Below are 72,089 nucleotides of genomic sequence, written 5' to 3' on the forward strand. Positions count from 1 at the left end.
AGAGTGGCATTCTTAGAAACATAAAGACTGGTATATAGGCTCAAAGAATGTCTGAGGTTGGAAAGGAAGTCAGATTTCACTACAGGCTAAAGTAAAGAGACCCTGCAATGCTGCTACAGGGTCCTCACCTCATTTAGTCAGGGTCCTACAGATGCAGATAAAAGCTTGTAAAGCTGCATGTCAGATAGACAACACTCCCTTATTTAATGCCCTCCAAACTTCTCACTGGACTGAGAATGAAATTCACCTTGCTTACCATATTCTATAGTGGTCCCTACCTCTATCAGACCGGGAGATTCCATTTTATAAACAAGTGTTTTTAAGCACTCCCTAACCCTAACCCTAACCCTAACCCCTAACCCTAACCCTAACCCTAACCCTAACCCTAACCCTCTCTTACAATGAAGTTTATGGATAATGTAACCTCTCTGACCACTAAAGAAAATAGAAATAATGTCCCAATTTTATGTTGTAACAAAAGAAAAGTGATTTTTAAAAAATTCACTATGCATTTTAATATGTGCATGTGTAGGTGTAATTACACTAGATGACCTAGGAAAATAAGTGTGTGCATCTACAGGTGACGTCACTAGGAATATGTGAGTGACACATGCAGATTGATACATGTTTTGTTTTGACTAGTGACTCAAATACCTCAAAGGCAGCATTGCTGTTGGTGACATGATAGCCTGAAATGTTCTTGGTAATGTTCAGAACAAAAAACTACAATCTTTCCTTAGTTCGTAAGGTATTTGTGTTTCTGGAAAATTTAGGGGTTATTCAATCTTTATTGAAAAAATATATGTTGCCAGGCGAAATGGATTTAGGTTCTAGGCTGAGATAATTATACGCAATGTTTTATCTAAAAATGAATGTCCAGTGGGACATCCAAACGTCACGTAGGTTGAATGACAACTCTTTGATGTGTGGACTGTTCTGTGTGCTACAGAAAACCCAGCAGTCCTGGCCTGTGACCTCCCAATGCCAGGAGGGAGGTTCTGTCATTGCTGCTAAAAAAAGAACACTCCCGCAGTGTTTCAGAAATGCCCACAGGACTGGCTTACCCCATAATTCACACGAACTCCTGCTCAGTGATATCTGACTCCTGCCTTCTTCTCTGCTTTTTTCTCCTACCAGTCCTCTCTCCCTCCCATGCTTCAAACTCCCTCCCCTTTTTTTACTCAAAACAGTGAGGAGTTGAATTTGCCTTTTCTATACTTTGGGTGGCTGTGCCACCAAATTGTTGGCTGGCTTGGTTCTTCTTGTTACTCAGGGCTCAGCTTGAATGTGACCTCTAGGAAAGCACTCCTAGACCACCGTGGCCCCAGTAGTAACTTCTGCTATTCTCTTACCCTATTATATCTTCTGCATAGTGTTGTTGTATCTTTGTGGTGCTTACTGCCTGAAAAGAGAAGTGTTTTATTTATTTACCTCTTCCTTGTCTAGTCCCTTTTCCCATTAAAATAAAAGCCCTGGTGTGTATGTGGCGGGTGGGCAGGTACTCTTCTCTGCTCCCAGCTATATTCTCAGTGCCTAGAAAAACGTCTGGCATGTAATAAGTGTCTAATACATATATTTATTGAATAAGCTAGCAACTCCTCCTGTGCTCCCTTCAGGACAAACTCCAAGCTAACATGGCACTTGAGGTCTCTGAACATCCTCTCCAGTTTATTACTCCATCTTTCCCCCTCTTCCACTCACCAGATAAAAGCTTGTAAAACTGCACGTCCGATAGACAACGCTCCCTTATTTAATACCCTCCAAATGGGCCATGCCATTTAATATGTTATTCCTTTGTGCATTGTGTTTCCTCTGTCATGGACCCCCCCAGTCCTCCCTGCTCCCTCCTTTCCCTTGGGGGATTCCACACCCTTCCTCTAGACATGGTCCCTGCTTCTTTCTCTCTAACGACCACTTTTTAATCATTTTTATGAGCCCAGTGGTCAGCATGATGGCCGAGTTAGAATAAGTTACCGAGATCAATTTTATTCTTTCTGAGTTGGAGTGCTGTTTCAGCGAGTGGAGAACATTTGGAATCTCGATTCTGTCATCTATTTCATTGAATATTTTCCCCGGTGTCATATCAACTCTAAATTTGATAAGTCCGCCCACGTGGTAGGGACTTCACTGGGGCACATCAAAGTAGGCGAAACCCTTGGAACGGAAATGAAAAAATGATTTTAAGTTTGAGTTGTTGTTATTATTAATGCCATTTCTTGAGTGTGGTGTGCTAGGTGCATTTTTAAGGACTTTCTAAGCGTTTTCTCATTGAAGACTTCAGCAACTCGGTGGCGAAAGTTACTGGTTCTAACCCCATTTTTTAGACTTATGGTGAACTTCATGAGACCCAGCTGGAGAGTAAGGAATATGATTAACCTTGATGTATCTGGCCCAAGCCCACACTTTTAGCCACATGGCTAGGCCTTTTCTATGCCATTTCTATGCATCTATCTTTCTTAGACTCAACTATCTCTGAATCTAGCCAAAATGGAGTCAATGGAGTTGTTTGAAAGTTAATCTTATTTTCTTAGGATAAAAAAGGTTTCAGTCCTTCTTTTCCCCCAAAACAAGATTTTGTTGTTGTTGTTGTTGTTGTTGTAAATCATTGCCTTTTTCTCCTCCTTTCTCTGTCAGGGAGGCTCAATCTATTATGGGTCATTGTGGATGTAACCAAAGTAGTGACGATGGATGTCTGTCCCTGCTGCTCCTCCTATCTGGGGCCCCTATTAGCAGCCGCTCCCTTTACAGTGGGCCCTCCCCTTTCCACCGGGCCCTCCCCTTTCCACCACTCCCCGCCCCCGACTTATTCACTGAGGTTTTGCCTTACCCAGTGAACTTTTAATCACCAGGAATAGCTAATCGCCATAATTCCTCACTGTCCAAAGCTGCAAGTTCATCATGCAAATGGACCCAGTGTCCTTGTTAATCACGGTAATCGCTCAGCACTGCTGGCTGGGGAAAGTGGTGACTGCTCTCCCCATCACTCAGGTTGCTCCCCGTGCGAGGCAGGCTGGGAAGAGGTCGTGAATCACCCCACACGCGGTGGGGCTGACAAGGGGATGTCTACCGGACCTGCGAGTTTCCGGTCTCTGCTTGTCCTGCTTATTTTCCTGAAGTTGGCCGGTCCGTTGGAACTGGCATGTCGCCTGCACTCACGTCTTCACCCCCGCAGTGTCGGATGCTCAGGCTTCCATAGCGGGGCTCCTTCACGGGCTTCTCTTCCTTGTGTCAAATGTCCCATCTGGACACACAGCTTCCACTCTGTTGGCATTCTCCCCCGGACTTACTTCCATCCCGAAGTTAACTGAAGGTATTTGTCTTACACTGGGTTTGCTCTGATAGCAGTAAGCCAAAAACCAGCCCATGGGCTCAGTCTGATAGGAATCTGTGTTAAGGAACGGGGAGTATATAGACGCTGAACTCAATGTCTACAGATCCGACCATTCTTCAGGAGGGACATCAGCTAGACTTGGAAGGATATTGAGTGCCTAGGCAGTTACTCTATTAATCTCACTTCCTCTCTAATGCCTCATAGACTGCTCCCTATGTGTGTACTCCACTGTTTCGTTCATCTGATGACCGCTTTCAGCTTGATTGGAGCCCATAGACCCTAAATGGCTTTTCCCCCAAAGTGGCAGCCTCGGTGCACATGTCCTGAATGAGCTAGGGTTCGCAGGGTCTGAATGTCCACACTGTCATCTCACTGCACCCCCGATTCTCTTCTGTTAAACACTCACCCTCTCCTGTCCCCTTGTCCGTATTTGCATGTCAAGGTGGCAGCCAAAGAGCCCACACTCAGCAGAATCTATCCTCTTAGAAGACGGCTGTTTTAAGTTGCCAACACAAACGTTTCTGTTACGAGTATAACATTTTAAGTCTTAAAAAATTGCCTGTGTCACAGGCTCATTCTTTCCTTCTCCCTCCCTCCCAGTTGAGAGAGAGAGAGAGAGAGAGAGAAAGAGAGAGAGAGAGAGAGAGAAGATATGAATGAACAATTGAGAGAATCCAGCTCAAACCAAAAAACAATGGCAGTAGCCCGAGGTCCCTCAAAGCCCTGGGACGCTACCATGCATCTCTGCTTAGTACTCATTCCTCATCCACACTCTACTTTCGGGGAACTCTCTCCCCAGCTTTCTTTTGGATAATTGTCTCTTCCCCCATTTATATATTCTTTGTGGGCTGTCCATCAAGTTGCCCTGCTTTTCCCTAGCCAGAGGGACTGCAGGTAACCAAATAAGGCCAATTTCATTCTCATTTTGGGAATTTAAACTACGGAGTTCAGTGATACCAGCAGGCAAAGGTACCTGAAGCTGGTTCATTATAGTCTGGTCAGCCTGGCTCCCCCTTCCTCCCCCTTCCTCCCCTCCCCCTCCTCCTTTTTCTCTCCCCTCCCCTCTGTCCACCCTTCCCCTCTCCTCTCCTCCCCTCTCCCCTGCCCTCTCTCCTCTTACTCAGGCACACACCTTATACAACTGTTTTTCTGTCCTGTCTGTCTCTGTCTCTACTATTAAGGAGCATCTCTTTCTCACATGTGATTAAAAGTAAGGAGTTCAAAACCAAACAGGGAAGAGATTTCGTTTGGCCTCTGCCACATCTCTAGCTGTGCAGCAAGGACACACTCCTGTATGAGTCCCAGCCGTCTCATCTTCAGAATGGAAGGAATGAAGGTATTCATTACGTGTGCCTTACAAAGAAAGCACCCGCCATAGTGACTGGCCCATGGTGGGTGTCCAAGGACAGTAGCTATGTCTACTGTTATTATTATTTCCTTCCAGAAGAGAAGGAAATTCCCTGGGACTCATTCTCAGCACTAGTTTGTTACACTTCCCTTTGCTTTACTCCATCCCTGTGTCCAGCCCTTGCCCTTCTCTTGCCCACTGCAATGCCCTTCAGAGGGGACTCACCATGGAAACTCATTTCTAGGACTGCTCTGGTAACAAGGGAGAAATGATGACCTTTCAGAGAATCCTGCCAGATTTCCCTTAATACTAGTAAAGCATTATTTGATTATTTTAGTAATTCTTTCTTGGAGTGTTATCCCTTTTCTTTGTGTCACTTCCGGTAGCCTTTAGAGAATTAAGGTAAATTTCGAGATAAAAGCTATTAAAGCAAATATAGACCTTGCCACCTAGGGTTAAACTTCATTTCAGCATCTTGGAGTAAGTTGTGTAACAAGAAGACTCTTGTGGATTAGACTATCTCTGTGTCTTTATACAATAAAAATGATAATGAGTTCGAGTTCAATAATCAGGTTTTTGAAAATGCTGCATACAAATTATTTTTCTCCTACAAAAGAAGATATTAGCAATATTTTTGGAGTCCTTTTTTTAAAAAAAAACAAACCGGATGCATTTAAAGGATATCACTTTCTTCTCTTAAATGTCTCATTGTTACTATAGTTGATAAGTTGGTGTTGAGAAAACTTTTATTCTTTTAAGCCCAGCAATATATGAGAAATGCTATTTGTCTAGCCCAGGCAGTCTCAACTTGGCTCTTTTCCTAGACGCCCTGATTCTACTCTAAGATGTGTGCTTTAGTTTATGGCCAACACGCATGCATATTTCTTACAGATGCGTTAAACTTGGGAGCTTATCGATAGTTGGATGGGGAAGTGCGGTAGCTCTAATGGGAAAACCTTGCTTGGCTGAACCGTTAATGCTCTAGGTTTAAGTGTAAAAGCCCAACTGTGCTTAATCCACTCCCTATCACCCTCTCCATCTGGAGCTTGGAACATGCTCAAAGTCAGGAGCTAAGCGAAGGCAGGGATATAGTGACTTAAGAGGCTGGAGAGATTTTCTCTCTCACAATTCTCTCCTCCTGCTGTGGGATTTGACACTGGGACGCGGCGTTGCCATCCTTGTTTAATACAGGCACTTCATAGGAACACACATCCTCTGTCTTAGCTCCGTTTCCTTCTTACCATGGGTGCCAATGAATTCCATCTGTGGTACCTCAGGCATTTTGCCTGATTGCCTTCCTCAACTATCAACTAATGCCCAGTGGTCCAGTTCTCTACAAGGTTTGTGTTCAGATCCGTTTCACAAACAAGTGCATTTCTCTGACATGTGTAATCCTCCGTAAGCTTGATTAGAGAGCCTGGTCTCTGTCCTCTCTAGGATTTGTGGGTGCGGGACACGGGTTTGGGGGCCTAACTTAACTTTGAAGATGAGAGTTAGAGAAAAATCGAGGGGACTGAGCACTGTAGTTGGGAGGCAGAAATTACACGCAAGGAAAATGATATTGAGAAATAAGTGGGGAAAATAAATACAGGAAGAAAACAGAAGGGAAAGCAAAATTTGTTTCACTTCTGGGCTGAACTGTAGGTCAAATTAAAAAGAAAAGGAACAAACCTTTTTTAAAACACCATCCTAAAAATAGTCAGAATGTTCTGAGATAAATACAGGGAACTGTGGAAGGCTCTGTTCTTCTTTCTGTCCACCTGTCCCTGAGGTAAGCCCATCTGTTGGGTGATCTTGGGAATGTCACCAGTCTCCTCCAAGCCTCAGTCCCCACATTTGTAAAGTGGGGGTAACACTAGCTACTCGGCTCATAACACTGTTGAGAGGATTTAAAGGTGTATGTTAGGCCTTGGACAGTTGGCTCAGTAGTAGAGTGTCAGCCCGGTGTGTGGAAGTCCTGGGTTCAATTCCTGGCCAGGGCACACAGGAGAAGCACCCATCTGCTTCTCCACCCCTCCCCCTCTCCTTCTTCTCTGTCTCTTTCTTCTCCTCCTGCAGCCAAGGCTCCATTGGAACAAAGATGGCTAGGGCACTGAGGACAGCTCCATGGCCTCAGCCTCAGGTGCTAGAATGGCTCCAGCTGCAATGGAGCAATGCCCCAAATGGACATAGCATTGCCCCCTAGTGGGGCATGCCAGGTGGATCCCAGTCAGGCACATGTGGGAGTCTGTCTGATTGCCTCCCTGCTTCTAACTTCAGAAAAATACAAAAAAAAAAAAAGAAAAAAAAAGAAAAGAAAAGTATATATCAAGTATGTCACATGGAAAACACAAAATAAGACCTCAGTGAATATTGGGTATTTTCCTAGGCACATGCCAACATCTGTATCTTTTGATAAATAAAAATGGTGTCATGTTACTCATTCTGTGACAGAAAATACTATTTTTAACCTAATGATATACTAGACGCATTTAAGAATTATTGATATATTACATAAATGCATACCTGCAACCGCATGTATCAATAGTTAATGATGTTTTTTAGGCTCTCTTCTCGGTCATTGTGCTTTCTTCATTCATGTAACCTGCCTTGAGGAAATTGACATAAAAACTTAGTAAGTATATATATATATATACTTCCCCTCATGCTCATGTTAATCATAGACAAAATCATATATGCCTACTCATATACAGTTTTTGTCATTGATCTACAAAAATCAGATTCTATTATACAAATATATATATTTTTTAATAAGATTTACAGATTATAAAACACCTTTTCCTGAGCCTTTCTCTACTAATGGGGGGGGGGAGGAGTAAAAGATTTGAATGTGCAGCAGACATCCTGGCTGCTGGAACTGGGTAGGCAGGAGCCCCAGCGCTAACAGGCTCCACACTCCACAAGAGGGAGGACTATCTTTGGGAAGAAGTTTTAGGAGAGTTCCTAGTTCCCGAGAAATAGGATTTTGGTTTCACTAGTTTTATTTTTCTCCTTTCATTCTTCTTGAGAATGGAAATGGTACCTGCAATGACAATGCCATCTTTGGATTGTGATGGGATGACTGTGAGGACAAAACCCAGAATATTGGTGCTGGCATGTTAGAAAGATAAGACCCTGGGTGCCGATAGTATTTTTTTAAATCTTATTTTTATTAATTTTAATGCAGTGACATTGATAAATAAGGGTAGATATGTTCTGAGAAAACATCTCCAGATTATTTTGACATTTGATTATGCTGCATACCCCTCACCCAAAGTCAAATTGTCTTCTGTCATAAAAATGAGACTCCGATAGTATTTTGAGTGGCTGAATTCATCAGTGCCAGTGACTGCTGACCTCGGGGATTTCTGAAACCAACCACTGTTTGTTTCTGCCATGATCCTCAGGTTTCCTCTTCTTTACAGTCAAACATGCTCTTAACTGATATGCATCCTTTTCTGCATTTTGTTTTTGTTACTCAAATCTTGTTGACATTCTAATTGATCATCATGGCAGGACGCTGTTTCATAGTGTGAATTATTATAACTCACTCAGGCTTTCTTCAATGGGTGGATATTAAATTTATATCCATTGGTTTGGGTTTTCTTTTTTTTTTGTCTTGTTTTATTTTTTATTTTTTATTTTTTTATAATTTTATTTTTTTAATGGGCTGACATCAATAAATCAGGATACATATATTCAAAGATAACAAGTCCAGGTTATCTTGTCGTTCAATTATGTTGCATACCCACCACCCAAAGTCAGATTGTCCTCTGTCACCTTCTATCTTGTTTTCTTTGTGCCCCTCCCCACCCCCTATCCCTCTCCCATTCCCCCCTCCCCCCCGTAACCACCACACTCTTATCAATGTCTCTTAGTTTCACTATTATGTCCCACCTACGTATGGAATAATACAGTTCCTGTTTTTTTCTGATTTACTTATTTCGCTTCATATCATGTTATCAAGATCCCACCATTTTGCTGTAAATGTTCCGATGTCATCATTTCTTATGGCTGAGTAGTATTCCATAGTGTATATGTGCCACATCTTCTTTATCCAGTCATCTATTGACGGCCTTTTTGGTTGTTTCCATGTCCTGGCCACTGTGAACAATGCTGCAATAAACATGGGGCTGCATGTGTCTTTACGTATCAATGTTTATGAGTTTTGGGGCTATATACCCAGTAGAGGGATTGCTGGGTCACAAGGTAGTTCTATTTTCAGTTTTTTGAGGAACCACCATACTTTCTTCCATAATGGTTGTACTACTTTACATTCCCACCAACAGTGTATGAGGGTTCCTTTTTCTCCACAGCCTCTCCAACATTTGCTATTACCTGACTTGCTAATAACAGCTAATCGAACAGGTGTGAGGTGGTATCTCATTGCCGTTTTGATTTGCATTTCTCTAATAGCTAAAGAAGATGAGCATCTTTTCATATATCTGTTGGCCATTTGTATTTCTTCCTGGGAGAAGTGTCTGTTCATATCCTCTTCCCATTTTTTTATGGGATTGTTTGTTTGTTTGTTGTTGAGTTTTATAAGTTCTTTGTATATTTTGGATATTAGGCCCTTATCTGAGCTGTTGTTTGAAAATATCATTTCCCATTTAGTTGGCTATCTGTTTATTTTGTTATCAGTTTCTCTTGCTGAGCAAAAACTTCTTAGTCTGATGTAGTCCCATTCATTAATTTTTGCCTTCACTTCTCTTGCCTGTGGAGTCAAATTCATAAAATGCTCTTTAAAACCCAGGTCCATGAGTTGAGTACCTATGTCTTCTTCTATGTACTTAATTGTTTCAGGTCTTATGTTTAGATCTTTGATCCATTTTGAGTTAATTTTTGTACAGGAGGAGAGACTGTAGTCCAGTTTCATTCTTTTGCATGTGGCTTTCCAGTTTTCCCAGCACCATTTATTGAAGAGGCTTTCTTTTCTCCATTGTGTGTTGTTGGCCCCTTTATCAAAAATTATTTGACTATATATATGTGGTTTTATTTCTGGACTTTCTATTCTGTTCCATTGGTCTGAGTGTCTATTTTTCTGCCAATACCATGCTATTTTGATTGTCATGGCCCTATAATAGAGTTCGAAGTCAGGTATTGTTATGCCCCCAGCTTCATTCTTTTTCTTTAGGATTGCTTTGGCTATTCGGGGTTTTTTATAGTTCCATATAAATCTGATGATTTTTTGCTCTATTTCTTTAAAAAATGTCATTGGAATTTTGATGGGAATTGCATTAAATTTGTATATTGCTTTGGGTAATATAGCCATCTTGATTATATTTATTCTTCCTAGCCAAGAACAAGGTATATTCTTCCATCTCATTATATCTTTTTCGATTTCCCTTAACAATGGTTTATAGTTTTCATTATATAAGTCCTTTACATTCTTTGTTATGTTTATTCCTAAGTATTTTATTTTTTTTGTTGCAATCATGAAGGGGATTATTCTTTTGAGTTCCTTCTCAGTTGTTTCATTGTTGGCATATAGAAAGGCTATTGACTTCTGTATGTTAATTTTGTATCCTGCGATCTTACTGTATTGGCTTATTGTTTCTAGTAGTCTTTTTGTGGATTCTTTGGGGGTTTTCAATGTATAGGATCATATCATCTGCAAAAAGTGATACCTTTACTTCTTCTTTTCCGATATGGATGCCTTTTATTTCTTTGTCTTGTCTGATTGCTCTGGCTAGAACCTCTAGTACCACATTAAATAGGAGTGGAAAGAGTGGACAACCCTGTCTTGTTCCTGATTTAAGGGGGAAAGCCTTCAGTTTAGTGCCATTTAATATGATGTTAGCTGATGGTTTATCATATATGGCCTTTTTCATGTTGAGATATTTTCCTTTTATACCCATTTTGTTGAGAGTCTTAAACATAAAATTGTGTTGTATTTTATCGAAAGCCTTTTCTGCGTCTATTGATAAGATCATGTGGTTTTTGTTCTTTGTTTTGTTGATATGGTGTATTACGTTAACCGTTTTACGTATGATGAACCATCCTTGAGATTCTGGGATGAATCCCACTTGATCATGACGTATTATTTTTTTAATATGTTGTTGTATTTGATTTGCTAGTATTTTGTTTAGTATTTTAGCATCTGTATTCATTAGAGATATTGGTCTGTAGTTTTCTTTTTTTGTGCCATCCTTGCCTGGTTTTGGTATGAGGGTTATGTTGGCCTCATAAAATGTGTTTGGAAGTATTGCTTCTTCTTCAATTTTTTGGAAGACTTTGAGTAGAATAGGAACCAAGTCTTCTTTGAATGTTTGATAAAATTCGCTGGTATAGCCGTCTGGGCCTGGACTTTTATTTTTGGGGAGGTTTTTAATGGTTTTTTCTATTTCTTCTCTACTGATAGGTCTGTTTAGGCTTTCTGCTTCTTCTTGACTCAGTCTAGGAAGGTTGTATTTTTCTAGGAATTTATCCATTTCTTCTAGGTTGTTGAATTTAGTGGCATAAAGTTTTTCATAGTATTCTATAATAATTCTTTGTATATCTACGGTGTCTGTGGTGATTTCTCCTCTTTCATTTTGGATTTTGTTTATATGAATTCTTTCTCTTTTTTCCTTGGTAAGTCTTGCCAAGGGTTTGTCAATTTTGTTGATCTTTTCAAAGAACCAGCTCCTTGTTCTATTAATTTTTTCTATAGTTTTTCTTTTCTCTAATTCATTTATTTCTGCTCTAATTTTTATTATCTCCTTTCTTCGGCTGGTTTTGGGTTGTCTTTGTTCTTCTTTTTCTAGTTCCTTAAGGTGTGAAGTTAAGTGGTTCACTTGGGCTCTCTCTTGTTTGTTCATATATGCCTGAAGTGATATGAACTTCCCTCTTATCACTGCTTTTGCTGCATCCTATAGATTCTGATATGTCGTATTTTCATTTTCATTAGTCTGTATATATCTTTTGATCTCTGCACTTATTTCTTCTTTGACCCATTCATTTTTTAAAAGTATGTTGTTTAGTTTCCACATTTTTGTGGGATTTTTTTCCTTTTTTTTGCAGTTGAATTCTAGTTTCAAGGCTTTATGATCAGAAAATATGCTTGGTACAACTTCAATTTTTCTGAATTTGCTGATGTTGTTTTTGTGGCCCAACATATGGTCAATTCTTGAGAATGATCCATGTACACTGGAGAAAAATGTATACTCAGTCACTTTGGGATGAAATGTCCTGTAGATGTCTATCATATCCAGGTGCTCTAGTGTTTTGTTTAAGGCCACTATGTCTTTGTTGATTCTCTGTTTGGATGACCGATCTAGAGCCATCAGCGGTGTATTGAGGTCTCCAAGTATGATTGTATTTTTGTCAGTTTTTGTTTTAAGATCGATAAGTAGCTGTCTTATATATTTTGGTGCTCCTTGGTTTGGTGCATATATATTAAGAATTGTTATGTCTTCTTGATTCAGTGTCCCCTTAGCCATTATGAAATGGCCATTTTTGTCTCTGAGTACTTTTCCTGTCTTGTAGTCAGCATTATCCGATATGAGTATTGCTACACCTGCTTTTTTTTGGATGTTATTTGCTTGGAGTATTGTTTTCCAGCCTTTCACTTTGAATTTGTTTTTATCCTTGTTACTTAGATGAGTTTCCTGTAGGCAGCATACAGTTGGATTTTCTTTTTTAATCCATTCTGCTACTCTGTGCCTTTTTATTGGTGAGTTTAATCCGTTTACATTTAGTGTAATTATTGATACTTGTGAGTTCCCTATTGACATTTTATATCTTGCTTTCTGTTAGTTTTGTGTCTTGTTTGATCCTTCTCTTTCGTTTTTCTATCTTTTGTTTTTATTTGGTTGTATTCCATACATCTTTCCTCTGTTGCTATTTTTTTTATCTCATGTGCTTCTGTGGTGGTTTTTTCAATGGTGGTTACCTTTGAGTAATGAAAAGGGTCCCTACCCTGTTCATTGTAGCAAACTATTTTGTGAGTACTTTTGCACTCCATCGTCCTTTGCTACTGTTAATCTCCATCTTCTACCCCTCTTTCTTTTTGTTGTTGTCACAGTTTAAATTTGGTTTTATTGTGTTCTTCTTGGAGCTTTTACTTGTGGCTCTGTTTTTTTTTTGTTCTTTGTATCTTATTGGAGAACCCCCTTTAGTAATTCCTGGAGTGGGGGTTTTCTGATGATAAATTCCCTCATCTTTTCTGTATCTGTGAATGTTTTTATTTCTCCTTCGTATTTGAAGGATAGCTTTGATGGGTATAGTATTCGTGGCTGAAAGTTCCTCTCTTTCAGGACTTTAAATATTGGGGTCCACTCTCTTCTAGCTTGTAGAGTTTCTGCTGAGAAATCTGATGATAATCTAATGGGCCTTCCTTTATATGTTGCATTATTCTTTTCCCTGGCTGCCTTGAGAATTTTTTCTTTGCTGTTGGTTTGTGTCAATTTCATTATGATATGCCTTGGAGTAGGTTTGTTGGGGTTAAGAAAACTTGGAGTTCTGTTTGCTTCTTGAACTTGAGGCTTTAGTTCTTTCCACAGGCTTGGGAAGTTCTCATCTATTATTTGTTTGAGTATGTTCTCCATTCCATTTTCTCTCTCTTCTCCCTCTGATGTACCTATTATTCTTATGTTATTCTTTTTGATGGAGTCAGATAATTCTTGTAGGGCTATCTTATTTTTTTAAATTTTTGAGTCTCTTTCTTCTTCTCTCTGTTGTGCCTCAAGTTGCTTGTCTTCTATTTCACTAATCCTCTCTTCTATCTGACCTGTTCTATTAGCTAAGCTGTTACTTCGTTTTTCAGCTCGTGAATTGAGTTTTTCATCTCTGTTTGATTTGTTTTTATAGTTTCAATTTCCTTGGACATATATTCTTTGTGTTCATTGAGTTGTTTTATGAGCTCCCTAAATTGCCTTTCTGTGTTTTCTTGTATATCTTGGAGGATTTTTAGGATTTCTATCTTGAATTCTCTGTCATTTAGCTCCAAGGTTTCCAATATATTAAATTTTTTCTCCATAGATTTTTCCTCATCTATCTGTGTTACCTCTCTTTCTTTTGTATCCATGATATTCGATTTTCTCTTCCTTAATGGCATCTGAGGGTGGTTTTGTTGATAGTATTAATGAGATTTAATAAAGAATAAAAAGTTAAAAAAATAATAAAAAAATAAAAAATTGAAAAGAGTTGTTTTTTTTAAAAAAAATTAATAATGAAATAAAGAAAAATAAAATAAAATAAAAATTTTTAAAAAAAGGAAATTATTCCCCCCCTCCTTTTTTCCTCTCCTCTCCTCTCCCCTCTTTCTTGAGAAAATCTTGTGGTGGACTGTGAATTATAACAAACAATGCCTGTGATGGAGGGCCTGAATTGGGGAAAAGTAATAAAGGGGCAAAAAAAAAAAAAAAAAAGAAAAAAAAAAAGGAAAAAAAATAGAGCATATGGACCCACAAAAAGCAAATAAGGAAAAAATTTGGGTCAAGAATAAAATGATTTGCTTTTAGGTGTTGGTTGTCTAAGAGTTATGATGAGAGGAATAAGAGGAAAATGGAAAAATGGGGGGACAAATTAAAAAATTACTATTGTATTTAGTGGAACAAGAACTAGATAATATGGAGAGCCAGGGATGGGAGCACTGCTAGTGAGTTAAAAAGATGAAGTAAAAACCCCCCAAATGCCACAAACATAGGTTTGAGTCCCAGATAAGATAATTTGTTTGTTATTGAGGTTTGAATGAGAGGAGATGTAAAGGAGAAAGGAAGAAACTAATATAGAGGGAGAAAAGAAAGAGAGAGAAAGAAAAAAAAGAGGGAACCACTAAAACAAGAAAAAAGAAAGGAGAGAGAGAGAGAGAGAGAGTTAAGGGTTTTGGAGTGCAACCCTCATAGAGAGAAAGGAAGAGAAGAGAAAAGATAATGGGAGATGTAACACTTATGGGTAGTGTAGTTCAAGGAGAGGAGAGAGTACGACCGGTAAAGAGTTAATCGGCCAAATTGGAGGAGGAAAAAAAAGTATCAAGAATGAAGATAAGAGAAACAAACGAACAAATATAATAAAATGGGATAGGTTATAAAGTCTGCAGATTATTCTTGATTTTGAGAGGTTATCTTCTTGCTTTTTCTTTTCTCTCCCTCTTCCTGGTCGGTGACTCTGTACCCCGGGTTCTGCCCCTGTGGCATGCTCAGGTAGAGGTTTGCAGTTGATAAGTCTCTATGGTAATGTCATGTATTGTGCTTTAGTCTCGTTGGCAGTCGAAGCTCATTAGCATTTATAGGCTCCGACAGTGAGAGAGTCTGTGTTCCTGGAGCCTTTCTCCTAGTCTTTCCTTCCTCAATTAGTAGCCTGATAGTCCAGCTATGGGGTTGCTGCTGCCTCTGCCTGGATAGTAAGAGGCTCAAAGAGCTGGCAACTCCCCACTCTATTTCCACTCAACACAGGGCTCTGGGTAAGGTTCAGTCAGTCAGAGCTGCTAGCATAATCAGGCGGGCTTTCCACCCACTCAAAGACCTCTGGGTCTGCCACTCTGTCTGGTAACACAAGCGGGCGCCCACTTCCGGGGCGCTTGGAGGAAACTCTCACTCACTGTCTGCGACCAGGATATCCGGTCTCACGCTCTGAGTGAAACCCCCAACCGCAGGGAAAAGTTGCAGCGTTGGAATTGAGTCTCGCTTCGTCCCCGTGCGCGGCTTTTGCAAGGCGCTGGGGCGGCTCGAGATTCCGCTTTGGCCCACACAAAGGCCCCTGACTCTGCCCCTCTGTGTGATAACACGGGCGCGCACTGCCGAGGCACTCGGAGGAATTGCTCACTCCTTATCAGCGTGCGCAAACCAGGATATGAGGCCGGCCGCGGTTCCCTCTGAGTGAAACACCCTCCAGCACGGAAAATCTCCACCGTTGGAATTAGTTCTCACTCCCTCCCGTGCATGGCTTTCCCAGGGCGCTGGGGCTGCCCAGAGACTCTGCCCTCGGCCCACAGAAAGGCCTCTGACCCTGCCTCTCCGTGGGGCAACACGGGCACCCACTCTCGGGGCCTAGGAAGAAATTCTCGCCCACTAACTGCGCACCGACCAGGAGACCCGGTAAAATGGCCGCTCCGCTTGTCTTTCTTTGTTTGGGTTTGGCGCGAGTGTTAGCTTGTATTGCCCGGGTTGCCACAGGATCAGATTTTCCTCGGCTTGGATCTGCGTGCCACAGCCTGGTTCAGCCGTTTGTGCCGTGGCGGCCTGGATCTATTCACCCCCTTTGCCCGCCTCAGTTTCTATATTCACAGTTACCAGAGAAAGCCGCCCTGTTTAGGTTAGTGAGGAAGGCGGAGCATTTCTTACTCCCTATTTCCTTCGGGGTTTGGTTATATATTTAGCCAATTTTTCACTCAATCATACCTTTGGGTGTATTGCGAAGCATCTGGAAGCTCCAAGTATAGGTTTTTCTGTTTCTGGTTGAAGATCTTGTTGAGTTTTGGGGGAGATTTATCGGTATCGCTTCCTACCCCGCCATTACTCTGACGTCATCTTGAATTATCGTCTTGTTTTATTTTTGACCATTTCAAATAATGTTGTCTCAGACAGCCTTGGTGTGTGTGTGTGTGTGTGTGTGTGTGTGTGTGTTTACACTGAGATTCTTATTTTTATGGAATGAATTCCCAGGAGTGGAATTGCTGGGTGTATGTATTTTTAATCGTAATAATTATTGCTAGAGTGTATTCATTGCAACAACACCCGTAACCATTTCCTTTTTACCAGTGATGTATCGGTATCAGCCAGTCCTTCCCATACCCCTGCTGGCCTGGTTGTTACTGGTCTCTTGCCAGTCTGATGTGTACACAGTCATCACTTATTGTTGGATTAGTTCACATCTTTCTGACAACTAGTGGTTTTGAGTGCTTTTTCCCCCCCATATTCTTTTGGCTATTCAGATTTGTCCTTCTGTGAATTACTATTTAGAACTGCCTTTATTTTTCTCCGAGGAGTTTTCATCTTGTCAATTTAAAAGATCTATATATATATTTAATATGATAGGTACAACCCGTCCATCCTCAGCGTTGGAACGTGTTATATTTTGCTATAAACATTTGAACTTTTATATGGCTACATGTGGTTTATAAAACACCTTATTCTCCAGTCTTGGATAGCACGTCTGCTTTTACCATGAAATGATACATAAAGTCACCTCATTTTTCTTGCAGCCTTTCTGTTTTCCTTTCTTCTGGCCCCCTCTGTTCTATCTTTACTTTCCCTTTGTATTATGTACGTTAGGAGTTCAATTTTGCTTTCATCCCAAAGGATGGCCGGCTTTGCCAGCCACATTAAAAACAAATCTATCCTTCTTACTCTGAAATGAAATGTCAATTTGTCATAGATTACGTTCCACTATATATTATTTCTTGAGTCAGCTGAGGTAATTTATATTGGCTAGGAAATTATCCATTTCCTCTAGGTTTCCAAATGTAGTGCCATATGTTTGCCTGTAATACGTTTTCTATTGTAATTTTAAAATTCTCTCCTGTGCCTCTGGTTGTGTTTCCTTTTAATTGCTAATCATTTATGTATTTGTGCGTGTGTTGTTTATTCGTTTCCTAAGATTACCTTTTTAAATTTTTCTACAAATTTTTTGTTTTCATATTCATCAAGTCCTTTCAGCCATATAAATTTCAGCTTCCTAGTTTATTTTACTGTTATTTTTCTATTTTTTCCCCACAATGAATTCTAAGTGCCTTTATTTTCACCTTTTTTTTAATGATGAAGGTATTAAAGATATATATTTTCTTCTCAGTAGAGTTTTTAATTTGCACTCTAGATTTTAATGTAAAGTTTATGTTTTAGTTTACAATTTCCTTTTTGTCTAAGAGGTAACCAGAACATTTTCATAATATTATTTATCAAAGTATATAGCCTATGAAATTTATGGGTTTTTATTTAATTACATAGTTATTCTAGAATTAAATTTTTTTTGTTTGTTTACAGAAAACACAAATTTGGTTTTTGAAAATGTTATACAGCATGTAAAAGTGTATACTATTTACCATTCAAAGGTTGTAAGATTCTGCATACCTCTTAAACCATGTTTTTAAACTTTATTTAGGAGCTGGTTGGCTCAGCGGTACAGCATCAGCCTGGCGTGTGGAAGTACCGGGTTCAATTCCCAGCCAGGGCACACAGAAGAAGCAACCATCTGCTTTTTCACCCTTCCCCCTTTCCTTTCTATCTGTCTCTCTTCCCCTCCTGCAGCCAAAGCTCCACTGGAGCAAAGTTTGCTCGGGCACTGAGAATGGCTCCATGGCCTCTGCCTCAGGCACTAGAATGGCTTTGATTGCAGCAGAGCAATATCCCAGATGGGCCAAGCATCGCCCCCTGGTGGGCGTGCCAGGTGGATCCTGGTTGGGCGCATGTGGGAGTCTGTCTGTCTGCCTCCCCTCCCATTCTCACTTTGAAAAATTACAACCCCCCCAAGCCCTCCAAAATCTTTTATTTAGGCAAAAGTTATATACAGTAAACTGACCATAGTTAAAATATACAATTTGGTGAGTTTTGATAGATATATACACCACATTACCCCCACAGTCAAGATACTGACAATTTCCATCATGCCCCAAAGTTTTTTCTTTATAATCTACTGTTTCTTCCACTCACATTGACAGACAACCTCTGATATGCTTTCTGTCACTAGAATCGTATATAAACAAAATTTTATATGAATGAAATAATAGAGTCTGAACTTATTAAAAAAACATCTAGAGTTTTTCGTGCAGAATAATAAGCTAGAGTCTGTTTCCCTGCCTCCCCGCTTCTCACTTCAGAAAAATACAAAAAAAAAATACTACATTTTGCCCTTGTTGGTTAGTTTAATCAGTTAGAGCATACTCCAGAAACACCAAGAATGTGGGTTTCATCTCTTATCAGGGAACTTACAGTAAGTAACCAATGAATGCACAACTAAGTGGAACAATAAATGAATGCTTTTCTCTCTCTCTCCCTTCCTCTTTCTGTTCTGTAAAATCAATCAATAAATAATAAAAATTTAAAAATACATCATTAATTATTGTTTTCTTAATTCAGCAGACATTTACAAATTATTACAATTTGTAAATAATTACCAAATATTAAAATTGAATAAGATATTTTCTTTATCAACCCTTCCCAAATCTTCATTCATTTACTCATTCATCTATTCATTAAACAGATACTCATATCATTACTTATGCCCATTGTTTGTTACTGTTTATTTTTGAAGAGAATGTTCCATTGTATGGAAATACCACATTTTATTTGTCTTCTCATCTGTTGAAAGACATTTTTGTTGTCTCCAGTTGCTAGCAATTACATGTAAACTGACTATGAACATTTCTGTAAAATGTTTTCTGTGAATACACTTTTGCTTCTCTTAGGTAAGTATCTAGAAATAGAATGGCTGGCTTGTATAGTAGATTTATATTTCATTTTTTAAGAGACTTCCAAACCGACACCCAAAGTGGTTATACCACTTCACATTCTTACCATCTGTGTTATAAGAGCTCCATTTGTTCAACATCCTCACCAACACTTGTTATTGTCAGGCTTTTTAATCTTAGCTATTATTATGGTTATAAAATACTATCTCATAATTTTTTTGTGTGTGTGTGTGACAGAGACAGAGAGAGACAGAGAGAGGGACAGACAGGGACAACAGACAGGAAGGGAGAGAGATGAGAATCATCAATTCTTCATTGAGGCACCTTAGTTATTTGTTGATTGCTTTCTCATATGTGCTTTGACAAGGAGGCCACAGCAGACCAAGTGACCCCTTACTCAAGCCAGTGACCTTGGGTTCAAGCTGGTGAGCCTTGTTTAAACCAGATGAGCCCGCATTCAAGCTGGTGACCTAGGAGTTTCTAACCTGGGTCCTCCGCGTCCCAGTCCAATGCTCTATCCACTGCGCCACAGCCTGGTCAGGCTACTATCTCGTAACTTTAATTTGTATTTCCTCCAAATCAGTGATGTTAAGCTTGTTGTCATGTCTTTTTGGCCACTAATAGATAATTCTTTTGGAAGTTTTCGTTCAGATCTTTTGCTCACCCATTATTGTGTTGTCATCATATTATAAGAGTTCTTTCTATATTCTTCTTATATGTCCTTTGCCTGGTATATGTGTTGAAAATATATTCTTTTACTCTGTCAACTTTTTGTTTTCTTTATGATGGATTTCAAAGAAAAAGTTGCTAATTTTAATAAAGCTTGATATATCAATTTTCTTTTTATGGTCTGTGCATTTTATGTAGGAAAGCTTAACCTAACTAGAAGGAACAGGTATTCTTCACTGCTTATTTTTAGAAGTCTTATATTATAGTTTTAGTTTTTAACTATAGTTCTACAAGGTAATTTCAAGTTAATTATTTTTTATAATGGCATATCCTGGTTGATTTTTTTTTTCCTATATGAATAGAGAGTTGTTCCAGTATCAATTATTGAAGTGCATCATTTCCTCCATTTAATTATCTTGGAGACTTTTACAAAATAGTGCCCACTTCCAGATTCCCTGTGCCACCATTATCCAATCAGAGCATACCTAAAGGCTTCCCCCCATTAAGCTTGCCTGCTTTGAGTCTGCCAATCACAAGTTGGCGGCCGGCCTCCTTGCTATAGATAGCAAGCTCTGAATAAAGAGGCTTTGCTGTGTTCATTTGGGTGGTGGTCACTTCCATATAAGTTTTGAAATAAAACAGTGTAAGTCTTCAATTTAGTTCTTATCCAAATTTGTACCGATCATTCTAAAGTGTTTAAATTTCTCTGTAAACTTTGGAATTAGCTTTTCAATTTGTACAAGAAGTCTGTTGGAATTTTGGTTGGAAATGTACTGATTTTATACATCTTCTGTCTTTTGTTTTATTTTTGTCTCTCTTACAATTGTCTCAATATGTTTTCCCAATCCATGAGGAAAAAAAAGGCCCCTCACTGGTTCTCTTCTAGGCCGCCCACTAGTGTGTACCCAACTACCAGAGGTTCTAGGCTTTGATTTGAAAGAGAGAAGGATTTCAATTGGGTCAAAGAGGAGAGGCATTGCCATTCAAGTCACTGTTCTTTTGGAATCTCCATGGGCATCTTTCCAGGTCAATACTTAGAGAATGATCCCTTTTTAAGTGCTACAGAGAAGGAGAGTCAATTTAGGACGTGAATGTAACTTGAAAGATCATCTAGTCCAATGCCTCCTTTGATCAGTTCCTGCAAACCATCTTTGACAAGAAGTAGTCCAGATCTGCTTGCAGATCTCCGCTGATTCCAAGCTTGCTTCCTCTACTAGAGTGTCCGTTCTCAAGTTAAACCCACACCTGTCTCTACACTCATACATATCATCTCCGATTCATCCCCTTTGGATCCTATGGAGGTCACTCATATTTTATCCACAGTTACATAACCTATTTTTCCTTCTCTTTGGTTATTTTCTTGCTCATCACCATTGCTATAGGTTAAAGGGGAGGAAAAAGCATTTGTAAACAAATCAGTTTTGTATCTCTTTGGACTCTCTTATAGGCTGTGATGGGGAAGGGCATTATAGCAGTTCACTGAAATGAAGATTTTTGATTGGTCTTCCTTCCTGGATTACATTAACCAACTCTGTCATCTTTCTTTCTTCAATTTAAAGCACTACATTTCTTTTTTCCAACATGAAATGAGCTTTGCTTTTTTTTCCTGATTATGAAATCATTTTCCTGATTATGAAAATGATTTAAGTTTATTGGGGACCAAAATGAACAGGAAAAACATAGATCAGAAACTAAAAGATAATACTACAAACCTCAATATCCCCAAGTGATCCCTCCTCTAGATATTTCTGTGTGCATTCATAATTTTATGTGATAGCAGATTACACGTGCTGTTTTCTAATATCCCCTCTCACTTAACAAGATGCCCTGAATTTAGATGAATGACATTTGTAGTGGCTTGATACAGTTCCTTTTTATGGATCAACTATAACTTATTTAACCAATATCCTATGGTAGATAGTTTAGGTTGTTATTAGGCTGTTAATTCCCTCTATAAGAACAAAATAATGCTTATCTGAATCTCTGTACCTTTGATTGTCCCCTTACATTACTGGCATTGAGAATCACAGGTCATAAAGGATACCTGTTTCTGCCCTGGCTGAATAGCTTGGTTGGTTGGAGCATCATCCCGAAGCACAGAGGTTGCTGGTTCGATCCCCTATCAGGACACATACAGGAACAGATCAGTGTTCTTGTCTCTCTCTCCACTCCCCTCTTACTCTCTTGCTAAAATCAATAAGTACACACTAAAAAATAAATAAAAAGATACCTGTTCCTCCAGAAAGTCAGTATTAATATACATGTTCACCAAAACTGCCACCACAGAGCATTGCTAATTTAATTCAGTCTGGCCAATTGGAAAACTGAAACATTATCTATTTTTAAGTCTTAAATTGTTTTCTCTAATAATCATGGAGTTCTTTTTTCCTTCCCAATACAATTTAGAAGAGCTTTGTCAAGTACTAGAAAGTTTCTATTGAAATTAATACAATATAATAACATGCCGAGATTAATTAGTTTTTTTATATAGGTCTTGCAACCTGCTTTAAACTTTTATATCTAGGTATTTTTTATATATGTTGCAGTTGCTATTGTGAATGGAGGCTTTTCTTCATGTTTCCTTGGCAAGAGAAAATGTATCTTTCTTAAAATTCTACAAAGTAATATGTGCCTTTGTAGAAAACTTAGAAAGTATATAAAAAGTATAAAAAATTATAAAACTGTGTATAATCTCACTGCTTAGAGAAAAATCATTATTTTGGAATATTTTATTCTGATCTGGTTTTTATTTCTTTTTTTCTTCTTGCATAGCTATATATAATTTTATTTCCTACCTTTCCATTTTAAATTCTAGCATAAGGATTTTCCTGTCAGTTTCATAAGCTTTTTGGAGCATATGTAATTTCTATAATACTTCTGATCCAAGAAATGTAATTTATGGCATATATTTGCTATTAGTCTCTCAGTGTTAAATAGATAAACTTTATTCCTTGATGTTAAAGTTTGTGTTTATTTCTCTGTCGATCCCAAGGCACCTAATGCTGGCATGGCTACGTAATAGGAGCTCTAGGCTATGACTTAATGACAAAGAGTTAGGCTCTACCACCGGTTTCAACAACAGTGGGCTGTTATCCCCTCTCCCTGGGCCTCAGCTATCTTCTCAGTAGAGGAGTTGTCTTATCTCTAAAGGAGTTCTCTTATCTATAGAGGAATGGTTTGGGTGATTTCTCCTTCTCTTCCTCCTTCATCACTGTTAACATCATTGTTTATATTTATTGGTATTTATAATATAAAGTCATTGTGCAAATACATTACTTGCATGATCTTAGCTACTATTAGACACAAACTATCTAGATGAGGAGAGAGCATTGCCCTGAAAGTCTGTGGTCACACAGCTAGTACATGGTAGAAATTAAACATGAATTTGTCTGCATTATAAGGTCACACTCCTAACTACCATACACTGTGTTGATGGCCGAGGTCCCTTCTGATGCTAATGGTGTAGAAGATGGGTAGAGTGCATGGGAGTATCCTTAAATTCTCTTTGTAGTTTTCTTTTCAAATTGTCTTCTGTTATTTCTAGACTCTATCAATGGCTGGTTCTAGTTCCTTTTGTTTGACTGATCTGATCTTAGGGCTGCTCTGCCCCTTGAGAGAAGAATTGGATTAGATTAGAATCTGATATCTCTGGAACTAGAATTTAGTATCTAGTCTAATCTATTGTCCTGGTTCTGTGAGGGATGACAATGGACCTTTAGTAAACAACAGTGTCTGAACTCTACTCTCGGTTCACTATTACTTTATGTTGTTACTTTATTTTAGCAACATTAAATAAGTGTTACTTTATTTACAGAGTTCACTCTGTGGACAGTTGCAGTCTTTCTGGAGGGCCATTGGCTTCTTCCAGAGAACCACAGAATGGAATCGATAGCCTCATGGGATTCTTGTGGTTGTGGACTTTTTTTTTTCACTGTGAGATACAGGAAACATTTTTCCTCTACCCTCTTGGGTTTGTGGCTGGAGTCTGCCAATTTAAGTGACAAATGAAAGATTATCAGGAGAAAAAGAAAATGCATGTTTATTGAGGTTAACCCTTTGAGTAGTATGAATGTTCATGTACATCCTCGTGCCTCCTGACCATCCAAATAATAAAAATTTTTATTTTAAAAATGTGTAAGGTAACATTAAAAAAAGGCAAATATATGTTCTTCTTGTTTCCATAAATTGGTTATCAAACATATAATTTTAAGTTAATAAAAATGTAACTGTAACCTTCATTTCTTGAAAAAAAACAAAAACAACTCACTCCTGGGGGTCAGTGAGCATAAAAAAACCTCACTACTCAAAGGGTTAATATTTAAAATTTTTTATGCATGGAGGCTTCACAGAAAAGAAGTAAAACCCTGAAGGAGTGGCTGGGCCAGTGGGCTTATCCACCTTTAAAACAATGGGTGAAGGCCCTGGCCAGTTGGTCCAGCATTAGAGCATCTACCCAGTGTGTGAAAGTCCGGGATTTAATTCCTGGTCAGGGCACACAGAAGAAGTGACCATCTGATTCTTCACCCCTTCCCTCCTCTCTGTATCTCTCTCTCTCTCTCTCTCTTCCCCTCCTGCAGCCATAGTTCGAATGGTTCAGCAACGTTGGCCCTGGGCACTGAGGATGGCTCCATGGCCTCTCCTCAGCCACTAAAATAGCTCAGTTGCCGATCAATGGAGCAGCGGCCCAGACGAGTGGGCGGAGCATTGCCTGATAGAGGCTTGCTTGGTGGATCCCGGTCAGGTGCCTGCAGGAGTCTGTTTCTGCATCCCTGCCTCTCACTTAATAAAAACAAACAAATAAACAAAAAACAGAGGGTAAAAAATTACAGACGGGTGACTAGACAAAGGGAAAAGAGGTTTGGGTTTTCAGGAGTGATAACTTGTGGAACTGGTGGTTAGGAGCTCTGATGAAAGTAACGACCGAGCAGAGTTACGTAGGAAGATGTGTTTATGCGGAGTCCTCTCAGTGCCATCTTGGCCTCTGATGCTAAGGATTGTTCTCCTCTTCCTGGTCTGGGAGTCAGGGCACCTGCACAAAGGAAATTGATGCCTTTTGGGGAGGGGAGGGCAGAGAGCACCTCCCCTGCCTGCTGTTTCTCAGTTGCCTTTGGTCCAGAATAATCCGTATGCCAAAGTGGCATGTTTTGAGGGCTGCATATTCCAATCTCCTTTAGAGGGACCAGGGAATTCTAGACTCTGACTGTGGGAAAGGCACTTGGGATTCATTCCCTGCATTGAAACTTCCGTCTGATCCTCGGTCCCTGCCCACAGCTAACCACCTGTGCACCTCTTCTCTTTGGTTTTCCTACTATATTCCTGCCTCTTTCCCTTGTTCTCTTTTCCTTCCTTCACTGTTTTCCTTTTTTCTTCTCTCTCTGATGTTTGATGAATGCATCTGGCTCTGAAATACATCTTTTCACCTTTGGCTGATTGTCTTCTAAGCCCTCGAAGGAAATGGTTGATATCCCTTATCTTTCTATTGGTGTTTTGTTTTGTTTTGTATTGTCAGACGGCTCTGCCTGGGAACCCAGCTACATTTTACGATATTAATGTACTGTAAGAATGTTACCATAACATTTTATAACCCTATAACAAATCTTATTATCAGATGACAATGAGGTCCAGTTCGTTAAATATTCATCAGCCTTGGTTTTTGTTAGAGCTTTAACAGGGGGTAAGGCACAGAGGCCGCTTTGGACTAATTACTTTGAAATGTATAGCTCAGTCTCCAGTATTTAATCGGAGCCTCATAAACCCATGATTGCAAACAATGTGGTGTATCAATCAGATGCCCCGCTGACAGGTGCTGTGAAAAAAAAAAAAAGCCCTGTTATGTTATAAACAGTGCTGTTAACTTCCTGTGATGGTGGCGGCACTGATTCTCCCACTCGTGACCCGGTACCTCTTGAATTACTCAAGCTGAAGCTCCCGGCCATTGCCATTCAGAGAGTAAAAAGCAGCATCTACCTTTGGCATCTGTGGGTGGTTGGTGTTTGCCAGAACAGCTAGGCTCTTGTGACAGAGTTTTAATATGGCAATCTAGATACAGTTCCATAAACCAGAAACAAACAGACAATGTGATTCAAGGTACCGTCGCAGGAGCAAGTCTAATACCAAGTGCCCAGGAATCAGGAGACACATGCAAGAACCTCCAGGAGAAAAATGACACTGTTGGGACTGGAGCAAGATTTCAAGTAATGAGCTTAGGGCCATTCAGCTGATTAAGACGCCTGGATGTGCAGGACCACCAGGGGCAGCTGTAACGGGGGTGCTTCTACAGTCTTGCCAAGATGCTCATGCCCAGTGTACGGCGAGCCTGGAGGACAGATGTGAGCTGAAAGGCCACATTTGGCCAAGGAAGTCCAGCCAGAAGCAAAGAGTTGGATGCCAGCCATGCACTGACACCTGCAGATGCTTAGTCAGATGGCACCCACACCGAGATGGCACCCACACCCAGAGAACCCAAAAATGCCAGTGTCAGCCAGCGCCTGACTTCAGATCTCCCTGGGGCCAGAACCCAGGAGCAGACCAGTTCAGAACTCTCCGCCATGTCATTGCTTCTGAGAAGTGTTTTTGAAGCATTGACCTGAGGCCACATCTTTGGGATGGATATTCATTCAGTCCCCATGGGGCTGACGCCGGGCATGACGTGGTAGGAAGTGAAACAAAAGACAGCGAGAACAGCCTCGACAGTGTTGGTGAATTCAGGACTCTGGGACTTGTGAAACCTCCGTGTCGTATTGAATTATAACCGTGTTAACAAGCAAGCACACAAACAAACAACTGTCTTTTCTCCACTCATGAAAATTTTAAACTGGCACTCTGGCCAGTGGAAACAGGTCAGCTTTCTCTAAAACAGGGGATGATGGTCTGTTTTGGAAAGCGTGGTGGTGGGGAAATAGGGATGTGTACGCTGGCTAGTTCTCTGGGATGTTAAGTAAGGGATTCACGCTCTAGGGTTGGCTACAAAATGTACACGCTTCTTCCTAACAATAATGGTTAGGGTCCCTCATTTTGCAGATGTGGAAACTGAGGTCCGTGGAGAGAAAGGAACTTGGTTAGGTTCATCCTAGAAATGAATGATGGAACAAAACTACTCCATCTGATGTCAAATAGCACACATACACGTTTTCTGGATGAAATGCCGTTGGAAATTGTCCTAAATCTCACCTGGAAATGAAACTCTAGATTTCACTTATGAAAATGACCAGGAAAGGTGAAACCAGGTAATAGAATCAGAACACACTTACAATAAAAATAAAATTTTAATGACATAATTTGAATTTGGGGGCACATCTTGAAATTTTGGCCGTCTTATTCATTGAAAATTTCTTGAATGCTTTGACTTGAATATTAAAGCAAAACAAACAAAAAAAACCCCCCAAACAAACAAAATTAAATCCTACCACCCGCACTGTTTGAAGCTTATGGATGTTTCAATCATGTTTTGCAATGAGTCACTGAGCAGGGCATTCATAGGGCATTTCTAATGTTCTTTAATTAAAACTCACAAGAGTTTGTATTATGTAGTACCGACAACAATCATTCCCAGGTATTCCTTTGCCAGGAGCCTTACATTGGCCCTGTCCATGTCCCCTGAATACCACCTGCTTTCCGATCTGAAGTGATTATCTACCTTCTCCTGCAACTGAACTTGGCTTTAACTCAAGCTCCCCTACAGCAAAGTCTGATAGGAAGGCTTCTGTGAGCGTTTATTTGGGATTGTGTTTCTAGTTATCAGCAGTGATGCTTAGGGTGACTGGGTGGGAGAGACTGAATATTTGTGCCCCCCCCCCAAATTTATATGATGAAGCCTAATCCCCAGTGTGATGGCATTGAGAGGTGGGGGCTTTGGGAGGTGATTACATCACAAGGGTAGAGCCTTCATGAATGGGTTTAGTGCCCTTATACAGACAGATGCTAGAAAGCTTTTGTTCTCTCTCTCCCCCCTCCTTCTCTCTCCTCGTCCCTCCCTCCTCCTCCCTCCATCTGTCCCTCTCCTCTCCTCTTCTACATGTGAGGAAGCAGTAAGAAGGCTGCTGTCTATAAGCCAGGCAATGGGTCCTCACTAGACACTAGATTTGCTGGTGTCCTGATATCGGACTTCCCAGCTTCCAAAACTTTGAGAAATAATTGTTGTTGAAAACATCCAATCCGTGGCACTTTTGTTACACCAGCCGGGAAGACTGAGATACTGGGGAAGGAGGAAGAGAACTACGAGGATTACATCTCTGGATTGGCCACCATTAAGGGAGAGATTGTTGATATTGTGGGGTGTTTTGAGAAACCATATGAAGTTGCTTAGAAGTGTACCCTTGAAGAGAATAAAGAGTGGACACACTTACCCAGCAGCTCCTGTTCCCTTTAGATAAGGGTTATCCTGAGAAGTAGTGACTTCCCTGCACTCCTGGCTTATGCACGTGTAGATGCCAAGCCCAGAGCAGGCACAAAGTTGACTAAAACCTACATGGAACTGGTTGCCAGCAAGGGCATTTGCAGTGTTGCGCATGAGCTGTCCAATGTAACTGCCTGTAGAATTATATCAAGCCCTGCTCCTAGGCCCACTCCGCCTGCCTCATCATTCCACTGTTGGCCTTGTTAGCACAAACCGTTCGCATGGGCAGCTGTCACTGTACTTACCATATGAGTTACCTTTCCCTAGGTTTATATTCCGGTTCCAGAGTAGTCAAGGATACTCTGAGGTCTGTGTACCTGAGACCCTGAGCCTTCTTTTTGCCTCAGCTTCTCCTGCTGTACAATGATGGGGTTGGATCAGCCCAGGGCTACAAGCTCAGGTGTCAGTAGGGACCGTGACTACAGCAGGCCAGGTTTGTTTCAAAATGGTATCTGAAACTGTATTCTTTCCACAAAGATAGGCTTTGTGTTTTATGTTAAAGACATGGAATTATCCTCACCTCAGCATATAAATCTGTTCTCTCTCATCTTTCTTGAAAAAACAAGCCCTCCTACTTTGTCTTGTATTCTGCTCTTGTTAGGAGTGTGTTTACAGTAAATATCACAGTGCAGTCTCTACAGCAAGTGATGTTGTCCTTCAGCCCAGATGTTGAAGCGATCTCAGAGGTGGTGACCCTGGTAAGCCCTTGAAGGGGGCAGCTGGCACTCAGACTGTGGCCCCTGGCCTCGGGGTTACCAAAATCCTCAGATTCTTTATAAGCAGCCAGGAAATCTAGATTTTTATCTTGAATTTCCCAATTTTTAAATCTTAGTACCTCCTTCAAAATAATCTTATAGACTATGCTTGTCAAAGAGAATTCTTCTTTGGGCTTGTTCTGATTTGCAGACCATCATTTTGTCAACGTGGAATAACAAAATTCCCAAAACTGTTCTCTGGTAATATGCTCTGGTACATGTGACTGCTAGGAACCACTGTTCCTACTCCCCTCACTTCTTGATCTACATTGAGACAACCTCACAAATCCTTGTCCAGAAATACAAGTTATGGCCCAGAAGCATTACCGTCTTAGCGCTGTCATTCTGGACCTTATCCCCAGCCTGTAACTTCCAGGTAAGTTACTTGGCCTTAAGATCTAAGAAATTACGAGGCCCAAAGAGAACAGGCTGTGAAATGAGACACATTATTCTTCTACCTAAGGATGATGACTTCGGGCCGGAAGGAAAGGCATCAAGCACCGTGGGTAGCCAGAGCCAGGGGTGTTGTGCTAACTGCAATGTGTTACTGCCGTGACAGGATCAGTTGTCTTGTGTGGTGGGAGCTGTGGGATTCTGGGGACAGAACTTTGATCTGTTCCAGACAGTCCTTTGGCTCTTACCATCTGGGCCATCTGTGTCTCTGACAATTTATCTGATGGTCATTCTGCTTGGTACCTTGGAAGTACAGTGGCATGCTGAGACTGGGAACACCTGTGGTCACAGGTGTGTGGAGGGATTGCAAGTCATCTGGGTTCTTTTCTCTATTTGTTTACCATGTATGAGATACCTGATGCAAAATTCATTTCAGGTAAAGTAGTGACAAAAGTACTATTACTCTTTTTTTTTTTTAACTTTTAAAGAGAAACATCTTAATGATTGTAAAACAGGGCAAGGTGCTTCTTCACCGCTGCTGCCAGTGAACAGGGTCATGGAGGTTTGCCCTTATAAATGGGTTCCGAATGATAACAGTAATAATGATAAAGCAGCTAACCTTTCTGGAATACAACCATATTCCTGGCACTAAGCTAAGTACTTAATGTGTATCCTTTCCCCTTTTCCTCAGAATAACCCTAGAGAGAAGCACCATTAGGGTTCCCATTATATAGGCCAGAAAACTGGAGCTTGCAGAGGTGGTGACCTCCCTAAGGTCATATAGTCACTTTGTCGTAGAACTATAACTATACTTCCCACCTCTGCCCTTCCACAAACACAAGAAGGGTTAGGTAGAGAAGTTGTACTCAGGGCACAGAACCTACTGAATAGATAGGAGCACCACAAAGGCACTTGGCTAGTGGCATTTATTGCTCTGGGACAGAGCCGTGTAAATACTTGGCTGCTAACATTTTCCCCGGACACCTGTCTCTGGGAGGCCGATAGACTGATCTTTTCCATGGCAGCCTTTAATGGTAGGATAGTTACTGACCTGGGTAGTGGGGGAGCTTTGGATCAGCCATGCCTAGAAACGAGATAGCGAGGGCTGGCTTCAAGGCACTGTCTTGTTCTGAATCTCTAAAATGCTTTGTCCTAGTAACTATAGGAGTCTGTTCCTCTAACATCACTTCCAACTTTTCTAAAGTAATAATACTATTATATATAAAGAAAAAGAATCTAAAAATAATACAAGTTAGCAGAAGACAATGCCAGCAAAATGGGAGGTCTTCCTAACAGTCAATATACAAACATCTGCCTAATCATTTGCCATTTATTCATAGCAAGAATGGTTGTTTTCTACTCTTTTATGTGTGCATCACTGTGCTTATCATGTACTTGTCCTGTGCCTCATTTTTCTTGCCTTTGATGGTCACAATCCTTTTTTTTTATTTTTTTTTATTTTTTATTTTTTATTTTTTTATACAGGGACAGAGATAGAGTCAGCGAGAGGGATAGATAGGGACAGACAGGAACAAGAGAGATGAGAAGCATCAATCATTAGTTTTTTGTTGTGACTCCTTAGTTGTTCATTGACTGCTTTTTCATATGTGCCTTGATTGCAGGCCTTCAGCAGACCGAGTAACCCCTCACCAGCAACCTTGGGTCCAAGTTGGTGAGCTTTTGCTCAAACCAGATGAGCACGCACTCAAGCTGGCAACTTCAGGGTCTTGTGCCTGGGTCCACCGCATCCCAGTCCTACGCTCTATCCACTGCGCCACCGCCTAGTCAGGCCATCTTTCCTTTCTTTTTGGCTTAGATAGCCAGGCACCGGGCTTGTCCCATGCCTTCAGTGGGAGTTGGGCTCTAAGGGCTCTTATCTAGGAAAACTGTCCTTCTCAATCCAAGCTTGGATTCAGTTCTGAAGTATCCTCCTGGGCTTGGGGTTACATGTAGGAGCTCTAGTACCAGCTGGCTTGGGTCCAGATTCCACTCTGTTACCAGCTGTGTGATCATGGACTTCGCCTTTAACTTTTCTAAGTCTCAGCAATCTCATCTTAGAAAGAATAAAAATCTCATAGAATTCTTGAAAGGAGTAAATGAGATTATGCTCATAAAATCTCTACCGTGGGGCAGGCAGTCCCCGGGTTATGAATGAGATAGGTTCTATAGGTTTGAAAATGTTGAAGTATTTATATGCACAGAAAGGTAAAAATAAATGCTATGTTAAGGCACACATCCATCTAAATTGCTTTAATAGGTCCATGTGCCTGTTCCAACTTACATACATATTCAACTTAAGAGTAAACCTACAGAACCTATCTCATTTGTGACCCAGGGACCACCTGTACTTGGTACATGTTATATGTGCCAGACAAAGGGTTGGTTTGTTTTTGCTGTCTTTGTCGTGACTATGCACGTACTTGGATTGAAATTTTGAATCTAATATCATCTAGACCAGGGGTAGTCAACCTTTTTATACCTACCGCCCACTTTTGTATCTCTGTTAGTAGTAACATTTTCTAACCGTCCACCCGTTCCACAGTAATGGTGATTTATAAAGTAGGGAAGTAACTTTACTTTATAAAATTTATAAAGCAGAGTTACAGCAAGTTAAGATATAATAATAATTACTTACCAAGTACTTTATGTGGGATTTTCGCTAAGTTTGGCAGAATAAATCTTTATAAAACAACTTACTATAGTTAAATCTATCTTTTTATTTATACTTTGGTTGCTCCGCTATCGCCCACCATGAAAGCTGGAACGCCCACTAGTGAGCGGTAGGGACCAGGTTGACTACCACTGCTCTAGATGGTGCAGTTTACTATGTCCTTTCTTCTTGAAAACACACCTTTCATCACTAAGTCTTCTCAAGAACCTTTTTCCAAAGACAGAGCCGATCTCAGTTAATCCACATTTTATGCATGGAGAGTCACCCAAGCACAGATGACCAGCCTGTCCACAGAAACAGCCTGCTTTTCCCCCCTCTGCCATGCTGTCTTCCCGGAGGCACAAGTGCAAGTGAAGAGGGTGTGAAAATCACTGGGGGTTTTCTTACAAGGTTTGCTTGCAGCCGGAAGTTCCAAGTACTGTATTGGTCAATCATTTGGTGGCAAGCTGTTCTTTCTTCCAATTTACAATACAGTAAGGCAGATCTTGCTTGGTGGAGAAGAGGAATAACTTATAGAGCAAATGGTATCATTTTTTAAAATTTATTTAAAAATTTTTATGACATGTATTGGGGTGGCATCGATTGATAAAATTATGTTATCTTTTCCACCATAAATCACAGGCCACTCTAAGGCTACTTGGCTCACACAGCCTCTTCCACCACAAGCTTCCTTGCTCAACAATCCACCATGGCTCATCACTGCATTCAGCACACCCACTAGATGATGCCCAAGATCTTTTCCTTCAATTCCATCGTATGCCTTTGACTAAATAGCATCAGCCTGACCTGAGCTTTTCCAGAAGGTAAAATCTGCGTATCCAGCCCCAGAGCTACTGTTCATGGTCTTTCTAGCATCTAAGATGCCCTTTCTTCCTCTCCTCCCTTCTCATCATGCAGATTTCATATGTCCTCCATGGTGACCTGAATTGGGGAGATGTAGAAATACTTAGCAGAGTGCTGCTTCGTCAGCCAGTTTTAATGAATGGTGTCTTTATTTTTCCTTCAGCTCTGTCTCCTCTCTCCAACAAACCCAGCCCACATGAATTCTTCCTTCATCTGAACTCAGAACAAGGACACTATTTCAAGGGCGTGCAGTTGGTTCAAAGCTTTGGCGGTTGTTTTCTTCTCTTTTTTCTCCTGTTATTGCCAACACTCCCATCCTAGGCACTGCTGCTGACCAGCCCAACTTCTCAGCTGCTCTCTTCACTTCCGATCTCAACTCCCTTCAGAGTTATTTCCTTTTCGTGAAAATAGGACTATTTCTTCCCTAACTGGAGGGTGGCTGTGGCTCCCCCATGGCCTGCTAGAGAAAGCCCAAAAGCCTTAGTCCAACGCTGGGAGTCTGCCAATGCCTGGCTCTAATAATCTGTCTTTCCTTTTTTGAAACATACCATTTGTTCTTCTGCTAGAGTCTTACTGGAATATACATGGAACTCTGAACAGCCCCATTTTTTTTACCATCTCTTTTATAATTATATCTGTGCTATTCTCTTATTTGAATATTAACCCCACCCCTCTTCCAGAGCATATCCATTCTTAAGGATTTACAGTGAATCTTGTTTTCTCCACGAATCTTTCTAATCTCACAGTTAGACTTAGCACCTCTTCTGTGCCAGCTCAGAGTACACTTTGCACCCCATTGGCGCCTTTTACTCAGCCATTACCTTGGAAACTTCCTTAGGATCTGGGCGAGGCGGTATGTTTGTTTGTGTCAATGTACAGCACCGAGTATACAGTTCCTGGTTAATTTCTGGGGAGAGAGGACCATTGAGGGAAGGAGAGTTCTTCAATCAATGCCCTTCAGACTGTAAACAGTTAACAAATCTGAGATGTGTGTAGCTAACCGATTAGATCAGCAAGCAACAGGCTGCATGGGCCCTTTGATGTCTCCTTAGAGATACACATTTATTAACTGTGCCCTTCAAAAGAGTGTAAACTTGAGAGAGTTCTCAGTGACTGTTGACAAGGCACACAGAGGAACCCAGAGGAGTTCCTTAAATCCTGTTTCTTTTCTCTCGCACCCCCCCCCCCCCCCAGCTGCCGGCTGCATCCCCACCATTCCCACCCATGGGGTAGCCAGGGGCAGGCAGAAGACATCAAAAGCCTAACGAATCCAGTATGCAGAATAAGCTCACTTTTAGCTCTTTGTCAGGGCAGACCCTGGGGGAAAGGGTTTTTTATTATACACAATGAGAAAGCCCATCATCATCTTGCACGTTAGCACAGGCTGGCCTCCGCTAAGTGTGGTCTTGAAAAAATTGTCAGAAAATGAGTAAGAAAAGCCATGGAAATAAAAAAAATATAACTTCTAATCCAAACCCTGCATGGGATCCAGTGGGAATACATAGTTGTTGGGGACATCTTTTATAGAGGTTGGTATTTAGTGCGAAGAGTAGCGGAGAAATGGAGCATTGGGTGTATGGGAAGGGAGGTGTTCTACGTATAACCTGTGGTGGTGGGTAATTGGGGGGGAGTCTTCCACGAGCACGATGGAATGAACCCTGGGTTTTTTTTTCTTTGGATACAGCTTGCTCCTCTGATCAATACGGGTGAGGCCCAGATCCATACTGGTGGGCTTCCAGCAGCCATTATGTACAGTGTGTCCCTGTCCCCTTGACCCCGGCAGAGTTGCACGGACTAAGGGTGGGCACTGGACTCAAACTAGTTGAAGTCGAATTTTTCTGGAGTCCCTCTCTCCAGGTGGCTGAACCTGAAATTTAAAGACCATCAATGGTCATCAGCCTCTGTGTGGCATCAGGCCCAGAGCAAGCTGTTCTGAAGCAAGGGGAAGATGGAGATGGCACTTGGAGAGGAGAGAAGGGCCACCTGGTGTGTCCTGATGTGCTCCTACCTCCTTCCCCAAGTCTCCCCATCGCTTGACCCGCCGTAGTGATGAACATTTTCATCGTACGTAGCTCCTTTCTCTACATTCAGACAAGAACTCTTTTTCAAAAAAGGGGAACTCTAATTATCAAAAAAACCAAACTCATTTTGTTCCAACATTAAAGAACATTAAAGAAATTATAGTGCTCAGTAGAAAGTTATGCTGTGATTTAAAAGGATGTTTACAAAAGATTTCCTAATAATCTGGACAGATACTTTGCTATAATGTCAAGTGACAAGAAAAGCTAGATGATGAATTGAGTATATATAGTATGAGCTTCACCATATTAAAACATCTATAAAATGATGTCTAAAAATGCATGGAAAAATACTCCCAAATATTAACAGGAGCAGCCTGTTATTTTATACTATTTCTATATTTTTAGACTTTTTTTTTCTAATAACTATGTTTCTTGTTATAATAGAAAAGCCCAATTTTATGTGAAGACATATTTTTATGTTACCTTGCTTTATGCAGTATCAGCTAAACTTGGAATTTAAAACAAAATCAACTGGAAGATCACAGAATGCTAATGTCATCACAAACTTAGAAATTCTTGAGTCCAGAATGTTAAAATATTTCTTTGGGATCCTAGATATCTTGAGAATCTGATGGAAATTTTGACTCTTCTGTCAGGGGAAAAAAAAAGCATGTGTATAAAAAGAAATCTCTTAGGATGCTTTGGTTGCAAGTTATAAAAACCCCGTGTCATAGGTTTAAACTATAAAGGAAATTTATTGATTCAAGTAACTAAAAGTCCACGAAAGTCTGGCTCCAGGAGGAGCTTGATCTAGTATCTCAACAGTGGGGCAGAAGCCCCGGTCTCCTTTTCTAATCTTCCTTCCCCAGGTTCAAGTTCATCCTGAGGCTGATTGACTTGGAATCCTAGGATAGTTGTTATGAGCTCTTGAGTTTTCATACTTATTCATCCTCTCTTTCATCCTCAAGAGGAAAGAGAGAATCTTTGCCTCAGCACCAACAGCAAATATCCTATGGTTTTTAAACTCACTGGTCAAGCTGAGGGTACACGCTCAGTGCCGAGTCGGTCCCTATGGCCAGGACAATTGTGCTGATGGGCTTAGCCTAGGTCACGAGTTATACCCAGCTTCCCCTTGTCATATTTATCCCCTGGTAGGAATTGGACTTAATGTCATGAAGCCCCTAGTTCATGCTGCCCTGGGATCGCAGGTAAGAGTTTCTCTCATTCTAAGGACAATGGAAAGGCACAGAGATCTGTAGTCTTCCTAAATCACTCCCAGTGACACCAGGTGGATAGATGAATGGACTATTCAAAGTTTAGTGAAATGGTTTTGGTGAATGTGAAAAATGAGCACTGCTGAAGGTCAAGGGCAGTGAAATCTGAGTGAGAAAACTCACCTCTGCTGTTCCAGCTCCTAAACCCACTCTTCGGGGTGAAGCTCTGACATGTATCAAGACTACCCCACGGTCTGCCAGTGAGTTCACATGTACACCTAGAGAGATGGGCTTGCACTCTTTTTCACACAGATAATAGTGAGAACAACAGCATAGTAATGATGATGATGATGGATTTATCAGCTTGGACTGTTTGGGCTATAGTAATAGAAACGCTGCTAAAACTAGTTTAAGAAGAAAAGCAGATGAATTGGCTCAGCACGTCCAGTCATGGCTGGAGCCAGGGTTCTGCACCTTCAGCTGTCAGATGGCCTTACCCACAGGGTGGGCGTGATGATTGCCAGCAGTTCAAGACTGGTGATTCTAGCTTGCGTAACCGTATGGAGAGTGGAACTGGTCACAGAGCTAGAGCGCCAGTTTTGGGGACATGGTCACAGCTGTGGATTTGGACACATTGACTTAGTGATGCTTTAGAGACCTCAGGGGAGGTACAAGACCCCCTCTAAAGGAGGTCGAGCCAAGATTTGAAGGAGGAGGTGACCCATGGCAGGGTGGCCAGGGTAAGAGGAAAGGGCATTCTGGAAAAAGGCCACAAACAGGATAGAATTTATGACATCTGAGGAGCTGAAAGAAGGCCTGTGTGGTTGGAGAGCAGTGAAAAGGGATAGAGCAGCACATGCTGATCTAGTAGGGATAAGTGGATGACAATTAGGATGTCACATCCCACAGTTTAGAACCCTTGTAGAAAAAGATCCTCTTCCCTGGGAACCTGGTAGAGAGGATAACCCCAGTCAGACCCAGGCAGGTTCCATCACCAGGCCTGACAGTCAGAGGGCCTGAAGGTGGCAGGGAGGTGGGGCTCGTAATTGGCTATCTCTAGGATTTGCAATTGTCTCAGAGTGGGATCAATATCTGTACAGGAAAGACTAGTTCCATTATTTAAAAAAAAAATTAAGTCATGTGCGGCACACAAAACAAACACACAAAGTAAACCTCAAAGATATTTTCTGCATTGATAAAATTTATGATAATAATATGATTAATAACCACACACTACTTTGTATTGGTTACTAACGAGGTGCCAGAAACTATGATAAACAGCTTTCCTATGTTATCTAATTTAGAATTCACAATAGCCTTCTGAGTTAGTTACTATTTTAATTATTACCGATAATTATTTCCATTTTATACAAGAGGAAGCCGTGGTCCAAAGAGGTCGATTAACTGATTGAAATTACACAGCTGGTAAGTAGCCGCATCACAGCTAATGCCCAGGTCTAGTCTGTCTGACTGGGGAGGCAAGCTCTTAACTACTATGTACATGGTAACTTTCTTACCAGGATTCCAAATTTCCTTTAGCTTAACTTTCAGCAAGATCTCAATGATATAAGCAAGGTAAGAGTATGGAGGGAGTGGAAATGCATCACTCAGATTTCTGACTGTCTCAGTTGCCATGCTCTGAGACGCTTATCACTGCATAGTTGCTAAAGTTACACTTCCCATGGGCTGTTTCCAGACAGTGGCTTAGCATGGCAGAGACCCTGAGGCAGTCCCGCTCTGGGGAGACATGGGAATTCTCTGATGGGCAGCTTGGGTTCAAGGGCTCCCTATCTGCTTTGCTAAACTTTCTTAGAATTGAAATATAGTCTAAGATTCTTCACTTGATCAACCATCTTCCTCCCTCCCTCCCTTCCTCCCTTTCTTCTTCCCTTCCCTGGTTCATAAGGGACAGACCTGTGTGGCACTCCGGTTAAGATTAGGAAAATTAGTCTCTTACAGGTCTAATCTATTGTATTGATTTCCCAGGGTTGTCTTAACAAAGTACAGCAAGTCCTCACTTAATGTCATGGATAGGTTCTGCGATTTTAAGCAAAATAACATATAACAAAGCCAGTTTTATGGGAGGCTAATTGTTGTTTTTCCATCACCTTTCCTCTGCACATTTCTAACTTTGTGTCTACATTTCCCTTTCTAATAAGGACACTGTCACATTAGGGCCCAACAATTACCCCATCTTAACTTAGTTATCTGCCAAAATATTACTTCCAAAGAAGATCATTTTCGAGTGACGTCACGGAAATGGCGCCGTGAGAAGCGCGTCCGACAGCTCTCCCCTAAATCACAACAAATTTATCAACTAGAAACAGAAAAATTTATCCTCGGAGCATTCCGGAGTTCTACACAAACTGAAAGCAAAAGGACTGTTATCACTTGAATCTGAGAGACGAGGGTGTGGAGGAAGCTACCGCAGCGACGCTCATTCAAGCCGCGAGGGAGTGCGCCTGCGGTGAGTCAGCCCATATACTTGGGAACCGCGAGCCGCGGCTAGCGGCCGACGCGAGCTGCCACCGCGAGCCGCCGTGAGCCCCCGCGAGCCGCCGCGCCGCGAACCGCCACCGCAAGCGGCCGCCACGAGCCGCCGCCGCGAGCCGCCGCGAGCAGCCAAGCACGCGCGCCCGGTCCGGTTGAGCACCGCTGACGTTCCCAGCAGCCCGCACACTGCGAGTGGCGGTCGCCGGCCACCGGTGCCCAGAGCACCCCATTCGCGTGCGTGCCTTGGGCATTCCACGCGCCCAGGGCGCCCTGCTGGCCCGCACACCCAGGGGGCTCCATTATCCTGCGCCTGGTGCGGTCCAGCCGCCAGCGGCGGGGCGAGCGGGAGAGGCTTGGGAGATTCTCTCCGTGGGCGGGGCACCTCACCCAGCCATTCAAGCTAACAATCAAGCATTGGGGGAGGGGTGCGCGCAGGCAGCCTAAAATACCTTCGGAAGCACAGCTGCGACCAAATCACTGAAATTAGCTTAACCCATAAAATCTGCGCACCCTCGGTTCTAATTGATAAGATCTCTCTCAGTTCAGCAATCCAAGACAAGAGGCGTGATATTTTTTAAGTGCCTCTCGCTAAAGGGGCGGGGGCAACTTCTGATTGATAGAGCCTCCATATTCAGGGATAAACGCTAACAAGAAGAACTTGGCAGATAATAAGGTCTATACTACACTAGTCGTAAGCAGAGACTAGTGCCTCTTCTTCCCTGCAAAAACAGGCTACAAAGTGTGGAAAGCCTGGGTTGAGAGGTCCAACTAAATGATAGGCGCTGAACAGTCACCTTGACAACAATTGACTCCCACCCCCGCCTGATTACACTGGAAGCCCTGACTCTCAGAGCCTTTCCCAAAGCCTTGCACTGAGTGGGGATAGAGTGGGGATTTCCCAGCTCTTTGAGCCTCTTACTCCCCAGGCAGAAGCAGTTGCAGCCTTATAGCTGGATCACCAGGCTGCTAATTCAGAAAGGGGGGACTAGGAGAGAGAATCCAGGAAAGTAAACTCTCTCATCGTTGGACCCTGCAAACGCCAACAAGCCTTCACTTCCAGCAAGACTAAAGCCAATTATATGACATTGCCATAGAATCCCATCAACTGCAAATCCCTACCTAAGAGTGACACAGGGGCAGAGCCTGGGGTACAGAGTCACCGACTAGGAAGAGGGAGAGAAAAGAAAAAGGAAGAAGTTAACCTCTCAAAATCAAGAAAAACCCACAGACTTTACAACTTGATCCACTAATTTTTTTTTTGTTGTTGTTGTTGTTGTTTGTTTCTTCTATCTTTTTGCCTTTATTTCCTCCACCTCGGTCCTTCTATTCTCTGCCCATCTTATGCTTCCCCTTTCTTGAACTACACTACCCATGAGTGTTGCATTTTATTTTTCTTCTTCATCCTCACCCTCCTTTAAGGTTATACTCCAAAACACTTAACTCTCACTCTCTCCTCTTTTGTTTTTTTTTTTTGTCTTGCTTTATTTTGTTTTTTTCTCCTCCTATTTTATTTCTTCCTTCGTTTTTCTCTTTTTCTTATTTTTTCCTTTCTATTCGTTTTTTCTTTTCTCATTTTACTTTCCTCCCATATAATCCTCAATCACGAACAAATTAGTTAATTTGGGACTCAAGGCTTTTTTTTGGCTTTATTTCTCTTTTTTGCTTTTGTTTTTATTTTTTTTTCTCTTGTTTGTTTATTTTTGTGGCATTTTGGGTCCTCCCAACCCAAGGTCTCCATTGTATTTAGTCTTCGCTCCACTTAATACAACAGATTTTTACTTATTATTTTTATTTTTTCTTCTTTATTATTCTTTTTTGGTCCTTTTTTCTGATTCCCTCTTATCCCTCTCATTATATCTCTTAGTTGACCATCACTTACAAGAAAATCATTTTATGCTTGTCTAAGATTTTCTTCCTTTTTTTTTTTTTTTTTTTTTTTTTGCATTTAGTAGGTCCCTACTCCCTTTTTTTTGCCCCTTGAACTCTTCACCCCAAATCAGGCCCTCCATTATAGGCACAATATTTCCCTGAGGAGGGGAGAGGAGGGAAAGAGAAGAGAGAAAAAAAGGGGGAAATAATAAATTATTACTGTTTTTTTTTTGTGGGGTGTTTTACCCCTTTTTTTTTCTTTTTACTCTTTATTAATTCTAATTAGTGCTATCAATAAGACCACCCTCAGATGCCGATAAGAAAGAGGAAATCGAATATTATGGATACAAAAGAAAGAGAAGTAACACAAATAGATGTGGAAAAATCTATGGAGAAAAGACTTAACATATTGGAAGCCTTGGAGCTAAATGACAGAGAATTTAAAATAGAAATCTTAAAAATACTCAGAGATATACAAGAAAACACAGAAAGGCAATATAGGGAGATCAGAAAACAACTCAATGAACACAAAGAATATATTACCAAGGAAATTGAAACTATAAAAACAAATCAAACAGAAATGAAAAACTCAATTCACGAGCTGAAAAACGAGGTAACAAGCTTAGCTAACAGAACAGCCCAGATTGAAGATAGGATTAGTGAAATAGAAGACAAACAACTTGAGGCACAACAGAGAGAAGAAGAAAGAGACTCAAAAATAATAAAAAATGAGAAAGCCCTACAGGAATTGTCTGACTCCATCAGAAAGAATAACATAAGAATAATAGGTATATCAGAGGGAGAAGAGAAAGAAAATGGAATGGAGAATATACTCAAACAAATAATAGACAAGAACTTCCCAAGCCTGTGGAAGGAACTAAAGCCTCAAATTCAAGAAGCAAACAGAACACCAAGTTTTCTTAACCCCAACAAACCCACTCCAAGGCACATCATAATAAAGATGACACAAACCAATGACAAAGAAAAAATTCTCAAGGCAGCCAGGGAAAAGAAGAGTACAACATATAAAGGAAGGCCTATTAGATTATCATCAGATTTCTCAGCAGAAACTCTACAAGCTAGAAGAGAGTGGACCCCAATATTTAAAGCCCTGAAAGAGAGGAACTTTCAGCCAAGAATACTATACCCATCAAAGCTATCCTTCAAGTATGAAGGAGATATAAAAACATTCACAAATACAGAAAGATGAGAGAATTTATCAACAGAAAGCCCCCACTCCAGGAAATACTAAGGGGGGTTTTCCAACCAGATTCAAAGAACAAAAGAAAACAACACCACAAGTAACAGCTCCACCAAGAACACAATAAAACCAAACTTAAACTGTGACAACAAAGGAAAAAAAGGGGGGAGAGGATGGAGATTAACAGTAGCAAAGGATGATGAAGTGCAGAAATACTTATAAGATAGGGTACTACAATGAATATGGTAGGTACCCTTTTCATTACTTAATGATAACCACCCTTAAAAAAACCACCACAAAAACACTTGACTTAAAAAAGGTAGCAACAGAGGAAAGAAGTATGGAACACAAACAAACAAAAACAAATGATAGAAAAACAAAAGAGAAGAATCAAACTAGATACAAAACTAACAGAAAGCAATTTATAAAATGGCAGTAGGGAACCCACAAGTGTCAATAATTACACTAAATGTAAATGGATTAAACTTACCAATAAAAAGACACAGAGTAGCAGAATGGATTAAAAAAGAAAATCCAACTATATGCTGCCTACAAGAAACACATCTAAGCAACAAGGATAAAAACAAATTCAAAGTGAAAGGCTGGAAAACAATACTCCAAGCAAACAACACCCAAAAAAAAGCAGGCGTAGCAATACTCATATCTAATAATGCTGACTACAAGACAGAAAAAGTACTCAGAGACAAAAATGGTCATTTCATAATGATTAAGGGGAAGTTGAATCAAGAAGACATAACAATCCTTAATATATATGCACCAAACCAAGGAGCACCAAAATATATAAGACAGCTACTTATTGACCTTAAAACAAAAACTAACAAAAATACAATCATACTTGGAGACCTCAATACACCGCTGACGGCTCTCGATCGGTCATCCAAACAGAGAATCAATAAAGATATAGTGGCCTTAAACGAAATACTAGAACACCTGGATATGATAGACATCTACAGGACACTTCATCCCAAAGCGACAGAGTATACATTTTTCTCTAGTGTACATGGAACATTCTCAAGAATTGACCATATGTTGGGCCACAAAGACAATATCAGCAAATTTAGAAAAATTGAAATTGTACCAAGCATATTTTCTGATCATAAAGCCTTGAAACTAGAATTCAACTGCAAAAAAGAGGGGGAAAAACCCACAAAAATGTGGAAACTAAACAACATACTTCTAAAAAATGAATGGGTCAAAGAAGAAATAAGCGCAGAAATCAAAAGATATATACAGACAAATGAAAATGAAAATACGACATATCAGAATCTCTGGGATGCAGCCAAAGCAGTAATAAGAGGAAAGTTTATATCACTTCAGGCCTATATGAACAAACAAGAGAGAGCCGAAGTAAACCACTTAACTTCACACCTTAAGGAACTAGAAAAAGAAGAACAAAGACAACCCAAAACCAGCCGAAGAAAGGAGATAATAAAAATCAGAGCAGAAATAAATGAAATAGAGAACAGAAAAATTATAGAAAAAATCAATAAAACAAGGAGCTGGTTCTTTGAAAAGATCAACAAAATTGACAAACCCTTGGCAAGACTCACCAAGGAAAAAAGACACAGGACTCAAATAAATAAAATCCAAAATGAAAGAGGAGAGATCACCACAGACATCATAGAAATACAAAGAATTATTGTAGAATACTATGAAAAATTATATGCCACCAAATACAACAATCTAGAAGAAATGGATAAATTCCTAGAACAATACAACCTTCCTAGACTGAGTCATGAAGAAGCAGAAAGCCTAAACAGACCAATCAGCAGGGAGGAAATAGAAAAAACTATTAAAAATCTCCCCAAAAATAAAAGTCCAGGCCCAGACGGTTATACTAGTGAATTCTATCAAACATTCAAAGAAGACTTGGTTCCTATTCTACTCAAAGTCTTCCAAAAAATTGAAGAAGAAGCAATACTTCCAAACACATTTTATGAGGCCAACATAACCCTCATACCAAAACCTGGCAAGGATGGCACAAAGAAAGAAAACTACAGACCAATATCTCTAATGAATACAGATGCTAAAATACTAAACAAAATACTGGCAAACCGAATACAACAACATATTAAAAAAATAATACATCATGATCAAGTGGGATTCATCCCAGAATCTCAAGGATGGTTCATCATACGTAAAACGGTTAACGTAATACACCATATCAACAAAACAAAGAACAAAAACCACATGATCTTATCAATAGATGCAGAAAAGGCTTTTGATAAAATACAACACAATTTTATGTTTAAGACTCTCAACAAAATGGGTATAGAAGGAAAATATCTCAACATGATAAAGGCCATATATGATAAACCATCAGCCAACATCCTATTAAACGGCATAAAACTGAGGACTTTCTACCTTAAATCAGGAACAAGACAGGGTTGTCCACTTTCTCCACTCTTATTCAACGTGGTGCTAGAAGTTCTGGCCAGAGCAATCAGACAAGACAAAGAAATAAAAGGCATCCATATCAGAAAAGAAGAAGTAAAGCTATCACTTTTTGCTGATGATATGATCCTATACATCGAAAACCCGAAGGACTCCACAAAAAGATTATTAGAAACAATAAACCAATACAGTAAGGTCGCAGGATACAAAATTAACATACAAAAGTCCATAGCCTTTCTATATGCCAACAATGAAATATTAGAAAACGAACTCAAAAAAATAATCCCCTTCACGATTGCAACAAAAAAAATAAAATACCTAGGAATAAACATAACAAAGAACGTAAAGGACCTATATAATGAAAATTACAAAGCATTGTTAAGGGAAATCGAAAAAGATACAATGAGATGGAAAAATATTCCTTGTTCTTGGATAGGAAGAATAAATATAATCAAAATGGCCATATTACCCAAAGCAATATACAAATTTAATGCAGTTCCCATCAAAATCCCTATGAGATTTTTTAAAGAAATGGAACAAAAAATCATCAGATTTATATGGAACTATAAAAAACCCCGAATAGCCAAAACAATCCTAAGGAAAAAGAATGAAGCTGGGGGCATTACAATACCTGACTTTAAACTATATTATAGGGCCACGATAATCAAAACAGCATGGTATTGGCAAAAAAATAGACACTTCAGACCAATGGAACAGAATAGAAAGCCCAGAAATAGAGCCACATATATATGGTCAAATAATCTTTGATAAAGGGGCCAACAACACACAATGGAGAAAAGAAAGCCTCTTCAACAAATGGTGTTGGGAAAACTGGAAAGCCACATGCAAAAGAATGAAACTCGACTACAGCCTGTCCCCGTGTACTAAAATTAATTCAAAATGGATCAAAGACCTAAATATAAGACCTGAAACAATAAAGTACATAGAAGAAGACATAGGTACTAAAATCATGGACCTGGGTTTTAAAGAACATTTTATGAACTTGACTCCAATGGCAAGAGAAGTGAAGGCAAAGATAAATGAATGGGACTACATCAGAATTAAAAGTTTTTGCTCAGCAAGAGAAACTGATATCAAAATAAACAGACAGCCAACTATATGGGAACTGATATTTTCAAACGACAGCTCAGATAAGGGCCTAATATCCAAAATTTACAAAGAACTCATAAAACTCAACAACAAACAAAAAAACAATCCAATTAAAAAATGGGAAGAGGACATGAACAGACACTTCTCCCAGGAAGAGATACAAATGGCCAACAGATATATGAAAAGATGCTCAGCTTCATTAGTTATTAGAGAAATGCAAATCAAAACTACAATGAGATACCACCTCACCCCTGTTAGATTAGCTATTATCAACAAGACGGGTAATAGCAAATGTTGGAGAGGCTGTGGAGAAAAAAAAACCCTCATTCACTGTTGGTGGGACTGTAAAGTAGTACAACCATTATGGAGGAAAGTATGGTGGTTCCTCAAAAAACTGCAAATAGAACTACCTTATGACCCAGCAATCCCTCTACTGGGTATATACCCCAAAACCTCAGAAACATTGATACGTGAAGACACATGTAGCCTCATGTTCATTGCAGCACTGTTCACAGTGGCCAAGACATGGAAACAACCAAAAAGCCCTTCAATAGAAGACTGGATAAAGAAGATGTGGCACATATACACTATGGAATACTACTCAGCCATAAGAAATGATGACATCAGATCATTTACAGCAAAATGGTGGGATCTTGATAACATTATAAGGAGTGAAATAAGTAAATCAGAAAAAAACAAGAACTACATGATTCCATACATTGGTGGAACATAAAAATGAGACTAGGAGACATGGACAAGAGTGTGGTGGTTACCAAGGGTGGGGGGGGGGAGGGAGGACATGGGAAGGAGGGAGGGAGAGAGTTGGGGGAGGGGGAGGGGCACAGAGAACTAGATAGAGGGTGACGGAGGACAGTCTGACTTTGGGCGAGGGGTTTGCAACATAATTTGATGACAAAATAACCTAGACATGTTTTCTTTGAATATATGTACCCTGATTTATTAATGTCATCCCATTACCATTAATAAAAATTTATTAAAAAAAAAAAAAAAAAAAGAAGATCATTTTCATTGATACCAAGGGTAAGGACTTTAACACCTTTGGGGGGGTACAATTCAACCCACAATGTCCATTTCAGTGTCTCTTTCGGGGAGGACCTGGGTAAACACACAATGGAATTCAGGAATTTTAGTAAGTCTATTTATATTTAAAATATTACTTTGAGAGTTATCATTTGATCTAGGTATATTTCCAAGGATGAAAAATTCTGTGTTCTTTGAACCATAAAAAGTGCTGGACAGATTTAAATTAATCTAATGGCACATAATTATACTAATTAGATGCCTAGAAATGTCATCAGAAATATCCCACAATATTAATTTTAACGAATAGCTATTTTAAGGTAGGCCAAAGATAGAATCATTTGAATTTTTCTTTATTTTGAATAATAGACTTTTTTTTTTTTTGGTTTAGTTTTGCTTTTCACAAACAGTTCTGTGGAATACAAGCTTTCTGTGATTTATAATAGATATTAAACAGGTGAAGTGGGTAGTTCTATGGTCAGGTTGGTTTAGGAAATAGAATAAATTGGCTCTACTTCTTAGAAATTTATTCGTTCACTTGACAGATACTTTCTGAGCATCTGTACGTGTCAGGGATTGTGCTAGTGGTGAGGATTTAACACTGAAGAAGACCTGTGTCTTCAAGTCTTCATGGGCCTTTTATTTAGAAAAAGGTCAGTAGTCAAGTAAGAAAATAAATAAGGTGTGTGGAGGAAATAAAAAAGGTAACAGGATAAGGAAAATTGGGATGGGCCATGCATGCGGGTTTCAGAAGGGGTGGCGGGAAGGGCTTTCTGAAGGAATTGGCATTTCAGCTGAGCCTGAAAGGTAAGAGGGAGGGGGAGTCAGCCATGCAAAGAGAGCAGGAAGACTATAGGGAACAATGTAGAGCAAGGGTCCCCAAACTTTTTACACAGGGGGCCAGTTCAATGTCCCTCAGAACGTTGGAGGGCCGGGCTATAAAAAAAAACTATGAACAAATCCCTATGCACACTGCACATGTCTTATTTTAAAGTAAAAAAAAAACAAAACGAGAACAAATACAATATTTAAAATAAAGAACAAGTAAATTTAAATCAACAAACTGACCAGTATTTCAATGGGAACTAAAAATAAGACAGCCCTCGTCCTTTGGGGGTAAAATTAATATAAGACAGGGTCTTAAAATAGGGGAAACATGGTGTGTAGTAATGTGGGGGGAGACTTTTGGACAAAGGGAGGTTATAGGGGCTATTATGTTGTTGTACATTCGGGGGAGTATGGGGGCCATTGTACTGTGTAGTAATGGTTATAGTGCTCTGCCTTTCTTCCTACTTCTGCTGTTATTTTACACTGCTTCCGGTGATGTGGGGTGCCACAGCTGCACACTGGACGTGCGTCATATAACGCGTGTGTTCTGTGTCACTGGAAGTAGTACTGTATGTGAGCGCCGTGCCAATGAAAGAGGCGCCCCTTCTGGAAGTACAGCGGGGCCGGAAAAATGGCCTTAGGGGGCCACATGTGGCCCATGGGCCGTAGTTTGGGGACCCCTGATGTAGAGGTTAGCTGGTGGGAGGAGCTGAAGGTGGGAGGAGTGTGGTTAGAGTTTGGGGATTGGAGGTAAGTGTAATAGGCAGGGTTTAGCAAGGTCTGCAGAAGCCAACTCATGATGGATCTGGTAGGCAACACTGAGTAGTTTACCTTTTATTTTAAATGTAATGCACGTTGGCATATCAAAGCCTCTGAGGAGTTCTGCAACAGAGCACCTTGTTTGGGCTTATGTTCAAGTTTTCCAAATGTAATTGACCATATTGCTCTGCTAATAAATGATATCGGACAGAACAGTTGTGTCCCACTGAAGATAGTCTTCAAGATGCTGATTTGTGAATTGAAGATAGTTGCTACTTTAGCAACACAAGTGTCCCATTAGAGCAGGTCACTGGGGCACCAGTTGATGCAGTGAAAGTAGCATTTTAAGAAATAGAATATTTATGTTTGCCATCTCTGGACTTAGGTTGTCTGATTTATATCCCAGCTCCATTATTTACTAATTATATCCTTGTAAGGTTATAAAAAAGTCTGTGCCTCAGCTTTGTCACCTGTAAAGTGGAGAAAAATATCTGTTATTTCAAATGATTGCTAGTAGGGCTAATTACAGAAATACATGTACAGTTCTTTGAGCATGGTAAGTACTTGATAAATATTGCTATTATTATTTTTATTATCATTAATAGCCTAAATAATATCAGTATATTATTCTTATTATTAATATTATTATTTACCAGAGTATCGATCTTTATTTCTTGGTGTTAATAAGCTTATGCCCAGGAGATAGGATGTTCTGGGCAAAAAAATATTTTTTTTATCAAGAAAACTCCTTGACACAAACATATGTCTGTGCAACTTGTACCAAATAATGGCAACTCTCATTTACATTCCACAGTGCAGTAAATGTCATTTGATGATCAATTTCTACATTTCCTACCTCTGTTTTCTCTCCTTTTGCAGAATGACCAAATAGAGAACCTAAGTTAGGAAATTATATGCTCATTCAACACTCATTTGCAGGCCAGTAATGAATACAGGCCCAGGCAGGGATACAAGTGTTTCTCTTTAAAAGAGTGTTGGGAGCCTAAGAAGTTCCCTCATTTCATTTTTAGCAACAGAAAGTGAGTGAGCATGCTCTCTCCCTTGTTCACTCACTGGGCATGCTGAGGACTTTGGAGCTCTGCACCGACTTCCGAGAGCCTCGCTTGGGAGACAGCAGGACCTAACCTGGCTGATAGCAGAGGTGGGAAAACTGAGAGCTTGCAACAAGAGGAAAACCAGTCAAAGACTCCAACAGAAGCTAAGAATCATTGACATCATTTTGGTCCACTTCAGTGTACTTTTTTAAAGCCTGCTTTGTCTACAGGAATTTAATGTAGTTTATTTTATTTTTTTCTCCTGACACTTAACAGCTTGGGGAAAAAAAGACAAAACTTAATTGCAACGTTCTGGATAATTGCTGGGTGATGAACGCTTGAGGAATTTTCACCCTGCAGACACACCAAAACAAAACAAAGCAAAAAAATTATACCACACTCAACATTTCTGGCTGAAATGAGAGGTCCTTTCCCACATCCTGTGCTGGGCATTTTGGATTTAATTGCTTCATTGCTTCATTTGTCATTTTCTTAAAAAGGCCTCCAAAGAAATTCTCTGCAAACAAGATGTTCTTGTGGTCAGGGGTACAGAGTGCATAAAATCAAGTGAAGAAAATCAGTCTCTAAACCAGGGGTAAGGAACCTATGGCTCGTGAGCAGATGTGGCTCTTTTGATGACAGCATCGGGCTCACAGACAAATCTTTAATAAAAAATAATAACGTTAAAAATATAAGACACTCTCATGTATTACAATCCATTCATTTCCTACTGCTCATGTTCATGGTTGCAGGTGGCCAGAGTCAATCACAGCTGTCCTCCGGGACAACACCTAATTTTTATTGGATAATGCATAATGTACATGGGTTGTTGTGAAGTCAGGAGGTAAACTTCCCTCCTTTTAATCAAGTTAGTCAGCTAGCTAATTACAGAAACCCTTTTGACGAAGAAGATAGCTAAAAGAAAAAAAGATGAGGAGTATTGTACTTTTCAGCAGGAATGGACAGAGGAATTCGCCTTTGTGGACAAAGCAGGTTCTGCAGTGTGTCTAATATGCAATGATAAAATTGCATCAATGAAACAGTTAAATATAAAGCGGCACTTCGACAAATGCCATACTACATTTGCATCGAGGTGGGTGGAGCACAGAGCGCATTCCTAGCAGCTGTGGCTGATGCAATGCTGTGAGAATACTCCAGCTCCCAGAACCCTCCTGGGCATACCCAGGAAGGGAGCTCACCCGCTATAAGGAAGTGACTCAGCACCAACCACACAGCTCCCTGATCTTTTCAGCCATTGGCTTTGAGGAACACGCTGTAACACCCTATAGGCTGAACCTGTGTATATAAGCTAGCTTACTTCCTGAATAAAGTGAATCTGTCACTGAACCTGGTCCCCGGAGTCAGGTCTTTGCTTCTCCGTTGTCCTCACCCCTGGAAGGACTTGTCCACAACTGGTGCCTCAAACATGGACCTAACTGGCATCCAAGGGAGGGGTGAGTGACCCTCTGCAATGGGAAACTGTCTCTCCCACTCTCGAAACCTGCAGGTTCGAGCCCTGCACGCCCTATTGCAGAGTAGGCGAGTTAGTTTGTGAATAGGATCTCTGTACTTACTGGAAGATTCTCTCTGGTTTCAACCCTTGGCTCCAGGACATGCCTCTTTGGGACCCTGATACTTGGGCCCAAGCTTTCTGGTGCATCCGTTTGGCCAAAGTACATGAAAGACAAACCTTCCCTCTCGGCCTCATTCCTGCCCTGCTAGCGATACACGCCTGCCTGACCGGTGCTTCTCCTGGGGACCCTCCGCCAGTGCCAAACATATTGCAGGCTGCCTCTCTCTCTGGGGAGCCCCCACCTTCCTATTCTCCCCCCTCCACTGAGGAGGAAAGTAGTTTAGCCTCCGAGTTTGACAAAATCGCAGCTGAGTGTGCAGAAATGAAACCAACCAAATTGCTAACTGCGTCGTCCGCTCTGCTGCCGGAAAAAGCGGAAGTCACTACTTCCACATTCCCTGCTGGGGCCCAATGCCCCACCCCAGCCTCTCAGATGCCATTTTCTACCCCAGCTTTAACTCCAACACGTGTTCTTGCTGCAGACCCATGGGCCAGCCTATACGCCCTATGTGTCTTTTTTCTTTCTGTCTTGTCTATTTTTCTGTATCTCTCGCACTCTCTCTCTCCTGCCCCTCTCTGAAATGACACTGGAAGGACCCAGCCATGGCACAGTGGCAGGGATCGCACCCTCTTCTAACACAAGGGAGAGGTTATGCTTGTGTTTTTCAGCCAATTTGGATCCTAGGAACCCCTCAACCTGCTTGACAGGGTTTCATGGGCACCCACTAAGTGGTTGAGTCTTCACCTGTCCAAAGTCACAGCCCTGGCCTTCTCCACATCAACTATGCCTGAGGAGAAGAGGTCCTCAGCCCTCCAGAAGAAGACCTTGCAGCCTGCATGCACGCCCCATCACCTGGGGGGATGTGGAGGCTTTGGCAGGGCAGGCCCAGAGAATTGCCCCTGATGGACCTCCAGGCCCTGGTGCTCTGTTCTTGCTTATGTGTGCTATAGTAACTGCTGAGTCCCAGACGCAGACAGATCCTCACATCTGGGTGGCTGTTCCCCACCCTGGCATAATTATGCCTGTTGAAGTTAATAGCCCACAGTTTACAGTAGTATATTCCAGTAACTGCTCCCTTAGTCTCCCTTGTGACAGTAGTGGCCTGGAATCCCAACAGTGGAATGGCACTATATGGGGTAACCTCAGTGCTGAATAATAACACCATCCCCTTGGAGGGAAGGGTCCTTCTTCAAAATCATACTACGGGGGACTTTGATGAAAATGGTGCTACCAACCCTGGCTGAGTACTTGGCCTACAAGCCCTCCTCCCCCTAGCTACCAACAGCTGGGCCTGCCCCGCTAACCTTACTTTCCGAGGGTCACCTCTTTGCCCGTTCCTGTATGACAAACATCTAAGAACACTCCCGAGAGAAGGAATTCCCTGGAGAGACTGCCGCATTGCCTCTGGCCTAGATGCAAAGACCATCAACCTCAGATTTGGCATCGGAGGCTGAGAGACAGAATGCAATCATATGCAGTATGCAGCCTGCGGCAACCCATCTGTTCAGTGTTTGGATGCTGGGACCTTTGTGGGAAGGGGGCGTGCATGGACCTATATCCATTTTTTACAATAAAAATGGGACTGTGTTTAACGGCACCTAGAAGGTCTCTGTAACACAATAGGAGGGAAATGACATCCTGATCCCTAGGAGGAATCCCCTGTTTAAGACCCAAGTCCTATTTCCTAACTAGTCAAACATTACAGAAGCTTGCCTCATTGTTTAATCCAGCTAATCTATTAGAATATAGTATAGTAGGTATATATTATAGTTGTTTTAGTTCTACTAGGGTTCCATTGCATAATGCGTAGCATTCAGAAGCTACAACAACAGCAAAATGTCATTCATCAAGTCCAATTGGCCTTAATTGGAAGAGAAAGGGGAGCTGGGTGGAGTGCAGAGTGCATTCCTAGCAGCTGTGGCTGATGCAATGCTGTGAGAATACTCCAGCTCCCAGAACCCTCCTGGGCATACCCAGGAAGGGAGCTTGCCCTCTATAAGGAAGTGACTTAGTGCCAACCACGCAGCTCCCTGGACTTTTCAGCCATTGGCTTTGAGGAACACGCTCTAACACCCTATAGGCTGAACCTGTGTATATAAGCTAGCTTATTTCCTGAATAAAGCAGATCTGCATCACTGAACCTGGTCCCTGGAGTTGGGTCTTTGTGTCTCCATCATCCTCACCCCCAGCAGGACTTGTCCACACATCAAAATATCCAGCAGGGGACAGCAGGAAGAAAGCATGTCAAGAGCAAGCTAGTCAGCAGCAACTCCGTGTTTGGACCCAACAAGGTGACTGACATTCGGCTAGCTTTGCTGGTGCTTTAGCAATTGTGAGAAATGAAAAGCCATTCACAGATGGGGAGTATGTGAAAACATTCATGCTTGATGTTGCCAATGAATTTTTTGACGACTTTTCAGATAAAGACAAGATAACCAAATGAATAAAAGACATGCCTTTGTTGGCAAGAACTGTTCACAATCGTACCATCATGCTGGCAAATCAAATTGAGGCAACACAAGTGAAGGACATAAATGCAGCACCATTCTTTTCTCTCACTTTGGATGAGTCAACATACATAAGCCATTTATCCCAGTTCAGCATGATTGCAAGGTATGCTGTCAGTGACACACTACATGAGCAAAGTCTTCTGTTTTGCTTATGAAAGAGACAACAAGAGGGGAGGATTTATTCAAGTCTTTCACTGAGTTCACTAAAGAAAAAAACCTACCGATAGATAAACTTATTTCGGTGTGTACTGATTTGCCATCATGATGGTGCTCTGTGCATGATGGGGAAAAACAGAAGATTCATAGCGCTTCTTCGTGAACAGGAAAAGAGACTCATCCTAAGTTTTCACTGCATCCTACATCAGGAGGCACTTTGTGCTCAGATGTGTGTCGAGCAGCTTGGTGAGGTGATGTCACTGGTCATTCGGGTGGTCAACTTTTTTTTTGCCCAAGCTTTAAATGATCACCTGTTTAAAACACTGCTGGATGAAGTTGGGAATAATTATCCTGGTCTACTTCTGCACAGCAATGTGCGTTGGTTGTCAAGAGGGAAGGTGCTCAGCCATTTTGCAGCATGTCTGAGCAAAATCCAGACTTTTCTTGAAATGAAAAACGTCGAGCATCCTGAGTTAGCTAACACTGAGTGGCTCCTGAAGTTCTACTATCTTGTGGACATGAATGAACATCTGAACCAGCTCAATGTGAAAATGCAAGGTGTTGGAAATACAGTCTAAGTCTTATCCCTTCAACAAGCAGTGTTTGCATTTGAAAACAAGCTGGAACTATTCATCGCCGACATTGAAACAGGTCATTTACTACACCTTGAAAAACTGGGAGAGTTTAAAGATGCATGCACAGCAAGTGACCCTGCTCAACATCTTGATCTCCAGCAGCTAGCGGCTTCACATCTAATCTCCTGCAGTCATTCAAAGCGTGCTTTGGAGGATTTCGTGAGCATACTCGTCTTTTTAAGTTCATAACCCATCCACACAAGTGTGCAGTGGACAGCGCTGACCTGAGTTACATTCCCAGTGTCTCCATCAGAGATTTTGAGCTACAAACTGCTGATCTGAAGACCTCTGACATGTGGGTGAATAAGTTCAAGTCACTGAATGAAGATTTGGAAAGACTTGCACGACAGCAAGCAGAGTTGGCGAGCAAACACAAGTGAGGAGAAATGGAAAGAACTTCAACCCACAGACCAGCTGATTGTCAAAACTTGGAACACGCTTCCCATCACATACCACACACTGCAGCGTGTGAGTATTGCTGTACTGACAATGTTTGGCTCTATGTATGCATGTGAGCAGTCTTTCCCACATTTAAAGAACGTTAAGACCAACCTACAATCACATTTAATGGATGGAAGTCTCAACACCTTCATAAAGCTTAACCTCACCATGTATCAACCAGACTACAAAGCCACCAGCAAAACCATGCAGTACAAGAAGTTGCATTAATGGTAAGAAGTACTTTATTCATCATTGATTAGCAACAGCATAACAACATTATTAAAAAGAATTCAGAGACTTATTGTACTTTAAAAGTGTTGGTCTTACATAAAATGCACACATTTACTTGTATTTAGTGTTAAACATATTGTATGGCTCTCATGGAATTACATTTTAAAATATGTGGTGTCCATGGTTCTCTCAGCCAAAAAGGTTCCCAACCCCTGCTCTATACCAACCGCTTGTGCCATATAATGGCTGTGCCCTGATCTCAGGGAACTCACTTCCTGCACTCCCATTTGCAGAATAAGACTAATAATGCATTTGAAATAACTGTGGGACAAGACAAGAGACTGGAGAGAGTTGAGTGCTTTCTAATGTAGCAAAGGCTCCAGGTATTAATTGATTCCTAACAATGGATTTCTAATAGAGCCGAAATAATACAGAACAGGAAATTGCATGCTTCACATAACTAATTTTCACTTAGGATTCATGATCATGTCACGGATGAGGTGACATGATCCATCTAACAGGGTTACACTTGCGTTTGGTTTGCTATTATGTATGTGCAATATTTTAGAAATCATGTTAACTAGGCAGGCATCACTTTCAATTATACACCTTTGTCCTAGTGTCTTCACCCCACACTCTTAATTCATTTAAAGAATTTTGGGCCCCTTGCAGGCGTTTGAGTTTGCAATGGTAAATGCATAAACCACAGGTTGGGTTGAAGGGGGAACAGTTAGACTAGATGGCATTGTAAACATCCTCCTTGACATCCTGTGCTTTGAAAACTGAGAGGAGTAAGTGTAATGAGGACTTTCTAGAGTAGGTAGGGCTTGAAACATGCTGAAAGGGAGGCAAAATTGAGACAAGTACAGGTGAACTAGTCAGTGTAGAAAAGTGAGGAAAGGGGAGACTGGTCTGGCTAAGGTGATGAGAGTGTGTTGACTATTGGGAAAGATGCTAAGGTCATTACATTATGGTTCAATTTGGGGATACCTTCAAGGTCACAGAGGCCAAATGACTTTCTCAGGAGACCATGTGGTAATAATGTACAGAAGTGAGATTGAGACCTCAGAGCTCTTGGCTTTCTTTGACATTGGTCTTGGACACCTCTCCACTTTAGTAGAACTAAAAGGTAGCAAGCTTCACAGTTAAGGAGACCCAAGCATAAAACTATGGCCAATTTTAGACTCAGGTCCTTTGCAGAATAGAGTAGGTGTGTATAAATACACCTGTATATGTGCATTGTTCCTAAATTTTCTCTTTCATATTTGCTAAAATGGCATGGGATTTTCTTAGAGCAGTGGTTCTCAAAGTGTGTGCCAGGGCGCACTGGTGTGCCCTAGAAGATTTCCAGGTGTGCCCTATGGTATTCCAGAGAAATATGTGCCTTTTGGGGACCAAAACACCAACAGGATTTTGGGAGTTTAGATTTTTGGGGGACAGATGTGTGGGGAATTGGCTGTAAGCTAACAGTCTGCCCAACCCCCCACCTTACTTGCCTGATTAGGTTGCAAAAGGCTGTTAAGCTGTGGTGCTGGATTGTTTACACTAACCTCCATGTTCCTTGGAAAGACTGGAGGCAAGTTTCTTCTACTCTTTGTTTGGTGTAAAGTTAAGATTTGCTAATGGCCTCACTTTGCCCTATAAATAAAGCAAGATGCAGTTTTTGGGCACCCTTTGTTTTTGCCAGCAGCAATTACAGGGCCCTCCCAACCCCATATTTTCTTAATTCTGCACCGTTCCCACTTGGGACCTGGAATTACTAGCTGCGCTGGTTTGCAGCATGTGCCCAGATATAAAAATAAATATAGTTACTCTATTATACCATTTCATTATGGAAACACTGCTCTTTTTGTTAACACATCATTATTATATTAACACATCATTATATTATTTTTAGATAAATACACCCAAATAAAATGGACAGATTTCTCAAAAAGAAGCATGATATTGAAGAGTCTGAATCTGGAAGTGAGCAAAAGTTAAGTGTAAATAAAATAGAACTTGAAGGCTGATGGGCAGAATTTAATTTATAGCAGTTTCCATCATGTAACACTGAACAATACGATTGGATTAGAAACCCATTCATGGAATCTTCAAGTGATTTTAGTTTAATATTCACAGAAGAAGAACTGGCAGCTATATCCACTGATCGAGGATTGATGGTTAAACATAAGGAATTGTCTCTTGAAGCCTTTTGGATTTCTATAAAAGAATATGTGGCAATATCTAAAAAGCTTTGAACATTTTACTACAATTTTCAACATCCTATTTATGTGAATTAGAATTTTCTACCCTCAAAACAAGAGTAAAAAGAGAGGAATTCTTCAATGTATTGACAAGGAAATGAGAATTTGCCTTTCAAATATTTTCCCAAACATTGAAGAAATCGCTAGGACACATCAGGCTCATGTTTCTCATAAACACAAGAATGAAAGAACTTAACACATTTTCACCGGGACCTGCCGAATTTACTAAATCTTACTAAGAATGTACCTATATATATAAAAAGATAACATTTTGTTGTTTTTTTATTTTTTATTTTATTTTTTACAGTGATAGAGAGAGAGTCAGAGAGAGGGATAGATAGGGACAGACAGACAGGAACGGAGAGAGATGAGAAGCATTAATCATTAGTTTTTCTTTGTGACACCTTAGTTGTTCATTGATTGCTCCCTCATATGTGCCTTGACTGTGGGGCTGCAGCAGACCGAGTAAGCAACCTTGCTCAAGTCAGCAACCTTGGGTCTAAGCTGGTGAGCTTTTTGCTCAAACCAGATGAGCCCGCGTTCCAGCTGGTGACCTTGGGGTTTTGAACCTGAGTCCTCTGCATCCCAGCCCGATGCCCTATCCACTGCGCCACCGCCTGGTCAGGTCATTTTTTATTTTTTAGCCCTTCTTTTTTTTTATGAATTCTAAAAAGCATAACTCAAAAAATATAATATAAAAATGTTTTTTAATGTTAGAATAAATTTAATTTTGTCATATTTATTTCACTTAATTACCATAAAAGCACGCTTGGACTTTATATTTTTGTTCTTTAATATTTGACTTAATTATGATAACATATTTCTGTGAAATTTGCATATAGTGTGCCTACAATTATTTGTAGGATTTTTTTTTGTATTTTTCTAAGTTGGAAATGGGGAGGCAGTCAGACAGACTCCCCGCATGCACCCAACTGGGATCCACCTGGCATGCCCACCAGGGGGCGATGCTCTGCCCATCTGGGGCGTTGCTCTGTTGCAATCAGAGCCATTCTAGCACCTGAGGCAGAGGCCATGGAGCCATCCCCGGCACCCAGCCAACTTTGCTCCAATGGAGCCTTGGCTGCGGGAGGAGAAGAGAGAGACAGAGAGGAAGGAGAGGGGGAGGGGTGGAGAAGCAGATGGGCGCCTCTCCTGTGTGCCCTGGCCGAGAATCGAACCCAGGACTTCTGCACGCCAGTCTGATGCTCTACCACTGAGCCAACTGGCCAGGGTATTAGTAGGATTTTAAATGCGCCCTGACTTCAAAAAGTTTGAGAACTACTGTCTTAGAGGGTAGGATAAGTCACATTTGTTCTCTTTGTCTCACCGCATAGGTCATTCCTATCCAGGCATATCCAGCCTCACATTATGATGGGAACAAAAAGAATTATTTATTCTGGGATTCCTGCCCATTTTCTCGATACATCATTTTTATTTCATGGCTTGATTTATGCGCTTGTGTAAGGAGAGGGTCATGGCTCTCCCTTTCCACGAGCTGCTGCTTTTTCCAAGGTCCTGTTCCCTTCCCTCCCACGATGTGCAGATGAACGAGACGGGGGGAGCACGCCCCCGGCCCTCGCTCGTTCCCTTCATCTCACGGCTGAACATCTGAGTTTCCGTCATGATGGAAGGAATTGGTTGTTGCTGTATTAGGATACTTTTGGCCGCAAGTGACAGAGCAGAAGCATGTTTACTTGAAGGAAGAATCTACCAGCTCACAGAACTGCTGGGTTGGGCAGTTGGTCTCGGGCATGGCCAGGGCTCGGACACGTGCGGCAGGACTCGCTGCGGCTCTGTCTTGGCCCCACTTTCTCTGTGTTGGCGTCGTTCTCGGGCAGGTTTTGTTCGTGGAGTGGCCAGACGGCCGGCCTGGAGCAGCTCCAGGCTGTCATCTTTCTTACCAGCTTCAAGTCCAGACAGAAGAGTTCCTCTTTTCTGATGATGTATTACGGGGTCCCATTGGGCAGGCCTGGATCCCAGGCTTCCATTAGAGCCGGGAATGGGGTCACCACTGAGTCACTGAGCGTGAGAGTGTGCGAGGGGGGTTCCTAGAGGGCAGTCACGGTGCTCCCACCAGAACGGGGAGGGCGGAGGTTCTGGGCCCATGGAGGTGTTACAGCCACTTTCCGCTTCTGACCCGGGCTTCTGGGTGTGTGGCTGAACCCAAAATTTGTTTGAATCCTCATCCTGTTTTACCTTAAGAATTCATGTGAATTCTACTCCATCATGTGTGTTTTACAGTCAAAATAATATTTTAAGATACTAGTTGACTAGCTTTAACATTCTAGGACAGCCATCCGTGAAAAACCCCGTGGCTCTGAGCCCCAGGCTCTGGCTGTGTTCCAGAGGGCCCAGCCTGGGAAGCCCCACTCAGTGCGACTGTCAGACAGGCGTGTAGCCACTCTCAGTTTCTGCGCTGTTGCAAGAGCACTGCCGAAGCCCGGAGAAATAACACCAGGAGACACTGGCACATGGAGCGGTCATTAAATGAACAGGTTTTCGGTCAGATGGCCATGGGCTGGAACTCGCTTCACAGCTGATAACCTGTATGACCTTTGCTAAATGACTTGCTCTTTTTGAACCATGGTATCTACATTGGTTAACACCACTGGTTTTTATACATTCTGAGGCCTGAGGCCTGAATGAGCTAGTGCTTGTAAGACCAGCACGGTGCATGGCACATAGCAATTCCCGGGAATTGTTAGTTAATGTTAATACATTGAATAAGTAGCATGATTAGTATTTTATGCATACTATATACAGAGTGAGCTTTGAAAATGACCTTTTTTTTTATTTCTACCAATTACAACCACATATTGCAGCTTCAAATGGAAGTAGAAGATGGATGATAGATTTGTTCTTTGTTTTTCCATGACCTGCAGCTCACTGAAAAAGTCTCCTGGTGTAAAACAGGGAAGCAGAGGATGCTGCCTCCACCGTGTGGTTCTTATGTTCACGCTCTAAGCTTAGACTCACGGTAATATTTTTCCATCTTTTAATTCCTGACCAGTTGTCATTAACTGTACACTTCCCTTGCTACTTCTTATTTCCTAACCAACTTATGCACAAAGCCGTCGTCCGAAACATGTCTTTTTTTTCAGTGTTCAATGGAAACTCCACCCAGCAGGCGTTTCTCACTCTCTGAATAAAAGCAAGCCAAAGAGAGCAGCAGGCAGTAGCTTACCTGAGACAGATTATCAGACAGTTATTGCTATGTTTTCATTCTAAGAGCTAATGTGCATTTGTAGCTTAAGAAAATGCCCACGGCGTTTGGGAGGGTGGCCACCACTGAAAAGAAGGTTATAGAACATGAAATGGTAGAAGTGAAAGGCTCCACAGGACTCCCTTTAGTTAAGGTTCGGAAACCCTAATCTCTTTTTGTGTTAAGGTGTATCTTTTAACGTGCGTATCATAGTTTTAATAGCTACCTCCGCTGTCTTTTTTTTCCCTATTGTGTGCGTGCTCGCAAATGCAATTACACACCGGGTGCGCCTGCTCCTATTGTAAAGCTTGAAAATATCTTCGCTGAGGGGGCATATAGACAAAGTCAATTTGAGCATATAGATGGTTCCACCTCGTTCGCTTAATGAAATCTTTCCCTGACTCCTACTCAGTTCATGTAATGGGAATATGAATGATCCCGATCAGGAGAGGAGTAATTCCCAGTGGTGCGCTCTGCACGGTAGACATGTTACCCTTGAAATTGAGAGCATTTGAATGTCTTCAGTGCAGCGTAGGGAACAGAGTCAATAATATTGTGATAACTGTGTGTGGGGCCAGGTGGAGGCTAGAGTTTTCGGGAGGATCGCTTCATAAATTATGTAAATGTCTAACCACTATGCTCTCCACCTGAAACTAGTATAAAATGCCATTGAATGTCAACTGTAACTGAAAAAAAAATGTCTTCTGAGAGAGAGTAGAGGGGTGTTGAACACCTCCCCCACCCTGTAATCCCCCCCCCTTTTTTTTTGGAAAAGAGAAACTAAATATAATGTTATGATTAAGAGTTCAGATTTGCAAGCCTAACAGTTTAGCTGTGTGACTCTGAGTAAGTTACCTAACATCTATATACTTCACTGTTCTCATCTGCATTTCATGGGGTCCTTGTAAGGACTGAATGAATTAATCTTTGTAAATGATTAAAACAGGGCCAAGCTCACAGTACGTCATTGTAAACGCATTTGCTGCTGGTGTTGTTGGCGAATCAGACAGTCGTAAGTCTGAACCCCAGCCCTGTCTCTTACTAGCTGTGTGACCTCCAGCTATCGAGTTTCTTAACTTTTGGGCTTCATTTTCTTCCCTGGTGAGAGGGAACTAATAGGACCAGTGATGAGGATCTGGCCTGCCTTTGCACTCAGAAAGAATTAGGGGGAAAATCTGGGCTTCAATCCTTACTACTCATTGATTTGGTCCCATTCCTTAGGATTTAACATACTCCCTCGTCCTTCTCCAGGGCTAAGTAAATTTTAAGTATTACTGTTGTTTATTTAACTCTCATTATTAATGTTCACATTTGAGAAATAATGAGAAAAATAGGAGAGATTATTTTTCAAGTAACCGACATGCACCAAACCTGGGATGCACTTCTGGGGAGTCGCACGCTCTCGGGCTGTGCCATGTGGCTGGCCACGTGGTAAGGTTTAGGCTGTTGGCGTGTTATGGTGTTGCTTCTTTACCCAGGAGTTCTTTCTGCCTGAAATGTCCACGTGCCCAGGTCTTTCAGGGTCCACTTTACATGCCACGGTGCTCTTCCCCCAAAGGCATTTGTGCTTCTCAAGACTGACCGTAACATATGACTGTGTTACACTGCTGCAGCTCCGAGCACCACTGATCTGGAGTCACCATTACTGTACATATTTTTTCTCCTCAAGGAGGCTGTAATTACTGCAATGGCCTGCTCTCTGATTGGCTCATCATTTGTAGTTCCCCCCCTCCCTGGAATGGTGCTTGGAACAGAAGGGGAATTTGGTCGCCATGTGCTGAATGAATGAATAAATGAGTGAATGAATAAAACAGCTAATAACTTGGATAATTATGGGCAAGTTAGGCTGGGAGGGGCTGGTGCTAAGCATTTGCAGATACACTGAAGTTCATGTTTCTCTGCTGGAATGTCAAAGCCACGGGCTCGGGAAAACTCTTCTGGCTGGGAGGTAGTCTGAGCCTGGGAACTACACTGTGGGTTCTCAACTTTAAAAAAAGTTTATTTGTTTGTTTGTTCATTCAACAAATTTCATTTTGTATTTATTGTGGGCTTTACCATTCTTGCTAAGGACATAACAGTTTGTTTAGAATCTTAATCTAAAATGGGGTCATAGGCATCTGGGATGGAAGGGGCCTTAGGATCATTCTAGATCAAGACTGCTCAGATGGTTTAATGGGGAATATTATCAGCCCCCAACAAGATATTCAACAAATAAATGGATAAATAAGGTATGTCTAGAGTCTCCTAGGTTTGGAAGATGCTATATTCTGTATCGCCCCACTTACTGGATTAATAATGACGACGATGATGACCATAATAATGAAAGTTGACATCTATTTAGTTAACATCTATTTAACCCTTAGAACTGATTCATTTAATTCTCACAAAAACTTTATGGAGTAGGCACCATTATCTTCTTTTGAAGATGAAAAAAAGAAGGCATATTTGTACTTCAAAGGCACTGACAATTCCGAAATAACTGAAACTCGTTTTGTTTTGCTTAATCCTACATTTTTCAAAATTAATTAGCCACAGAAATGCATTTCTTTTCCTTTTGCATACCACCTCGTGATGTCATGTGGACCCAGGGAATACATTCTTCTGGGAAATAGGGGTTCTCAGTCCCATACCTTTATTTGACAGATGAAGATACGGGGGGGAGGCCCAGGGAGAAAAGAACCTCATCAAATTCTGCCCCTTCCAGGTTGCAGAGTTGGGGCTCGAATTCACCCTCTTGACCCTCCCTGAGTTCCTTTTCCCCTCGGTGCTTGTTGCTCCTTGTTTCTTTGATCTATTTCAAGGTCCAGAAAACTATGGCTCACGAGCCAGATGTGGCTCTTTTGATGGCTGCATCTGGTTTGCAGACAAATCTTTAATAAAAAAAAATAACATTGAAAATATAAAGCATTCTCATGTATTACAATCCATTCATTTCCTACCGCTTATATTCATGGTTGTGGGTGGCTGGAGCCAATCACAGCTGTCCTCCAGGACAACACCAAATTTTTATTGGATAATGCGTAACGTACACGGGTCGTTGTATGGCTCTCATGGAATTACATTTTAAAATATGTGGCGTTCATGGCTCTCTCAGCCAAAAAGTTTCCCGACCCCTGCTCTATTTCTTCCCTGGCCTCGCCTCTGTTACGCTTGTCTGTACCAGAGGAGTGTGACAATAGTGGCAGACAGGATCCTCCTGGATCACTCTCCATGTTGTCTGTCTGCCGCACAATGAAGTGAGTTGTCTCTTAAAGAACCATAATAGTGCTTAACTAAGTGAAGACCTTCGTCTCTTTTCTCCTTTCCCCCTTCTCTAAGAATATATTTTCAAGCAACAATTTAGAGTAACAGGATTTTTTGTGTAGATCAACACTATTACTGAGTGAGCTATTTCTTCTCTGAAAAACCTCTCTGTGATAGTTTTAAATTATTTTCCAAGAAAGAGATGTCTTCTTATCCCTTCAAGATTCTTAAATCAACACTCTCTAGAATTCGGCTTATTCATTTGTTCATTATTGCACTGTTTTTCAACCACTGGTCTGCGGACCAGTCCACCAGAAATTTTGTGCCAGTTTGCAAAGGAGTTAAGCACCCCGATGTTGTATGAAACTTATAGACCCAATGATCTTAGTCAACTTCGCTTATGCTCAGAGTGATTTCTGCCTGAGCGGTCCCTGAAATAATTCTTCTATTTCCACCTGTCCCCAAGTGTAAAAAGGTTGAAAACCATTGAAATAAACACTTTTTTTTTTTGAATCCTTTTACTTGCAAAGTGCTGACACCAGCCTCAGTACAGGTTGATACAGTGGTGGGCAAGGCATGTTCTCTTTCCTCAAGGGTCCTAAGAGAAGAGACGTATTGTAAATAATAACAGACGGTGGCTTTCCAAGTAACTTCCCAGGAATGGTTCTACTTGTTTATTAAATTACTTAGAATGTGCTACTGCTCAGTTGAGTTACTCATGAACATTTTGGAAGTAGGGGTGAATTTTGGGGAAGGAAGATTGTAACAGTATTAATCGGGGAGAACCTTTTCCGTGCAAACTGCCCTCATCTAGAAGAAGTGATGCTGTACAAAGTCTAATACCGTGCCTGAGAGACAACATAGGAATTCACTAGTAAATTATAGTTGTGCTTACCATTATTGGCAATAGTGGTAAGAGTACCAGCACCATAAGATTATCGAGACTTTAATGTCAGATTTTTAAACTTACCGGCTGTGGCATTGAGCAAACACGTTTGGGAGGACTGATCGGAAGAAGTTACCGGTATTAGCCAAGCATTGGGAGCTTCACTGATGTTTTAGGCTTTAAAAATCCCTTTGCCTCGAATTACACCTTCTCACATTCTAGTCCATGTGTAGAAGGCTGGGATAATATCATATTTAGGGTTGTCAGATTAAAAAACAGGACGCTCATTAAATTTCAATTTTAGGAAAACATTTTTATTGTGGGTATGTCTGTATACTAATACCAAAATTATTTGTTATTCATCTATAATTCAAATTCAAAGCGCATCCTGTATTTTTCATTTCCTAAAGTCTGGCAACCCTAATTATATTTTAATAGAAATATTGACAGACTGGAGCACAATTCCTTGATCTGATATCATTTGTACTCTCTTAGAGATGAGGAATCTGATTAGATAGCCTCTAACATTCATTTCAAACATGAGGATTTTGTAACTATAATAAAGTAAAGGAAGCTGATGGAATCAAAGTCACTGCAAAGCTTGTTATTTCCCCTTCCTACCTGCGTGGGTTTGGTTAAGTTAGCCTCTCTAAGCCTAGCCATTATTATATACAGTTTTCTTCTTTCGAAGACAATTACCTTTTCTGCTCAATGGATTTGCACTATCCAGTTTTAGTGCTCATTTTTGAATTCTGTTATCAGAATTTTAATTTTCTCACTGTGGACAGAATAAATTCAGCTTTCTAGCTCTTGACCTTTCAGGCTAAGAGTAAGTTAGTTTTTCTGAAGGATTCTTTTTTTGTTGTTTACAATCTCTTAACAGGAACTCCAGGCTCAGCAGTCACACTTGAGAATTTTAAGCTGGTGGAGGGAGAGGTTTCAAAGTCAGTCTGTGCTACTTGAAAGGGAGAGAGAGAATTTGGGGCTTTGGAATTAATGTGTCCTCCTCCCCTCTCCCCTGGGGGCGGGAACGGGGCGGGGCTGGGAAGCAGGACTGGGCCAGGCTACAGACTGACAGCTCCCATGTGTTATACACCCCTCTCTGTTCCAGTTACCTGGCTGAGCATCCTGACCGCAGTAGCCTGTCTCATCCTCACACAGTCAGTCTTGTGAAATAGACATGTGTTATCCTCCTTAGAGCGGGTGAGGAAATGTTCCCATAGGACTAGGCTAGGTCGTGCAAATAATGTCAGGTCACCAGAATTCCTGGTTAGTGAATAGCTTCTTAGTCGTTCCCAACTAGTCTATTTTCTTTTTCTTTCTGTAAGTCTTACCTAGGATGGAGATCTGTTCAGTTGTCCTTGCCCCAGACTTGTGCTGCCCCCTGGGGTGTTATAGACTGCTGAGCATTCTCCTCCTCCTGCCTTGCTTTCCCCGTGGGAGCCGGCTATCTTCAAGTCACCAAGTGGTTGAAGTGCTTCTGTGTTGTTATTTTTTTTTAAATAGTTTGAAAAACATCCTACAAATACTACATGTTTATTGTTTAAGTTAGAATACAAAGCTGTGTGGGAAAAAAATGTGACCCTCTCCCAGGGGGACACGATTAGCATTTGTTGTCATCTCTTTCTGATAGAGATGCGTGAATAAAATCGATGTTGAAGATGTAGTCCTTGTTATATAGGAACAGGATTATATGGAACAAGCCATTTTTGGCATCAGCTGTTTATTTTTCCACTCAACAATAGACCTTCATAAAATATGTGCTTCAGTAGAATTTGCATTTTTGTTGGGAAGATGACCAACACATCAAATACTTAAAAAAAAAAAAAAGAATTACACTGACAGCTGTCAGCGGGGAGGGGGCTTGGAGGACTGGGGGGTTGAGTGGAGAAGGTGAAGGGATTAAGCAAATAAACACAATACAACAAAACTCATAGACCCAGAGGACAGGATGGTGATTCCCAGAGGGAAAGGGGGTGGGGGAGGTAGAGGAGGGTAAAGGGGATAGATGGTGATGGAAGGAGACTTGACCTGGGCTGGTGAACACACAATACAATATTCAGAGGATGTGCTATAGAATTGTACACCTGAAACCTGTATATATAATTTTGTTAACCAAAGTCATCCCACTAAATTCAATGAAAAGGAGTATTATATTAAAATCTAAATTATGTACTACAGATTCTATATTTTGAGACTTTTATAAGTGGTCCATTCTGGAAGTGCAGGTTGTGATTGGTCATAGTCTATATTCTACTTTTGTTTAATTATAGAAACAGAGAAAATGTGACATTGATTGTGGCAGTTCTTTAATCCTTATGAGCAGGACCCACTGTTTTGTGTGTGTGTGTGTGTGTGTGTGTGTGTATTTCTATAACCCCCTCATATCTGGTGGAATATTTCCTAGCATGATTTTCTGACTTAAGTTTCCCTTGAAAGGTTTCTTGGGTCCGTTGGAAGGCAGAACCTGCCCTCACTCTCTGAAAGACACCACGGCTGTGTGGCTCGACAGTTTCATGGAGTGAGACAAAGAATTCAGACTTTGACTTGAAAATTAAATTCCAGAAGCACATGCCACCCCCTCCCTCCAACCTGACATGTCAAACTATTGTAGGCACCAGAACCGTATTGCCTGAAAAGTTGTTCAGATTCTCTAATTCACCTGGTGATAGGTAGCCCAACCCAAAGTGATGGCTTCACTGTAGTGCACATTCGAATGTTTTCTCTGAGAATAAATTCCACGGAGATCTGTTCTGTGGTCAGTTAAGGGAGCAGTAGAAATCCTATCTATGTGGGGGAAAGGGCTTTGCACCCTGAAGAGGCTGCAGAAATGATTATTGATGGAGATGGAAGATGAGACTCTCCAACTTCCCCTGCTCAATTTTTTTCTTTTCTTTTCTTTTTTTTCTTTTTTTTTGCCAGTGGGAAGATTCCTTTTTCAGTAGGTGGCAATGATAAAAATAGGCAAGCACACTTCCTGCCACAGCAGATGTAGTTTAGAGGAAGTAGCAATGAATGTGTCAGCAGACTTGACTTCGAGTCCAAGTTGCTGTGTCCTGGCCCATTAACTTTGGGCCAGTTATCAGACATGGTTTTCTTATCTACAGTGTAGAAATAATGGTTCCTGGTTTCTTTAGCAAAGTCTCGGGAAAATGCAACATAGGAAATGCCTTGTACAATGTAGATCACTTATAGTAAAGATAAAGCTAATGCTTTTTATCAAGGCATTCAACCAAACCAGGCACCATGCTAAACCTTTATATGCATTCTCTCATTTAATATTCAAACACCCTTGCCAATCTCATTTCATAAGACAACTAATGGGTGGAGGGCTTAAGGAAACTTCCAAGGCCACAGAGCTTGAAGTTAGTAGAGCCAGGATGGAACAGTACATAAAAAGTGATTATATAATTTTTGTCCTTAAAATATATTAGGTGTTTCACCTTTTGCATATATACTATTCTCTCTTCAGTAGAGGCACTAGTTAAGTATTTATTTTAACACATAGAAAAACATATATCTAGACCATCAGACTCCTGATTTCAGGGCTATGGCTTTTTGGGATGAGGGTAAAGTCCCGCCTACTCAATTTAAAGAATTAAGGTGATTTGAAGACAAGTCTGAAATAATCGTACAGGAGGTATGTGGATACAGTAAAATCATATATATGGTAAAAATGACTAAAATGTGAGATACCTATGTTGTTAAAGCTGTAATTAAATATAATAATAATATGCCTGGTATTTACGAGTGCTATATATATAGTAAGATTTTCATATTTTGTAGGGTGTAAAAATTCAAATGTGGACTTCTATATAGAACAAGCTAAAAGGATTCAACCCAAGATCAATAACAATAATAACAGGAATAGCTATCATTTACTGCAGTTTACCATATTGTCGAGATTATGCTAAGCACTTTATGCTCATAGCCTAATTTAAATCCTAGCTTTCCTTTGCACCTGGAGAACTTGCTCTTTGAGGACCACCAAGAGGCACAAGATCAGCGCTATCCAATATAGCAGCCACTAGTCACTTGTGGCTGTTGCGTGGGTGACATGTGTTGAGTCCAAATTGAAAAGTGATATGAAGGGGTTCAACACATGCCACCCCCCAATACAAGTAGGTATGTATGTCCCTTTGACTGAAAGATTATTATTATCTTAAGGCAACTGAGAAATATTAAATTTGAGGAGCACTCTGCCTTCCCTCATCTGCCTAAAAGCTGGGCATGAATTTCCCCCTGTGAAGGTGTTCTGCCTCCTCTCCCCTGTACCTGCAGGAGCAAAAACCAGTTATTACTGGAGACAGAACGTTGACATGGAGACGGGTCTACAAAAACAAACCTGGCTACAATAGCCCTTGTCTTCAGTTTTCTTCATATATCACCTTCCCACAAGTCACTATGCCTTTACTCCTTTTTTTTTATGTTTTTACAGGGACAGAGAGAGAGACAGAGAGAGGGATAGATAGGGACAGATAGACAGGAACAGAGAAAGAGATGAGAAGCATCAATCATCAGTTTTTGGTGCGAAACCTTAGTCCAAGGGTCCCCAAACTATGGCCCGTGGGCTGCATGCAGCCCCCTGAGGCCATTTATCCGGCCCCCACTGCACTTCCAGAAGGGGCACCTCTTTCATTGGTGGTCAGTGAGAGGAGCACATTGACCATCTCATTAACCAAAAGCAAGCCTATAGTTCTCATTGAAATACTGGCCAGTTTGTTGATTTAAATTTACTTTTTTTTTATTTTTTTATTTTATGTTTGTTTTTTATTATTCATTTTTATTTTTTAATAATTTTATTTTTTTTAATGGGGCGACATCAATAAATCAAGATACATATATTCAAAGATAACAAGTCCAGGTTATCTTGTCATTCAATTATGTTGCATACCCATCACCCAAAGTCAGATTGTCCTCTGTCACCTTCTATCTAGTTTTCTTTGTACCCCTCCCCTTCCCCCTTTCCCTCTCCCTCTTCCCTCTCCCTCTTCCCTCTCCCTCTCCCCCCTCCCTGCATAACCACCACACTCTTATCAATGTCTCTTAGTTTCACTTTTATGTCCCACAAACGTATGGAATAATGCAGTTTCTGTTTTTTTTATGATTTACTTATTTCACTTCGTATAATGTTATCAAGATCCCAGCATTTTGCTGTAAATGATCCAATGTCATCATTTCCAATGGCTGAGTAGTATTCCATAGTGTATATGTGCCACATCTTCTTTATCCAGTCATCTATTGATGGCCTTTTTGGTTGTTTCCATGTCCTGGCCACTGTGAACAATGCTGCAATGAACATGGGGCTGCATGTGTCTTTTACGTATCAATGTTTCTGAGTTTTGGAGCTATATACCCAGTAGAGGGATTGCTGGGTCATAAGGTAGTTCTATTTTCAGTTTTTTGAGGAACCACCATATTTTCTTCCATAATGGTTGTACTACTTTACATTCCCACCAACAGTGTATGAGGGTTCCTTTTTCTCCACAGCCTCTCTAACATTTGCTATTACCTGTCTTGTTAATAATAGCTAATCTAACAGATGTAAGGTGGTATCTCATTGCAGTTTTGATTTGCATTTCTCTAATAACTAAAGAAGATGAGCATCTTTTCATATATCTGTTGGCCATTTGTATTTCTTCCTGGGAGAAGTGTCTGTTCATGTCCTCTTCCCATTTTTTTATTGGATTGTTTGTTTGTTTGTTGTTGAGTTTTATGAGTTCTTTGTGTATTTTGGATATTAGGCCCTTATCTGAGCTGTTGTTTGAAAATATCATTTCCCATTTAGTTGGCTGTCTGTTTATTTTGTTATCAGTTTCTCTTGCTGAGCAAAAACTTCTTAGTCTGATGTAGTCCCATTCATTAATTTTTGCCTTCACTTCTCTTGCCTTTGGAGTCAAATTCATAAAATGCTCTTTAAAACCCAGGTCCATGAGTTTAGTACCTATGTCTTCTTCTATGTACTTAATTGTTTCAGGTCTTATGTTTAGATCTTTGATCCATTTTGAGTTAATTTTAGTACAGGGGGACAAACTGTAGTCCAGTTTCATTCTTTTGCATGTGGCTTTCCAGTTTTCCCAGCACCATTTATTGAAGAGGCTTTCTTTTCTCTATTGTGTGTTGTTGGCCCCTTTATCAAAAGGTATTTGACTCTATATATGTGGTTTAATTTCTAGGTTTTCTATTCTGTTCCATTGGTCTGAGTGTCTATTTTTCTGCCAATATCATGCTGTTTTGATTGTCATGGCCGTATAATATAGTTTGAAGTCAGGTATTGTAATGCCCCCACTTCATTTTTTTTCTTTAGGATTGCTTTGGCAATTCAGGGTTTTTTATAGTTTCATATAAATCTGATGATTTTTTGCTCCATTTCTTTAAAAAATGTCATTGGAATTTTGATGGGAATTGCATTAAATTTGTATATTGCTTTGGGTAATATGGCCATCTTGATTGTATTTATTCTTCCTAACCAAGACTAAGAAATATTCTTCCATCTCATTATATCTTTTTTGATTTCCCTTAACAATGGTTTATAGTTTTCATTATATAAGTCCTTTACATTCTTTGTTATGTTTATTCCTAAGTATTTTTTTTGTTGTTGCAATCGTGAAGGGGATTATTCTTTTGAGTTCGTTCTCAAATGTTTCATTGTTGGCATATAGAAAGGCTATTGACTTCTGTATGTTAATTTTGTATCCGGCGACCTTACTGTATTGGCTTATTGTTTCTAGTAGTCTTTTTGTGGATTCTTTCGGGTTTTCGATGTATAGGATCATATCATCTGCAAAAAGTGATACCTTTACTTCTTTTCCGATATGGATGCCTTTTATTTCTTTGTCTTGTCTGATTGCTCTGGCTAGAACCTCTAGTACCACATTAAATAAGAGTGGAGAGAGTGGACAACCCTGTCTTGTTCCTGATTTAAGGGGGAAAGACTTCAGTTTAGTGCCATTTAATATGATGTTAGCTGATGGTTTATCATGAATGGCCTTTACCATGTTGAGATATTTTCCTTTTATACCCATTTTGTTGAGAGTATTAAACATAAAATTGTGTTGTATTTTATCGAAAGACTTTTCTGCGTCTATTGATAAGATCATGTGGTTTTTGTTCTTTGTTTTGTTGATATGGTGTATTACGTTAACCATTTTACGTATGTTGAACCATCCTTGAGATTCTGGGATGAATCCCTCTTGATCATGATGTATTATTTTTTTAATATGTTGTTGTATTTGATTTGCTAGTATTTTGTTTAGTATTTTAGCATCTGTATTCATTAGAGATATTGGTCTGTAGTTTTCTTTCTTTGTGCCATCCTTGCCTGGTTTTGGTATGAGGGTTATGTTGGCCTCATAAAATGTGTTTGGAAGTATTGCTTCTTCTTCAATTTTTTGGAAGACTTTGAGTAGAATAGGAACCAAGTCTTTGAATGTTTGATAAAATTTCCTGGTATAACGGTCAGGGCCTGGACTTTTATTTTTGGGGAGGTTTTTAATGGTTTTTTCTATTTCTTCTCTACTAATAGGTCTGTTTAGGCTTTCTGCTTCTTCTTGACTCAGTCTAGGAAGGTTGTATTGTTCTAGGCATTTATCCATTTCTTCTAGGTTGTTGAATTTAGTGGCATAAAATTTTTCATAGTATTCTACAATAATTCTTTGTATATCTACGGTGTCCGTGGTGATTTCTCCTCTTTCATTTTGGATTTTGTTTATATGAGTTCTTTCTCTTTTTTCCTTGGTAAGTCTTGCCAAGGGTTTGTCAGTTTTGTTGATCTTTTCAAAGAACCAGTTCCTTGTTCTATTAATTTTTTCTATAGTTTTTCTGTTCTCTATTTCATTTATTTCTGCTCTGATTTTTATTATCTCCTTTCTTCGGCTGGCTTTGGATTGTCTTTGTTCTTCTTTTTCTAGTTCCTTAAGGTGTGAAGTTAAGTGGTTCACTTCGGCTCTCTCGTGTTTGTTCATATATGCCTGAAGTGATATGAACTTCCCTTTTATCACTGCTTTTGCTGCATCCCATAGTTTCTGATATGTCGTATTGTCATTTTTATTTGTCTGTATATATCTTTTGATCTCTGCACTTATTTCTTCTTTGACTCATTCATTTTTTTAAGTATGTTCTTTAGTTTTCACATTTTTGTGGGATTTTTTTCCTCTTTTTTGCAGTTGAATTCTAGTTTCAAGGCGTTATCATCAGAAAATATGCTTGGTACAACTTTGATTTTTCTGAATTTGCTGATGTTTTTGTGG

This window comes from Saccopteryx bilineata, chromosome 4 (assembly GCF_036850765.1).
Source record: "Saccopteryx bilineata isolate mSacBil1 chromosome 4, mSacBil1_pri_phased_curated, whole genome shotgun sequence".
NCBI classification, from domain to species: Eukaryota; Metazoa; Chordata; class Mammalia; order Chiroptera; family Emballonuridae; genus Saccopteryx; species Saccopteryx bilineata.